Source organism: Mauremys mutica, chromosome 7, assembly GCF_020497125.1.
Source record: "Mauremys mutica isolate MM-2020 ecotype Southern chromosome 7, ASM2049712v1, whole genome shotgun sequence".
Classification (NCBI taxonomy): Eukaryota; Metazoa; Chordata; order Testudines; family Geoemydidae; genus Mauremys; species Mauremys mutica.
In genome coordinates this window covers 48,456,177-48,527,543 of record NC_059078.1, presented here as the reverse complement: position 1 = coordinate 48,527,543, position 71,367 = coordinate 48,456,177, and the positions used below count along the sequence as shown (strand labels likewise).

Sequence of the window (71,367 nt, the reverse complement as noted above, 5' to 3'; positions counted from 1 at the left end):
GCGCGAATGCTCATGGAAAGTGGATTTGAAGCTCAGAGCCTTGTCCATTTGCCTGGAGTGAATAGTGAGTTGTGAATTTTTGTACTTGGATTTCCAATTTTGCACCATTGTTGATTCTGATAGTTACACAATTTATCCAACTGGGGAACAGAAAGAAAACCATGTGTCTTATATAGCTAACCAACACAGTAAGAACTGTGATTCTAGAATATTCACAATGAACTGTCTGCAAACAATCTACAGCCCAAGAATTACTAGCTGAAGAAATGAGTGTGTAATTTCAAATAGCAAGAGGGTCAAAAATTTTCATCAAAATTTCAATTTGATTGAAATTTCCCAGCCAACTCTACAAATAAATATAAGAATTTCATGCCCTTCTGGTGGACAGGAAAAGGTGAAATTCATAAGATACTGTTTGTTACATATAAGTCGTGTTAATCTAGTTGGGGTGAATGGCTCAGAGAGGGGAAAAATACACCCTAGTCCTGTTCAGATTTACTACACTGAATCTGAGTATCAGTGATCTGAATTTGATAGTTCTAATATGTCAATGTGTGGGTCACATGCCATCCCATTAGCCCAGTGCACTTCTGGTCTCCCATGTTTAAGAAGGATGAATTCAAACTGGAACAGGTACAGAGAAGGGCTACTAGGATGATCCGAGGAATGGAAAACCTGTCATATGAAAGGCAACTCAAAGAGCTTGGCTTGTTTAGCCTAACCAAAAGAAGGCTAAACAAGATTGCTCTCTATAAATATATCAGAGGAATAAATACCAGGGAGGGAGAGGAATTATTTAAGCTCAGTACCAATGTGGACACAAGAACAAATGGATATAAACTGGCTATCAGGAAGTTTAGACTTGAAATTAGATTAAGGTTTCTAACCATAAGAGGAGTGAAGTTCTGGAACAGCCTTCCAAGGGGAGTAGTGGGGGCAAAAGACATATCTGGCTTCAAGACTAAGCTTGATAAGTTTATGGAGGGGATGATATAATGGGATAGCCTAATTTTGGCAATCAATTCGTCTTTGACTACTAGCGGTAAATATGCCCAATGGCTTGTGAAGGGATGTTAGATGGGGTGGGATCTGAGTTACTACAGAGAATTCTTTCCTGGGTGTCTGGCTGGTGAGTCTTGCCCACATGCTCAGGGTTTAGCTGATTGCCATATTTTGGATCGGGAAGGAATTTTCCTCCACGGCAGATTGGCAGAAGCCCTGGGGGTTTTTCGCCGTCCTCTGCAGCATGGAGCATGGGTCACTTGCTGGAAGGTTCTCTGCACCTTGAAGTCTATAAACCAAGATCTGAGGACTTCAATGGCTCAGACACAGGTTTGATACAGAAGTGGGTGGGTGAGATTCTGTGGCCTGCGTTGTGTAGGTGGTCAGACTAGATGATCATAATGGTCCCTTCTGACCTTAAAGTCTATGATTCTATGATTCTATGATCCCAGAAGAACCTATGACTGATGAGAATCCAAGGAAAATTCCTTCCACATCTTCATGTGACTGTCCCTATATTGTCTCTGACTATGTCATCCCAGTCTCAACTGGATCATCATCCTGATGTGATGACATTGCTGTTAAATCGGTGTCAGCATAACAGGATCAGAACTGGCAAACCCCAGCCTGTTTGAATTTGCCTTGCCCTTAAGCTAAGATGAGAAATATAACAACAGAAAGGAAAGTGGCAGAGTGGACAGAAGAAACTGAGGTGGGGAGAGGGATTAAATTAGCAAATGGGAGAAGGTAAGGCTATCTGAAGAGCAGCCCAGCTCCAGTGGAAAGGGAAGTGGGGTGAGGCAATTCTCCTTGTTCAAGTGAATGAGTGAGTTTAACACAAGGCTGAAAGGGAAGGGGAGCTTGCTTTGTTAAAAGTCTTCCATTCAGGCCCAGGTACTGAAGCGAAGAGGATTGATCTATGCAGGAAGCAGCAAGGAGGTGAACTTTATGTGCTATTGAGCCTCATAGTCAAGATCCATTCTGAGGTGCTGTTGTGCAGAAGTGAAAAATCGACTGGCATTGTCTGGTAAAATGAGCAGCCCAGCGAGCAGGGAGGAAAGAATGGGATTCGTTCAGGGCTTGCAGGAATGAAGTGTTGGCAGAAATACTGATTAAACAGGTGGAAAGCTCAGAAGCAATCAGGCCATCACTTAGCTTAGCAAAGAGTTTGCAGCAGCAAATGGAGGAAGATTGAGGAGGAGGGAGAAGAGGGTCCAGAGCTAGTTTATTTTGTATTACAGCTATTGCCATTCACAGTGTAGGGGAGCCAGGGCACCAAAGAAGCATGATTCAGTGTCTCCCTGGTGGGGAGCACAGGACTTCCAGACCATACCCTGCAGTCCTTCCACTGTATAATTTTTCTATTAGTTTTGGACAGGTCAAATGGAACAAATAAATCCAGTAATTAAAAATGAGACACAATACGGTTGATGGTATGAAGAAGGTGTGCTCTAATGTTACAGTGTCTTCCAAAACACTTTAGAAACATTGATTCTCACAATACCTCTCCAAGGGATGGCAAAGAACGTCACCGATTATCCCCTGTCTAGAGAGGAACAAGGGTCTTGTGGTTAAATCTGCCACAGACTCCTCCTGTAACCTTGCGCTAGTCATTTAATCTCTCTGTGCCTCACTTTCCCATCTGTAACATGAGGATGATAATATTTCCGTTGTCTGGTTAGATTATATTTTCTTTGGGGCAGGAACTCTTCTCACCTAGCATAATGTGCAAATATGTTAATCGCTGTTATATAGAGGTGGTGATCAACTGTTCTCCATGTTCACTGAAGATAGGATGAGAAGCAATGGGCTTAATCTGCAGCAAGGGAGATTTCAGTTAAATATTAGGAAAAACTTCTTAACTATAGAACAGACTTCCAAGGGAGGTTGTGGAATCCCCATCACTGGAAGTTTTTAAGAACAGGTTGGACAAAGCCCCCTGCAGGGTGGTCTACGTATATTTGGTCCTGCCTCAGCATAGGAGGCTGGACTTGATAACTTCTCAAGGTCCCTTCCAGCTGTATATTTCTAGGAGTCTATAATAGGGACCTGATTTCGTTGGGGCCTTTAAGTGTCCCTATAACCCAAATAAATAAAACAAACGGGGAAGATGCAACACAGAGAAGCAAAGTGACTACATAGCAAGTCTAATGCCAAAAGCAGGAGTAGTACTTCCGAGTTCCTGGATATTGCAATAGTTGTGCGTAGTCTGCTAGGCACAGATCCCAAAGGCACAGAGGAACATGTGGAGTTTGTGGGTGCATCCAAACCATAGTGGCCACATCCTATTTAGGTAGTTAGGGCCAAAGGGGAGAAAAACAAGAATGTTGAATTTCATCTGAGCAGATGCTGAGGGAACCTGAATGGGATAAAGAGCAGTGGAGGAAAAGGACATAAAGGAGAAAGGGAAATTGCTCTACGATAAAATTTTCTACTGCATAAATGTCTGCAATAACCATCACATAAACAGCAGCCATCCATTTCACAAGCCCTGCTGTGTATTGCCAGCCATTAAACACTGACTTTATTTTGCAGTTGTGGACATTGCTAAACCCCACCCCTATGAATGACATCATTGTTTCCATAGTGACTAATGCACTTACAAGGGGGAAAGTAGTAAGGGGGGGGGGAACAAAAAGTGAAGAGAATGTAACAAAATCTTAGACGGAACACGGGCCATGTAAACAACATGCATGATGCTGTGTGTGTAGGGGGTGCACGTGTGTGTAATTCATTGGCATAGTATGTGTAATCCCATCTCTCTCTAAGTGCTGGCCCCACCAAATTTAGTAGCCTGCTAGTCGCTCTCAGCTCATGTGGTAAGTTTGAATTTGATCCCTATTGATGACCATGATGTCTGTACATACAGTGTGCCCTCATCGTCCATTACATGTATGTGTATGTGGTTTAAGACTTCTATAGTTTCTTGTTGGGGAAGAACAGGATTGGGTCAGGATCCTTGGAGGATCACAGGGGTTCTAATGGCTCTGGAGCTGGAGAAACAGCAAAGAATCACTGAGTAACTAAGACCAACATTTTCACTTGTCCATTAATTTGGGGGTTCCTGTTTTTTGGGTGCCTAATCTGACACATCTGGGGTCTGATTATCAGGGAGCTGAGCACCTACGGCTCTACATCAGTGTGATATCTCATACAGCTCCAGTTGGGCCCCCCAAATTGATGGACAATTTTGGAAACTTTGGCCCAAATGTCTGTGTGGAAAGGCTGGGAGGGGAAGATGGAGTCGCTGTACATGTAAAGGTGGTGAGGAGAAGAAAGGGAGGAAGAAACTGGGAATGGAAAGGGATGAACTAGATGATCTCTTGAGGTTCTGTCCAGCCCTACTGTTATTCATGGAGATAGGGATTAGGAAGAAGTGTCCATTTCGTGATGGGGCTGGTCAAGCAGTCTGGATAGGTAGGGCTCAGGGGAAAATTGTGATTTTGCAACTGGGTTTTTTTTTTAATTTATTTTCTGGCTCTAGCTGCCATTTATCTGAATCCCTCCCCTGTTCGTGAGGAGGACAGTCATCTTAAACTCATGGCAATAAAACCTTTATTGCCTCTCAGGCCATCTTATATTCTCCATGACTAGGGTCACCTCAGGTTCCCAGAGTCACTGCACAATAAACAGACTAGAGCAATGAAAGGAAAATGAACATGCAGGGACATGAGGCTGTAATCAGCCAAAGGACAGCAGCACCAGGGAAGAGGACTGCAAAGCCAGGCAGAAATAACTGAGAATTGTAGTCTGGGAGCCTGTTCCAGGTAGAGGAATGGAAGTGAGAATAGATACCAGAGGGACACAAAGTCCTAGGTGTGAGTCCTGAGTCAACTCTGTGCTGCTTTCCACCCTCTCCGGGCTAGGCATGGGCATGGGGGGCTACTGCCGGGAGATGGGTTCGGTCTGAGAGCCACCCTGGGCAGGGGGTGTGAGGGAAGGGCCTCAGTACAGGAACTGGTGCTGGAGCACTCTTGGTGCCAAACCATAAGGGGGGATTGCAATCCATAGGTGGAAGGAGCACGGCGTGTGTGTAGGGCCCACTATGCATGTGTTACAAGGGGTGCTGTAGTTAGGGCAGGGCAGGGTTGAAGGTCTTGTTTCAGGGAGAGTGACTGAGCAGAGGGAAAGTGGGAGCTCAAGGAGAAGGATCTGAGTGTTTTATTAGATGGTGGATTAGGCTGTCATAGGCCAGTGGAGTGACTGGGCCTTGGGAGAGGAGGTGAAGGAGATCACATAGGCCTCTCAGATGTTGGGGGCAGCATAGGAGATTGAACTGCTGGAAAGACCGAGAACTTGCACAGAGAGAAGTGTATGGAAGAGGCTGAATAGCAAGAAGAGACAAGGTTAGTCTGTGGAAGGTCTTGGAGACTAGGAGGGAGATGGCTCTCCAGTGGATGAAATTTGCACAGACAAGGTAGTCTGCAGCTTGTGATGGTGTGTTCTGGGCAACCAGGGTAGTGACTGGTTCCATGGATAATTGCTGCCTCCCCCATCCTCTCACACATACATCTCAGCCAACTGGTGGGTCAGGAATGGTTTGAGAAATAGAGAGGTGCAAATCCTGCCCATGCAGGCCGTGAGTGGCATGACTGGAGATGATCTCCTCCAGCAATGCCAGCCAGGAGAGGCATGTAGCCAGGTTGGCAGCATCCAGCAGTGGCAGTGAATACACTGGGACACTGATGTGGGGTGGATTGGGTGGGTCCCTGGTGTGTGTGGGGGATGGGTAAGTAGCAGAGATGCAGGCAGAATGCCAGACACAATTAAGGTACCAAATGGTTTTGTGAGCATCCCCAGGCTCCAGTGCCCACCAGTCAGCTGCTCCCTTTGTCACCTCCGTGCCCTTTCCTACACTGCCCATTATGCCTGGAGAAAACTCCCTGAGCAAATCACCATTCCCTTGTCTTCCTTCAGATCCCCCTTTATGGTTCATCTCTGCTGTCATGCCTGAGGAAGCCAGTCTGCTAGGCGGGGGACAAGCTGTGCTTTTTTCCTCTCTCCCTTCTTTCCTTCCTCTGCTCCCTTCCTCTCAAACTCCAAAAATCCTCCCCAACCCAAAACCAACCTCTTTCCCCCTCCCTCACAATCCATGTAACTAAAAAAGCTGGGCCAATTCTTCACCAGGTTCATCGGCTTGCATATTCTATCTGCATCCACCACTCTCCATCTGTTTGTGTCTTTAGATGTGAACCCACCTGCTAAGGGATTGTCCCTAGCTATGTTGGAGCTCAGTTGGGACCTTTGAGCACAATAATCATAATTATCATCATCATCCATTGTTGTCTACATGGGCTTAGCACTGATTAGACTTTAAGGCCAGAGCAATTACTCTACCAACTATTGCCAATGATAATGGGGCTAGGTCAAGGCTCACAAGACAAGTGAAAATAACCCAGAGCTTTGCTAAACAGAAAACGTAAACCCCATCCAAACAAACCTTCTTGCCAAAACGCCAGTTCCCAGCCCCTGCTCTAACTCACTGCAGCATCCACCCTGGTACTGAAGTTACAGCACAATAAAGAACACAGCAAGAGATCTCCTATAGCAGGATTTGGCAGGAGCTCTTTATGGAGAAGGAGGAAAGGGAGGAGGAGGCTGGGAAAGGGGCATCGGTTACTGGATACCACTGGGGATGTCCACTTGAATGCCATATTCTTAATCTGACTGGCACAGTTGCAACAAATTGCTGTGAGTGCAATCAGTTTCTTGGCTTTAATCCATCTATCCAGCCATGCAATCCCCATCATCATTTCTTTCTCTCTGCCTGTCTATCTGAATGTGTAGAGTATCAATTACTCTGGTTCTAAGCACTGATACTACCCTGTTTCTATTCACATTCTCTCTATTGATAGTTCACAGCTTTCTCAGTCCATTCCCTTTGTGTTCGCTTGATGAAATGGAGCTTCAGTCTCTTGGGGCTCTATTCATCGCCCAACTTGTCCTCCACCCGACTACAACTTATATTTATTTAGTTTGATTTTAAAACCTGTGAAGCCACCAGAAGCAACCAAAAACTTGTATGTGTTTGCACATATATCTGTATCTAGTTATCTATCCATACACGCACACACTGATACATATAAGTATGCCCACACTCATACGTTCATATATACATACACACATACACACAAACATATTCACATAAACCCATGCACACACCTCTTCTCTCTCTCTATGTAATCTAATCTACACACAGTCTTTATAATGCTCTGAAGAAGGAATGTGGCCACAGGGAATTCTGAGCTCTGTACACTCCTTGATCAGTTCGCCTCTAATTTCCCTTATTTTATTTCTTTCAGAGCCATCCATGAGTGTAAAAGAGAGAGACAGAAAGACCTAGACCGAAGGAGGAAGACACCAGGTATTAACTGCCTCAGACAATGAAACAATGTCTTATAGAAGGCTCCTCGCAGCAGGTACAGTCCAGCACCCACACTCACTTCATTATCTAGCTAGAACATACCTATTTCTAGCCTGAGAGCCATCTGTAGTAAAATCTGACCCAAGCAGATCCTGACCTATTGGTACCCTCATATACTGGATGTGGATTCTTCCCAGGTTCTAAACTGTGTCAGGGGAGAAGCTAGCAGAGTTACTGAAGACCCTCAATGGGGACATACAGCAGCTTCTTCTGCCCTTTAGGGATGGGTATGGCTAGCTCTACGGAGGACGTCTGAGACAGACAAGGCTGGGGGATCACCCTTTCCACTCAGGCTATTGAACTAGCATCTAAGCTGTAATGCTAGCAAACTCTGTCTCGTTGTGATGGCATGAAATTCACAATGACTTACTGAAATTCCAGATCCAACCCCCTTAACACATGAAAGGTTATGACAAACCTACTCATTCCCTTCTCCAACTATAGCCAAATGGCCAGATTCTGCTCTCAAAATTCAATGGGGTTGCATCCCACTGGCTTGTCCAAAGTCAACAGGTTTTGGCCCCAAAAGGAGTTCCTTAAAACCCATAAGAACACGCATCCTAAATTCAGCCTGTGATACAGACACAGAAAGTACTGATCAGTTCATGCAATACATTTTCTTCCTTTAGCTGGGGATGTGTTTTAGTCTGAAAAGCTCCTGAGAAGACATCCAAAGCAAAGGCAGAGGCCACACATCTCTCCACCAAAGTTCACTGGGGATTCCTCCTGAACACACACCATCAGTGTCAAAGACACACATACAAAACCTAAGACGTACAGACACACACAAACCTGGACGTGGAGATAGACCGCAATACACATCAACCCACCAAGCCACCAGCGTGCCAAGACATTGATAAATACATGCCAAGCCGCTGCAGCCAACCATGCCAAGCCACTGCAACCAGCCACGCTGAACCACTGAGCCACCGCAATCAAACACCCAGAGATGCATTAAGACACTGCAGCAGACACACTGAGACACAGAACCAATGCAACAAACTCATTGGCTGCAACCAAACACTGCAACGGACATACCAAGCCACTGCAATCAAACACATTGAGACACTGCAACCGAACACCCTGAGAGGTGGCGGCAGCCATGCCGAGACACTGAGACGCGGCAACCAGACATTCCAAGACACCCAGATGCTGCTACAAACAGGTGGACGCTGCAACCCAAACCACCAAGAGACTGAGACACTTCAACAGCCACACGGAGACACTGCACCAAAACATGCCTTACAATCAGTACTAATGCACTGAGCCAACAAAACAAGCACATGGAAAGAATAAATACACATTGAGACCTCAGTGCAAACACACCAAGACACTGATACAATCGTACTGAGATGGGCACGCACACACACACTGACAGAGCAGTACGAACACCCAGCATATCCTGCAAAAAAAAAAACTACCAAAGAGAGAGACAAATAGCTAAACACACACTGAAACACCAGTACAACTCTGACTCCAGCACACTGAAGCACTGATATAACCACAGCAACACACACGACTGTACCACAGATACACAATAAAATCATGTACAGAAATGTACCTGTGCACTTCATTCATGCTGCATCTTTGCTAAGCCAAATAGCTCTTACGGGTGCTTCTAAACTGCTTCATCTGTGACCCGTAAATCTAAACGTCGTCTTCTCTCCACTGGCTTCTGCCATCCCTGGAAAGGGACAGGTATTTATTGGGAAGAGCCCACTGTTACTCCTGGGTAAGGAATTCAGACTGGAGGGAAAAAGGAGGTTTGTCATTGGTTCCTGCGCTAACCTTTGCAGGATTGTTCTCTAGAGGATTGATTTGCCAGGGCAACTGTCAGGGTGAACTTTAAAAGGGAAGCAATTTTTCAGCTGAAACAAAGAAGTAGGTTAGAAAGAAAGACAGACTGTTCATGGGAGAGAGAGAAGAAGAACAGGAAGCAACAGAGAGAGAGAGAGGGTCTGAAAAAATTGGCACCAAGACAAGGAGTGAAAAAGGCAGGGGCTGAAAAGTGAAAGAGACACAGAGACGAAAGACAAAGAGGAACAGAAAGAAAAAGAGACCAGGAGTGAACAGGCAGAACTAGCACCTGTTATACTGAAAGGCAAATGCTTTGGGGGATGTGTGGCTTACCCTCTGTGGGCCTGATCCAAAGCCAATAGGTGCCTGTCCTTTGACTTCAGTGGCTTTGGATCAGGCCCTAATTGCATTTTCTGTGGGGTGGGAGGTGGGAAGGCCAGCTATGCTTCTCCATTAGGAGCAGGTTTCAGAGGAGCAGCCGTGTTAGTCTGTATCTGCAAAAAGACCAGGAGTGCTTGTGGCACCTTAGAGACTAACACATTTATTTGAGCATAAGCTTTCGTGGGCTACAGCCCACTTCATCAGATGCATGCAGTGGAAAATACAGCAGGAAGATATATATATTCACAGAGAACATTGGAAAATACAGCAGGAAGATATATATAGTCACAGAGAATATTGGAAAATACAGTAGGAAGATATATATATTCACAGAGAACATTGTTTCGTGTTCTCTGTGTATATATATATCTTCCTACTGTATTTTCCACTGCATCCAATGAAGTGGACTGTAGCCCACGAAAGCTTATGCTCAAATAAATGTGTTCGTCTCTAAGGTGCCACAAGTACTCCTGTTCTTTTTTCATTAGGAGCAGTGCCTCTGGAGCCAGCGCTCTCACGGATATGCAGAAAATCAGATTCCTCAGAGCTGCGAAGGGCCTTGGGTTCTTGGAGGAAAATAGCAGTTCAGGACTAGGATTGGAATTGTAGCAGAATGCCTCCTGCATCTCTCCAGTACACTGCAGTCCCTGTTCTGCTGTATTCTATTGAGAGGTTCCCAGTCTGCAGCGCTAAGGGTAGGGTGGGGTGAACTGGTATCTTCTCCCCTCTCTGTACCTGTACAGCTCTCATTAGTGTCAATGGGAGTTAGCCATGCACACTGATGGAAGGGTGTATCCCACAGGAGACTGCCCCCAGGTCCGAACACTCCTTGGGGCATTGGGGATCTGGGTCCAGTTCTGAAGTCAGCAGCTTGATCCCCTCCCTATCAGGCTTGTAAGAGAAGCAGTACCGTCCGCAAGCATCCAGCCCTGTGTCTCAGTAGGAGCCCTTAAGCAGACAGAGTAAACAGAAAGATGGCAGAGCCATGGACCATGAAAAAAGGACCCTCGAGAGCAGAGACAAAACTAAGACGACACACTTAAGACTGATTTTATGAAGAAATGGTTAAGAGCATACATACAGCTTAGGCTAAAGCTGCTTTGAGGAGCTGCCCCTCTGTTCTAGAAATCCCATTCTGGAGATAAAGCGGAAGTTTTCCTTGCTTCGCTGGCTAATGAGTATGGGCCATGTACCCAGCTGGTATAAATCGGAGTAGATCCATGGAAGTCAAGAAGCTACTCTGGTTTACACTAGCTACAATATAGCCTATAGTCACCTAGGCTGTAGGATTCCTTGCCCCCAAATTCAACACCCACATTTTTCCTGCCCCCAAACTCAGACTTGCACCAGCAGCTTGGGTAGTTGAACATCCAACCGTCCAGCTGCACTGCACAAATATAGGCTCAAAGCCCCATTCCCCTGCGACCCAAGAGCATCTTAGCCATGACTTCCGTGGGCCCAGGACCTTGAGCTCCAGTTGCGGACCCGGCATTGAGTCACAAAATCACATGCCCATGAGCTATCTTGTATGGTATATAGTGACGGTGGGGCTAATCCTGCTAATGCACATGGCAATTTTGTTGACTTCAGTGGGAGTCCACAGGTGGACCCCTTCAGGATTAGTCCGGATCTACAGTAACGACTTATCCCCCGACCCAACAGAGGAGAATGCTGGAGTCTGGTGAACTCTCTGCCCATTGACTCCTTTGGGCCTTGATGTTACACCATACATAGTGGTCAGTCTGACAACCCATTGACGGGACACCCTTGTGCCACGCACTGGGTGAATCAATGGCAGGGTGGCAGCCTCAGGATCTCACTGTGACCTCCAAAGGATCTCTGAATAATACTCACAAACTTCCTAATGCCTTCATGGGAGCCCAGCCAGGGAGCCCAAGGGAAGGTTGGCGAGGGAGCCCCAGCGCTTGAGTCATAAAAAATAATACTGAATCAAGTACTGATTGAGAATGTACCGGGTGGGATTGATCCTGTACTAGCTCCTTGGCATGGACAGGTCTTTTCCATCTCTGTTATCTGTGATTTTAGAAGCCCTTCACTAGTCACTTCTGTGAAGGGAGCATTGTTCCCTACATTCCCCCACCCTGCAATTTAATATCCCTAGAACATAGGTTCTCAAACTGTGGTCCATGGACGGTCCATGAGCTCCATTCAGGTGGTCCACAGATAGTTCCCTCTAAGGTGCGCGCCTGGGCGGCTGCACACAAGAGAATGAAGGGCCACCCTCCTAATTAGTGGAGCCACACAGACGTGGCTCCACTAATTAGGTGTCTGGACCCTGGAGAAGACGCACATGTAAGGTGAGGTGGTGGCTTTGGGGGAATAGAAGGTAGATGAGAGGGGGCAGTGGGGTGAGAAGAGGGGGTGGGGGGAATTTGGGATGTGCAGGGCTGCAGCACCCAGAGAAAGAGGTGACTTTCCCCAGCTCCACGGCTGTGGCTGCTGGGGAGAGACCCCCCTCCTTCCCAGCCTCAGCTCTGTGGCTGCTATGGTGGGGGAGAGACTCCCCTTGTTCCCAGTCCCAGCTCGGGGGCTGCCACGGCGGGGGAGAGAGGGCACATCCATCGCATCAGAAAGGTAAGACTAGTGATATTAAAATATGAATTGTGTGCTTTTGTTTGTAGAACAAAAAAACGTTAATTATTATTAAGATTTTTTTTATATAGCGCTTTTATCCAAAGTGCTTTACAATAGTTAGCTAACGGTACAAACAACATTTGGAAGGATCATTAAGTGGTCCGCCGAGACCCTCAGCAATTTTCAAGTGGTCCACGAAAAAAAAGTTTGAGAACCACTGCCCTGGAAGTTCTCATTGTGTCAGTGACTGGACAGCTGCTAGCACAGTCCCCATGCACTAAGGCCTTTTATCTTAGTAGCAGAGATGTCATTTGCTTTGGGACATGGTGTCCAGACCCCTCCCCTGACTGCAGGATATGATGCAATCACATGTAATGTCCTATATGCTGACACAAATTCCCCCCCATCCCTGAATTTTTCTGAACTGACATGCCAAAGGTCTAGGTTTCAGTCCAGGTTTATGGGACAAGTGACAGTGAGGTGAACAGTCTCAGCCTTGTCACTTGTGTTATTTATTCATTTGCCAAAGTTTGATGCGGCTGGTTGTCCCAGCAGTAGAATAGGTGCAGGTCAGGACTGAGGGGCTTTGGCAGGGCTGTGTGGGGCTTAGGTATGGAAGAGCAGGGCAGCTGCAGTCAGGACTGAGGGGCATTGGCAGGGCTGTGTGTGGGAGCCAGGGCTGGAATAGCAGGGGGCTGCAGATCGGGATTGAGGGGCATTGGCAGTGCCAGTGGAAGCGATGTATGCCTGGTGTTTCTCTGCGCTATGTCTGACACAAACCAATGTTATTCTCCTAGTTTTAATGAGCGCAAAATCCTAGCACTGTTTTTAAGGTGGATCATTGATCCCATATACACCTTGGATTCACTATGGGAGATATTGGGGGGAAATGTAATTGAAAATGCAGATCTCACCAGACATAAAATATACCCAGTTAAATGGTGTATTCTTGTTAGAGTATGTTGTGTACATCACTAATCAGTGGTATCAGCGCATAGTATCACTCCAGCCCTGTGTTAATCTAGATATGCAGATTGAATAACGCAATGGAAGCTGTGATCGCGCATGCACAAACCCCAACACTACTGCTCCTTTTATTGTATTTATTATTACAAATCCAGTCCCTGTTCAGATTGCAGAGCAATAGCCATTCAGCTTTTCCCCCTGCTCTCAGAAATGTAGAGGGAACCAAATACTTTGTCTTTGTTTAAGAAACACTCATATAACTTTAAAACGTCCACAATTTTTCCCCACCTGTAAAACAAACAGATACATTTCAGGCTAGAACTTCGTGCACCAAATCCCAGCCCACTGTAGATTTTAACAGCTGAGTTATAAACCTAGTGAAAAGAAATATTACTAAAGAAAACTCTGACAGATCTTTAGTTGTGGAGCTAGGAGAGATGTTACAATAAAGGAAAGTGTGTGTGTGTGTGTGTGTATTCTTCACTGACAATGTGCTTTCTTCATGTATTTATGTATCCCACATGAACAAACAGAGAGACATGAACACAAAGATGGAGAAAGAGAAGAATATGAGTATCAGGGAATATTCACAAAGGTGCAGATAACAGATCAAAAGCCTGAACACTGAGGAGGAGGAGGAGGAGGAGGAGGAAATGGGATATTTAAGATACCAGGTCAGATTCTGATCTCAGTTGCACAGATGAAAATTGGAATGTTTCTGTTGATTCTGTTGAAATCGACGGGTTTACTCCACATTCACCCTGGTGTAAACGAGATCAGAATCTGGTCTCTGGACACAAAGCAATCAGAAGAACTGTTGATGAGTGTGGAAGGAACGGGGGAGAGAGAGAATGTGTTTTTCAGGTCTGAAATGCAGGAGGAGTTAAGTTTTCAGTACAATGCAATTAGGATTCTGTTTCCAGATGACTGCTCTAGGAAGACGAGAAACTGGAGACGAAATCAAAGGGAAGCATAATCTACAAACCCAGGCAGTAACCTCCCCTCACCCAGCTGCTTCTATCCCCCTCCCACTCCAAGATTTAAGAAACTCACTGCTCTCCCTTACCCCAATATCCAGGAGCAGATGCACCCCAAGACCGGGCGGCCTCCGTACTCCAAGCACTAAGGCAGCACTCACCCATTTGGGTAGGGTGACCATGTTCCCATATTATCGGCACCTTCCTGTTGTTAGGGGCTTTGTTTTATGGCAACTAACCCCCCCTCCCAAAAAAAGTGTCCCAATTTTTCACACTTGCTATCTGATCACCCTACACCTAAGTAAAGTTTTAAGTTGTCCCCCTTTGCCAAGACATCTTAGAGTCAGAGCAAAATCAATGAGCTGAACACAATGGAAATAAACTTTTCCTGGAGCTCTGAAGAGAAATCTGCGAGGCATCTCAGTTTTCACACTAACATTTCCTCTGATCCTATCCAGCCGCATGTTCTCTCAACAGCTTCCAGCCAAGCACTGGCTGCTCTGAAATGCTGTCCGTATTTCATTCCAAGCGAAGCATTTGAGTCCCACTGCTCTGCATACACATAGCCCTAGCTCAGGGGTTCTCGAACTGGGGGTCGGAACCTCTCAGGGATCACGAGATTATTTTAGGGGGAGTTGCAAGCTGTCAGCCTCCACCTCAAACTCTGCTTTGCCTCCAGCATTTATAATGGTGTTAAATATATAAAAAAGTGTTATTAATGTATAAGGGAGGGTTCGCACTCAGAGGCTTGCTATGTGAAAGGGGTCACCAGTACAAAAGTTTGAGAACCACTGGTCTAGCTAAAGGTTCCCAAGGCAGCTCCGAGCCCTGTTCCTCTCCCCCGCCCCTTTATTTTCACTTCCAACCCCAATGCTGTTTAGAGCTCCTGCTTAGCACGCTCATATTTTAGCCAAACAGCCCCATTCCACCCTCACCCCCCGAAAATCTCCCAATCTGTTTCAATGCAGCTTGAAGGGGGAGGTTTTTTTTTCTGCAAATGTCTCTATTTATAGCTCGGCCAGTAGGACTTTGAAAAACCCGAAAAACTCGCAGTCCCTTTAGGGAAGCTGTTACCTACTCCCTCCCCCCGGCCCCATGCACGCAGCCTCCTCTGCTGGATCTACCTCAGGATGTGACAACTGTAAGCCAGGGCAGCTGGAGGAAGCCAGCAAACCCCAGGTCCTACCTGAGCCAGCCAGCCTCGTCCTCTTCTCCCGCTCGCCGCTGAGGTGAGGGCGACCAGATGGCACCTGCCTCCGCTGCACTTGCCATAGCGAGCTGCTTCTGGCTTTGGTTTCCTCCGCTCGACCGCCCCCCTGCCCTGCTGAGGGGAGGAGGGGAAGGGGGGAGTGAGAGGGGGGCTCCTAGTGCACAGCTATTCTCTCTTTGCTTTACATCAGCAGGCTGCAGTGCCTCCCCCCTAACTCCGCACATGCTCATCCGCTCTAAGCCTGCCGCGCGCTCGTGGAGGGCTGCAACTGCAGAGCCGCGGCCTGCGCGACGTTCCCTGCCAAGAACAAAGCCCCTGTGCGGCCAGCCAATGGGGCGTTCCTGCGCGGGAGCTGCACCTGGCCTCCATACCTTTTCCCTGCCGCTGCCCCAAGAGGCATTGCCAGGTCGAACTAATATGTAGGTGTAGATCAGGCCTCAGAAAAGACCGAGTGTCTGAGCCATGCAATGGGGCAGGGGAGATGGCTGGGAAGATCCCCTCCCTTTCAGTGCTTGGGAGCCCAGCACTCCTGTCCCTGTGCGGCAGGGGAGGGCGAGCTGAGAACCAAGCAAGCTAGGCCGTGCTTGCTCATTGCTGTGGCAACCCGCTGGGCGGGAGAGGAAGGCTGCACAAAAGGGGAAAGTGAGCCCAGGACAAAGGCAGCCAGGAGGGGAACAAAACTGAGGGCTTGCCCTGGAATCCGACCCCCACTCACCACTCCCAGCACCCTGCTTAGATTGATTTGGAAGTGCCAGGCCTGCTCAGGCTGGGGGAAGAAAGTGCGGGGGTTGGGGAGAGGGTCTCGTTAACTGAAAGCTCAGCAGTCTCTGAAATTGGGGGCAGATGTCAAAAGGCTCTGTAGGGAAAGCACCCCCCCACCCCCGCTTTTTGTGGAGGAAGAGGTAAGGGGAAGGAGGTAATTTGCTTCCTGGTTTAGCAGGGGTGGGAAGCTGCCCCCCACCCCGAGCCCCCAATTAGATCTCCATGCTGGAAGATGGCTGCAGGTGAAATTCAAGCTGTCCTTGCCCCTCAGGGACTGGGTTCCAGTTCATGGAGGTACCAAAGCAGCTGGGGGGTGGGGTGGGGTGGACACATCTGGCCAGACCATGCATGGTGCAGTGTGTAGCTCCTCCTTGTCTAGGTCCAGCCAGCAGCATCTGCACCAAACACCTGTCTCCTGGCCAGCAGGGCCCTTTTCTGGTGGGTGAAGATTCCCTCCCCCCAGCTCTGACAGAACAACACTGGTTTGTTCCTTTCCCTTGATCTCTGAACCTCAGGCACAGACCAGCTTGTGAGCAATCAATGAGCCCTGGGTGCGGATGGCAGCCAGGCCTGGACAACAGGCCCAGAGGGCTACTACTGCTCATGACTCCTCTAGCAAGTAAGTGAATAGACAGGTATCCACGTGGCAGTGATGGCATCTGATTCTCTGGCAGCCCAAGGATTGGGAGGGGTTGGCTGCTGGATTTTCTCTCCTGCCTTTATAAAAAGAGGGGCTGTGGCCTAGGATGAAGAGGAATGATGTCCCTGTGGTTAGGACCCTGAATTGGGGGACCTGGGTTCAATACACCACTTGGCCACAGACTGCTTGCATGACCTTGGGCAAATCACTTTGGCCCAGATCCAGAAAGGTATTTTGGTGCCTAGCACTCACTGAAATCAATTGATCAGATTCTTGTGAGCAGCTGGCCCTTAGTCTGTCAGTGCCTTGGTTCCCCACAATTAAAAAGGGGGATAATGCTGCACAGGGGTGTGAGAAGATAATTGCAATGGAGATCGTGAGGGGCTCCAATACTCCCATGATGGAGGCTGCACAAGTACCTTAAATATAGGGTTAGCTTTCAACAGAAGGTGTCATGGCTATTTTGCAGACTCCCCTTATTAGCAAGCATTGGAGCCCTGTAAGGAGGGGCTGGCCAGTTCTTGCTAGCTCATTAGGTGCAGCTTGTTAAGGCTCTTTGGGTAGAGAGGTCTGGAAGAGGCAGGCTCAGGGAGAAAGCAGAGGCCGAGTGTGTTCACTGTAGTGGTGTAATGCCCAGTAAAGTCATTCTCCCCTGCCAGGCATCTAGTATGGTCATTTACACCTGGCTATAAAAATGGTGTCCAATCAGAATGGTGATCTGGTGTGAAGGACTCAAGAAGGGGCAGGGCGTCTGTCTCAGTGTGGACTGATTCCACCCCCTGACACTCCACTTTCCCAGCCACCGACAGCTGAAGGGTGGTTGTATTGGGGGTTCGGCTCCCTGTGTAAAATGAAGTAGCAATTGGTAATGAAGCCAGGACACACTCCTTCTAACTAAGCCACAAGACTTTAGAGAGGGGTGAGTAATGCCTGCAGTCCCTATTCATTTGACCCTCAATCCCTCTCAAATGCCCTAATCGCAGAACATTGCAGATCAGTAGAGCCTTTGAAGGAAAGAGAAACCGGCAGCTGTCCACGAGCCCTTGGGGTGAATCACACAGCCGCTGCAAACCTGTGCTCTGGGGCCCTGTGGAGCATGTCCTGGTGGAGGCTGACAGGGTGAGGATGCTAACCCAGCAGGCAAAGGTAACTAAGACGGCCGGGTGACTCCTCCCTCGAAGGAGGGAGCCAGGTATGTGCTGAAAGGCAAGGGATGCATTAGGCATGTGGGGGTGTCATTGTCATGCCTAGCCTCAGGGCACCTTCTGCAGCCCTTCTGTTGATTTCATGGCCGCAGGGCTCTGATGCTGTTCATCAGCACTTCTTCGGCCCAGCAGCCAGTTCTGACCTAGTTCTTGGGTTCGTGAGGTGCCGGCTTAAAGTCATCGCCTTCTCTCCAGGAGACAAAGCCAAATGCTCTCACCTTCCCCCCACCCCCCAGCTCCAGTCGCGCAGACTGATGCTGACGGCTTGGTCTCCACAGTCTCCATCACCACTGTGTCACTGCCCATTCATTAACACCCTAGTGAGCTGTGGACAGTGCCATTGAGGAGCTGGAGTTCCTGAAATGCTTCATTCCCCCCGATCTTTAACTTGAGGCTGTGGCTAACAGACAAGAGCCAGGGCTAATGGAGCCTGCCATACTGTGGCAGCAGAGCCATCAGTGCCATGGATTGGCAAGCTAAGGGTGCCAGGACTAAGGCAAAATTTATAGAGCCAAGGCAGAGTTCTGGTGCCAGCCAATGATGCCAGTGTTGATAGAGCCAGGGGCTAGGCCAAAGAAACCAGTGATGAGAGGGAAAATGGAGCTAATGCTGACAGAGGTTGTCTGACCTCCTGAGAAATGCTGCTTTCCTGTCTCATTATCCCAGGGGATGACATGTGTTGATCTGGCCCAGTTCCACGCTTGTGGCCGAACTGCTATTTAGAGTGAAATCTTCTTTAAACTACCCACTGGCACATTAGAGCTAATGAACAGTGAGGCAGCCTGATTTATGTGGCACTCTTGCACTGCCTTATCTGGTCAGCTGGGAATTATTCAGCTATCAATGGGAACAGGAATTTGCCCCTTGGGGCTTAGGTGCTCTGGGCAGAAGTTGCATCCATCCGCAAGCTTTTCCCTGTATCCTCTTCTGCATCTGATTGCCTTTCCTTTCCCCCGTGTCTTCCTCCAGACAGCCACACAGTCTCCCTTCCTGCAGAGCTCCTAAGGTCTGGGGGAAGGAGAACTTCTTAGAGACTGCAGTGTCCCTCCCTACCCACAGCCCAGATGGCAAAGTTCAACAGAGAACACCCTACACCTCTGATACATGATCTCAGTGGGTGCAGCCTCGCTTGGCCTTTCCGCTGCCCTTAGTCTGAAAGGATCTCCCTCACTGCCTTCTGCTCTGTCCTTTCAAAGGGCAACAGTATTGGAGCAGGAGCAGGAAGTCCACTGAATTGCCCCGTGTGAGGAAACCACTCAATGGAGTTAGGTGGGACAGGTGAAGACAAAATGGGGCCGGAGAAGCACAGGAGCAGAAGGAGGACGCTTTTATGTAGAAACTTGGCAAGAAGGTAAATTATGCAGCTATTTCCATGCCCACATAATTGCATAATCCACAAAACAGCACCTTTCTCTTAGCCTAGTTAATAGCACAACAAGTAGTGTTAACAACCTCCACCCAACTCCCCTGTGTGAACAATCAGCATCCATTCCTACGTGTTAGCCTTCACTCATTCCTATGTGTAAATAATGTGCACCCATTCCCTGGTATATTTCCAAGATGCCCTTTTTCTAGCTAAGTCACACTTCCAAGGCACAGAAGTTGCTTTGCACGGAGCATTGCTGTCACTAGGGGACATCATGGTCAGTGGATGCAGTCGATAAACGTTCCTGTCTGAATACCCAGAATGAAGCGATCAGAATGAAGCGATCAGAATCTAGTCAGCATCCCCTTTTGGGGAAGATGAGCCATGTGTAATTCCGTTGACGTGTGGTTGATAGAGGAGGTAATCAGCTTCTTATTCTCCATACTGAATTTTCTCACAGTAGGACTACTATTATTCTGTATCAGAGCACCTCTGTAATAACCCAACGGAAATGTGTGGCGCCAGATTCTTGGCTGGTGTAAACTGGCATAGCCCCAGTAAAGCACTGCTGATTTACAATGACTGACGATCTGGCCCAGTTGTAAAAGCTTAGTAGCAGAGATGTCTATTGTCGGCACACTGGGATATGCCAGAGGACAGCTGAAAGCCATGGTGCTGGCCAGACAATCTTGCCAAAGATGACAGCACATAAGGAGCCAAAGTCCCCTATCCATAGTGTAAAAAATATATGGTGAGAGTGTAGACAATGGGCCAAATTCATCTCTGTAATAACTCCATTGACTTAAGTGGAGCTGCCTCACGGATGTGTTTGCCTCTGTCCTTGACTGATCTTCCAATGCCCTGTAACAAAAGAAGCAGTGGGGTGTAAGTGTTCATATTTCTGAAAAATCTTTAAAGTGATGCTATAGCAAAACTCCAGTGTGGAGAGATGCCATTTACAAGAGATCTAGAGATGCCAGGTATACAGAACTGTTGCTTTATAATTCCACTTCTTAAAAAAGGGCTTTGGTTCTTTTGGAGTGAATTTCTCTGAATGACATGTATCAGAGGGGTAGCTGTGTTAGTCTGGATCTGTAAAAAGCGACAAAGAGTCCTGTGGCACCTTATAGACTAACAGACATATTGGAGCATAGGCTTTCGTGGGTGAATACCCACTTCATCAGATGCATGTCAGAATGACACGGAGTTCATGTATATAAGACATTCCCTTCCTACAGAACAGGTAGAATATTAAGGCTTCAGGGTGGAACAAATTTAAAAAATATATACATTTCCCTACTGTAGCTGTTGTCAGTTGGCATAGTGTCAATGAAGCCACACCGATATATACCAGCTGAGGATCCAGGCCCATATTTCCAGTTTGGTTACTAGTCTTTTTTTTCAAGGCAACATGCTCATGTACTATCAGGAAACTATCTTCCACTGCCTTTAACTTAATGATCATTTAATGATAATCCGGAGATCGTCAAAGGGAAATGCAGAAATATCAAGCTATTTTTCAACCGCTTTCTCTTGGTCAGCTTAAATAAATTGTCAGGCATATTTCAAGACTGTGGGCCTGGATCCTGAATGGGGGCCTTTGGGTACTACTAACACTAGGAATAATAATTAATTAGTTAATTAATAGTATGGACATTGAAACGCTGTTGCTCAGAATTAAGCCTTGTGAGAGAGCTGGAAGCATTTGAATTTGGCTAATCTAAATGATACGAGAACTCAAGGAAGCAGAAGACACTTTAGACACTTAAGACCCCAAATCCCTCTCTTGATTGTCTATGAGCTCACCCCACAAACGGAGCCCAGCACCAGGAAAGAAAAAGCAGGAGCTTAGTTGGGTTTCCCAGAAGAAAGGCCCACAGGGAGTAGCCTGCTGAGAAAAGCACTGGCCAGGGCAGGTCTGGCTTTCACTACAAAAGGCATGGGAGGAACATGGATCAGTCAGTCATTCGGACATTATGCAAGAAGAATGTTTGTGCTGGTGCAACAAAGACTGCAGCAAGTTAAATCTACCTAGGTAAGAAGCTTTGGAGGTTAGCGGTTAATTCACAGGGCACAATGTTTCTGTTAGCTGGGCATTTGGACAGGCATAACCATTGACCACCATTCCCCCCCTCCCATGGCTAGATTCACATTGTAAATGCAGCTAGAACTCAAACAAGGAACCCTGAGTATCACAGGCAGCGGCTCTTCCTGGGCCAAGCCAGCTGGAGCGGAGCTAAACTCAGTTCAGCTGGGAGTTGCTCTTAAAGAGACCAGGGTGGAAAACAACCTGGAGATTAGCAGCTTCCACACCAAACTCCAGAATACTATGGCTGTTCCCAGAGGAGGCTGAAGAGATCTTGCCCCAGCTGAGAGATGTGGGGGAGCTTTTCCCTGAAGGAAATGAGCATGTGGCTGGGGAAACTGAGGGCGTTTCCCCTCATCCTGGGGTAAATCATCAGCTGGTGAAGCGGAAAGGTCGAGTCCCTGGTGTGCGGCCAGAATGCTGCTCCCTACGGCTAAGGGGGAAGATCCCAGGAAGACAAGAACAAGCCATTTTAGGTAAGTGAGCATTTGGCCACCAAACCTGGACTCAATTAAAATTTCAGTTCTGGGTCATTTCTAGCAACTTTTTTGATGTATAAATGTCCCCCAGCCCTACTGGGAGGGACCCACACAAGCTAACCAATTGAGATGGTGACTCCATTCACCAAGGTCTGGGAGCCATGACAAGGTCTGAGGAGACGGCAGGGAGTGGATAGGAAGATCTTGCTGCATACAAACTGGACCTTCCTCTCATCCTTTGATGGGAACCACACCAGACAGGAAGGAACACACAGAACACACCGATATTTTGGAGAGTCTTATAACAAACAATTCAGCCCTATTGCAGGGCTGGGGTTAGCGTTGGCACTTGGGGACCTAGCATTTACAGAACCCTAGGCTTACACTAAGGGCCTGATCCAAAGTCTATTGAAATCAATAAGAATCTGGCCGATAGTGGCCTTGCTGCTCTGACCTAGAGCTTGGGACCTTGTTCTGGTTCTTGCCCCATTGAAGAAGGTATCAAACAGTCCATATTATCCCTAACATGGAGTGTGAATTCCTCCAGCTCAGCTAGGTGGAGCACATCTCAACAGCACAGGCCAAGCAAGACCACTCTTCATCTCTGCATGTGATGCTGCAGGACTCTTCATGTCAGCTGGTGAGCCGAATGAACCCAAAGCTTTTGAGAGCCATGGAACTGGAACCAGCCTGTGGGCTTGGTGGATGTGGAGGGATGGGAGCATCAGAGCTGGTAACTCTAGGGGTAAGTAGAGAAGGAAGGGAGCACTTCGCCTTGCTGAGATTGCTGATGCAGCCCGCTTGAGCGTAAAGACCTTCTACGCCAATGCCCTCTTTTGGGCTGTGTGTCTAGGGTGAAGTGGTTGAATTGCCACTCCATTACACTGAGGTTATACTGGTGTTAGTCTGTTGGCTTCCATGAAGCTACATCATAATAAACCTGATGTAATTGGGTGGAGATTCCGGACCAATTCTCAACTGTGCCAAGTACCCCGAGTGAAGCAGAGAGTTGGGGCAGTAATTAGCTGCTTCCTTATCCAGAGATCGCTTCCTCCTCTCCATAGTTTGGCTCATGGGTTCTAGTTCAGGCCTATCTTCCTATGTTCTCCATCCTGAGATTTTGCCAGGCCCAGCCAATGTAAATTGACACAGAGGCTTTTCAGGAGTTGCAGCATTGCCATGACACAACACAATGCTGCTGCATCCGCTTTTCACATCACGATGCCATGTATGTACCAGATCATGCAATGTCACATGTTTGCATGCCTTTTTGTATTTCCATAAGTGCAATCATGTTTCACTAGCACAGAGGTTCATGGTGAGTGAATTTTAAGCTCACCCACTCAGAGTGAACCTAGAGCATTTACAGTTCTAAATCTCTCACTCATCCAGTCAGAAAAGAAACAGCACCATATGCTCTACGTGACCATTCACAGCTAAAGGACGTGGCTTGAATCTTGGCCTTCCAGTTTGACAATGTGAGTGAACAAGATTCATGAAGAATTCTGTCGAGTGATGCCCAACAAGAAGTATATTCGAGATAATCATGACCTGCCTACAAATATCACAGGAACAGGCCAAAGAGGCAAAAATGAGGGGGGAAAAGGATTCATTCTGAATTATCTGCACATTGATGTTGTTAATAACAATCAATAAAAGGACTGTGCTATGTGCGTCTCTCGCTTCCGAGGCCAAGTCCTTCACAGACATGACTGGCTTGAGCCTCACAAGTGGGCTGTGAGACACATGAATGAAATTCCATGCTCTAGAGAGTAAAAGGCTGTTCAGTCTTCTCTCCCATTCAGTCAGCTGAGTCAGTCTCCAAGGCTGCAGTTGTGATGGCACTGCTTTTTGATGGACATCTCTTCTCTAGAAGCAGCAAAGAGTCTTGTGGCACCTTATAGACTAACAGACATTTTGGAGCATGAGCTTTTGTGGGTGAATACCCACTTCGTCGGATGCATCTATAAGGTGCCACAAGACTCTTTGCTGCTTTTACAGATCCAGACTAACACGGCTACCCCTCTGATACTTATCTCTTCTCTAGGAAGATGATGGAGCCACCAGCTCCCAGCTCACAGAGAGGCCACCAAAACAGCTGTCAGACACCAGCTTCCAGTCACCCTAACCTTGGCCATGTCTCAGTCCATGTTTTAGAGGGGAGCCATCCGGCCCACGTTGCTCTGGGGGCATGTCTTGGCTCTGCCATCTAAAGCAAAGGTGTCGGGGCCTAGCACTTTCACTGCTCCCCCTTCAGAAAAGACGTAGGTCCCGGAAGAAGGTCAGAAAGGGTTCCTCTTCCTCTCCCTTTTCGCTGGCGTTTACTGCCACCCAAAGATTAAAACAATTGCACCATTTATTTGGTTCCTCTTTCATAAACATTTGGGTAGCCAATTTCTGAGCAAGTCTCTGCTATCAATCAAACTTGCCCAAAGTCCCCCTTTGAGCCCGTGATTCCAAGAAGAAAGAAAACAAAATTGGACTAATTTATTATTCATTCGTTCATTAAGTCCGTATTAACCAGATATATTATAAAAGAAAACAGGATTGCGCCTTTTGATCAGGGAACTCTCTGCTCATGAATATTCAGCAGCTTCCCCCCTCCCCTCTCATTTGCACATGCTTTGCTTCCCAGCCTGCATCTTTTGTGAGGCATCAGGCGCATCATTTGGGCTCCTCCGACACAGCTGATCTCCGACGCCGCATTTACATGATATTTAGGGGTGGATATGAATGGCTCCCCCAAGGCCCGTCTCTGTTCTCCTGTGTCGCACAGCACAAGCTGTTAGCCAAGCGCTCCCGCTGCTGCTTAGCCCATTAAAAACCATCAGACCAGAAACGCTGCAGCTCACAACGCGTTTTTCTTGTCTCCTCACTGTCGTCATTTGTTTGGCTGGCGCGGCCTGAGTCTGTTTCCTCCCATGCCCAACTGCAGTGAACCTCACTGTTCCTGGTGGGGTAATCATATTTTTCCATCTATAGGTGTCAGCCTCCAAAATGATACTGAATCTGATCCAAAGCCCTTGGAAGTCGGTGGAGAGATTTCTATTGATTCCCATTTGCTTCTCTGAGCTTCAGGGCAGACAGAGAGTGCACTGGGCTTGGATTTAGGAGATGTAAATTCTAGTCCCCTGCTCTGTTACTGAATTCCCCTTTCTGCCTCAGTTTCCCCAAGTGCATATCCACATTTGAATATATTGTCTTTATAATATGATGTCACCATGGGGTCATGAGGCATCACCAGTTACCATAGAGAGGGAGAGTGGGTGAAACACAAATGGGACCCAGGAGGATGCTGGGGCTCTATTCCTGGCTTCGTCACTGAGTTGTATGACTGTGGTCAAGTTACTCAGCTGTGCCGTGCCTTATTCCCCACACCTGGAGGACAGTTGGGGAGCAGGGAATGAGCTTGGAGACATAACTTAGCAGCTCCATTTGTGATCCTAGAGGTTGTCCCTTCCTTGCGTCCAGAATAATGTTGAAGCACGTTGCGGGGAGGAGGGGGCTGAGAGGTGTGTGGCCTGCTGCTGCGTGTCCTCTGCTGCTCGTCGTCTGGTGTAAATTGCAGAGCCGCATTGACCACAGTGGAGCTACGCCCAGTCGTGTCAGCTGAAGGTCTGACCCCGGATGGCATTCCCACAGCACCGTCCCCCAGCACCAGTATCAGAGAGAGCACGTGATTCACAGGTTTGGGGTGTTTGTTTGGCAGAAGGAATCTGAGATCACTCAGGCTTTACGGCTGACAAAGGGGAGGCGAAATGTGGTATGGGGCAGACAGCAGGATGTGCTGGACGATGGGAGCAGGAGAGTTGGGCGGTGGTAGTGGGATGGGGCAGGAGGCGGACGATGGGGTCAGGGGAAGAGGGCGGTGCTGGCGGGATGGGGCAGGGGGTGGACAATGGGGGCAGGGGGGCTGGGTGGTGCTGGTGGGATGGAGAGGAGGGTGGATGATCGGGGCAGGACAGCTCGGTGGTGCTGGCGGGATAGGGCGTAGCGCGGCTGATGGGGACAGGAGAGCTGGGCAGTACCGGCGGGACAGGGCGGGGGGTAGACGATGGTGGCAGGAGAGTTGGGCGGTACCAGCGGGACAGGGTGTAACGCAGACAATGAGGGCAGGAGAGCTGGGCGGTGCTGGCAGGACGGGGCAGGGAGATGGACAATGAGGGCAGGAGAACTGGGCCGGCAGGACGGGGTGAGGGGCAGGCGATGGGGGCAGGGGAGCTTAGTGGGTGCCGGCAGGACGGGATAGGGAGACAGACAATGGGGACGGGAGAGCTGGGCGTTACTGGCAGGACAGGGCAGAGGGTGGACAATGTGGGCAGGAGAGCTGGGCGGTGCCATGGGGACGGGGTGAGGGGCAGGCAATGGGGGCAGGGTAGCTGGGTGGTGCCGGCAGGATGGGGCAGGGGGTGGACGATGTGGGCAGGAGAGCTGGGTGCGGTGCCAGCGGAACAAGGCAGGGGGCGGACGATGGGGGCAGGAGAGCCGGGCAGTGCTGGAGGGACGGGGTGAGGGGCTGACGATGGGGCAGGGGAGCTGGGCAGTGCCAGCGGGATGGGGAAGGGGGCAGATGATGGGGGCAGGAGAGCTGGGCGGTGCTGGAGGGACGGGCTGAAGGGCTGACAATGGGGGCAGGGGAGCTGGGCGGTGCCGGTGGGATGGGGAAGGGGGCGGATGATGGGGGCAAGAGAGCTGGGCAGTGCTGGAGGGGCGGGACGAGGGGCGGATGATGGGGGCAGGGGAGCTGGGTGATGCTGGAGGGATGGGGAGCGGGGTGAATGATGGGGGCAGGAGAGCTGGGCAGTGCTGGAGGGGCGGGACGAGGGGCGGATGATGGGGGCAGGGGAGCTGGGTGATGCTGGAGGAATGGGGAGCCGGGTGGACAATGGGGGCAGGAGAGCTGGGCAGTGCTGAAGGGGCAGGACGAGGGGCGGATGATAGGGCCAGGAGAGCCGGGCGATGCTGGAGGGATGGGGAGCGGGGTGGACAATGGGGGCAGGAATGCTGGCGGGATGGGGCAGGGGACGTCAATGGGGCAGGAGACCTTGGTGGGGCAGAGGCCTGACAGTGGGAGAGGCAGACAGACAGGGGTACTGGTGCAGGATCAGGAAGCAGCACAAGATCTGGGCCTGCAAGTAGGAAAGAGGGCTGGGAGAGCGGCACAAGGTCTTCTCCGCGTTGCAGGATAGTGGAACAATGCAGACATGGCAGGCCAGGATCCGATGAGAGGACCAGCACTGATGTGACCAGGCAGGGCACAGACAGCAGAGACGAGAGGGTCAGGTTGAGGAGGGAGTGACAGTTGCCTGTGGGACAGGGATTCCCATCCCCGCATCCTCCGTGCAGCTGATGAGGACATGGCGCCTTCCCACCCCCTTCCCCGTGGGAGTGCTCGGCCTGCTCGGGTGCCTAGGAAATCTGGTTCCCTTCTGTCCCTCCTGAGGCTGCTGGGATTGAGCACAGACAGGAACATTTGTTGTTTCCACAGTGTGAAAAAGCAGCATATGTCTGCAGTTTCCACAGCTTGGGGAGTAGCGCTGGGAGGCAGAGCGCTCCCCGGGTGCTGTGTGTCAGGGACAAGCACGCAGCCCGCCGGGCTACAGGGAGACGCAGGGCAGTGTTGCGGGGAGAAGGAAAGAAATCCATGTACCAGGCCCCAGCTGCCACTGGCCCCCCACCAGCCACTGAGGGTATGCCTTCTGCCTGTGCAAGTACCATGGGGAGCTGGCACTGCAGGTGCCATAGCAGTGGGGGCATTAGAAATGCAGTCAGATCCTGGACAGACAGACAGATATAGGGATGGATGGAGGGATGAACAGTGTGTGTAACAGAGAGAGACTCACCTCTTGCTCCATTTATGTGAGTGCACCAAATTTTGCTCCTAGGGTTCCCTGCAAGGCCCCCTAGTTCCTTCTGGCCAATGAGCCATGGCCACCTCTCTGATACATGGGATGCATCTGCCACATGATTCACCAGAACTGAGCAGCGTCAGGCAGCATTGCTCATGGGGTGGGCCCCCAGAACAGCCCTGCAGACCTATGCGGGTTCATTGTTCCAACTGCCGTAGAAGGCCACAGCTGAATACAGGCCAGGAGATTTGTTGTGTGCATGCTGCCAGCAGCTCCTGTGCAATGGGAACTGCTGGTGACCAATATTACAGTCTCCTGTCAGCCTCTGTCTCCACCTCCGCCATCTCCATCAGCTCCCACCTTCCTCCAAGAAACCCCTTTATCTAAGCCCCTCATGCCTCTTCCGAAGAAAGCGGGACAGTTTCAGCCCTGCCCCAGCTCCAGTGATAACCAAGTTACCTCAGGGCTGGAAGAAGACGGGCTCAGACTGTTTCGGTTGCCAGCCAGGGGTTAAGAATGCTGTTCTTTCTTCTGCGCTGCGTCAGTCATTCACCCTGAGGGCCAACAAGTTACTTCACTGGCTCCCTGGGATGAAGAAAGGGAAGAGTTAGCATGCTCGTCCCATGGCCTTGGGCTGGTTGGATGAGAGCAGAAAGAAGACTCTTAAGAGGCGTGGACGGCTGTTGTCTGGCTGTTCTTTCTCCTCCTCCGGCCTCACATCCCCAGCCTCTGGAATAGAGAGCACCTTTCCATGGTGATGGACATCTCTGCATCTTCTGAAGGTGTATAGTGAAACTGTCTGTAGCCTGCTCCACGCCTGTGTTCATAGGCACCGACTCTATGGGTGCTCCAGCCCTGGAGCACTCACAGAAAAAAAATAGCACCCACCAGCACCATTTGCCGCTGATCAGAAGTTCAGTGGCCCCACCAATCAGTTCCTCCCTCTTCCCCCCCAGCACCTCCCACCCACCACTGTTCAGTTGGAGGAGTGGACAGAGCAGGGGTGGGAAGAGGTGGCAGGGTGGAGCCTTGGGGGAAGGGGTGGGGGTGGGGAGGAGTCTTGGGGCCAAGTGGGGGTGGAGCATCCCCGGGGAAAGCTGAAAGTCGGTGCCTGTGCTGCAAGGGAGAGCGGAGCAAAGAATTTGTGACTGTATCATGTATTCAGTCATTTTGCCTTTTTTTTTTGCTCCATGGAGCAGCCACAGGCAGATGGTGCTTTCCTTGCATTTACTTGTTACACCGCTAATGATTTCACAAATATTGGTTACTAGCGCCTGGATAGCCAAACTTTGCTTGGTTGTGATTTGGTCACATGGTATTGGTTCTGCTCCATGATTGGATGAGCATCGCCCCTGTAATCATTAGGTCGGTGCATGTGCCGTTTGAACTGCCTTCAAAAAATTACTTTTCCCCAACATTGGCAGGAGTAAATCTTGTCTGCCGGGTTTTGTTGTTCAGAAAGACAGGCGCCCCAGCTGCTAGGATGCTGGCGTGACAGTCAGTGCTGGCTCTGCCAAAGACCTGTCATGTGACCTTGCCCCCCCCCCCGGCCTCCATTTCCCCAAGTTCACGTGAAGGTTTGAGTACTCGGGGCAATCTGTTGGCACTCTTCTCCCAGCTCCAGGACTTGAAGTCCTATTGAACGTCCATTCGAAATGGGAGAGTGGGGGAACGGACCAACTTTCAGTCAACAGTGGGGGAAGGGATGGGTGTGAGGCCCTTCGCCCAAGCCGTCTTAGTCTGAGTGTGATGGGGACTGGTCGCTAGATTATTCAACTGTTTCTTTCTCTGCCCAACATGCCAAGCAACAGCCACCCTAGGCAGCCTGCTTCCTCCTCATAGAAGGCTATTAGGTGGCTGGGGTACTACTTATTGGCCTGGTCAGGTGTCCAGGAACACCTGCTTGCGAGAGCCAGGCATGGCTGCTGCATCCCAGGGGAAGGCAGCAACAGTGCATGAGAGGTGCTGCATTTCCATTTGAATGTGGCATTATTCCACCCAGTTGGCCAGAACTGCTTGGGATTGTTCTGCGACCCTGCCACTCACAGCTCGCTGTTTAGACACACAAATCCCAGCCGCTTAATTTTGTGCACAATGGGGGAAGGAGATTAGGCAGTTTAAACACAAACAGATGAGCCCGGATTCGCCTTTTAATCAAAGCATCTTTACTCCACTTAATTGCGTTGTATGTGTTTATTCAGCTGCGGAACCACCACCACCCACGCCAACCCTCTCAGTCACTCCCTCCAGAGCCAGCTTTCCTCTTACATCTTCTGGGGAGGTGTTGGGAGCCAGTGGCTTCCACACCACTGCTGCTCCAGATTCCCAGCTTGGGGTTCTTGCAAGTTCTTGCTTTCTAGGCCGCTAATCTTCCTCATTATTTCTCACACCATTAACCACAGCGCCATCTGCTGGAGCAGAGACAATTGATCTCCTGCAGGCTCTTCCTCTTCCCTGCAGAATTCGCAACCCCTTGCACGGGTGGAAGCAGGTCAGGTGCAAGGATGTTTCGTGCCCTAGGCAAAACTTCCACCTTGTGCCCCTCCCCCCCCGAGCCCTGTGGCAGCTCTCCGCCCCCCCCAACCCTGAAGCACCCCCCGTAGCAGCTCCCCCCAGCCCGGGGAGCTGTGCGGCAGCTCCCCACCCCAGCTCACCTCTGCTCCGCCTCCTCCCTGAGCACACTGTCACTGCTCCGCTTCTCCTGCCTCCCAGGCTTGTGGCGCCAATCAGCTGATTGGCACCGCAAGCCCGGGAGGTGGGAGAAGCAGAGCAGAGCAGCGTGCTCAGGGAGGAGGCGGAGCAGAGGTGAGCTGGGTCAGGGAGTTCCCATGCGTGCCGCCCCCGCCCCTTACTTGCTAGCACCCTAGGCGACCGCCTAGGTCACCTAATGGGTTGCACTGGCCCTGGGTGGCAGAGTTGCATGCCCACTTTGTATGGGTCTGAGTAGCTACAGTACCACACCGGCTCAGAAAGGCTAAGGGCCTGCATCTCTGCTCTCTTGTGCCAGGTTCATGCTGCACTGTCAGGGAATTTGCTCTGCCATCAGTCAATTTACACTGGTAAAAAACTGGTGGAAGAGAGTGCTGCATCAGGCCCTGTATCTAGATGGAGTCCCCCAGCCAGATCCTCAGGTAGTGTATCTATAGTCAAAACAAATGAAACTTAAATATGCATTGAAAGTTCATGAACCTACATCGATTGACACCAGCTGAGGATCTGGACTGTATAATGTAGGCCTTCTTCTGACCCCTATGTGCGGCAACAATTGAGGTACCATTTACATGCACTCTGTACTCATTTAGGCTACCTTTAGCATAATTTACCCCCCTTACTTCCAGGATGTAGTTTACCACCCCCTTACTCACCTACCACCTCTGAATTGGCCTTTGGAGACTAAGCTCAGTGGGGAGTCCTAGCTGGGATAGCCCATGCACTAAGGGGCCAAAAGAGAGGAGTGGAGCAAGGAAGGTGTAAAAGATGTAAGTTAAAGCCCCCAAGTTCGGTCAACATCCACCTCCTTTTACCTTGCAAGGTGCAGCAGATTAGATTCCTTGCACAGTGAGAGAGCGTGTGTAGGTAGCTCTAAGGGAACGTAACAGGGTCTAGCTCAGGCCTTGGAGACATTTAGCCTTGTGCCTCTTGCTTCCCTGTTGCAAAGTGGTAGGGTGACTGTAGCGAGTCGGTGTGGCTCCCCTCCGGTCCAGCAGAGGGAGCTCCCTGCCAGACGCCCAAGTGGGCTGAGACACCACTTCCTGTTCCCGCCCCCCGGAAGTCAAGGGGCGGGACAGGAAGTATAAAAGGAAGATGCCAGAGCTCAGTCAGGAGCCAGCAGCCGCCGGGAGCAGACGTGCCGGCGGGAGCTCCTGACTGGGAGCCCTCTAGGAACCAAGGCAGCTGCCCAGACTGGCCTCCGCTTCCCTGCGCCCACTACGAGGAGGAGCCGCCAGAGCTGCCCCGTGACCGGTACTGGGACGAGCCGCCGGACCGCCCCTGCGCCCCCCCCGAAGAGGAGCCGCCGGGGCTTCCCCGGCCCTGCTACCCGGAGGAGCCGCCAGAGCAGGCCTGGCCGGACTTCCCGGAGGTGCTACCAGACCTCCCACCAAGCCCGGACCCGGAGGAGCCGAGGACCTTTGACTGGCCCGAACCTGGTACAAGTGTGCAGGTAGGCCCCGAGGGGGATATGGAGTGTAGCCCGGGGATAGCCGACCCCTGTCAGGCTACGGGCACTGAGGTGCCCATGTCAGTGTGTTGCGGTCAGGACCCCACTGACCAGCAGCCGTGAGAGCCGCTAATAGGGCCCCGGGCTGGAACACAGTGGAGTGGGTGGGCCTGTGTTCCCCCTGCCACCCCACTCGCGGGTGGCAGTTTCCCCCTCACATCAGCGCTCAGGCACAGAAGCCTGCAATTGCCTTTGCTGTTGCCCAGCCCCTGCTCCAGAGGGCCTGGGCTTATATTGACTTTGCTGTTGCCCAGCCCCTGCTCCAGAGGCCTGGGCTTATATTGACTCTGCTGTTGCCCAGCCCCTGCTCCAGAGGCCTGGGCTTATATTGCCTTTGCTGTTGCCCAGCCCCTGCTCCAGAGGCCTGGGCGTATATTGACTCTGCTGTTGCCCAGCCCCTGCTCCAGAGGCCTGGGCGTATATTGACTCTGCTGTTGCCCAGCCCCTGCTCCAGAGGCCTGGGCTTATATTGACTTTGCTGTTGCCCAGCCCCTGCTCCAGAGGCCTGGGCTTATATTGACTTTGCTGTTGCCAGGCCCCTGCTCCAGAGGCCTGGGCTTATATTGACTTTGCTGTTGCCCAGCCCCTGCTCCAGAGGCCTGGGCTTATATTGACTTTGCTGTTGCCCAGCCTCTGCTCCAGAGGCCTGGGCTTATATTGACTCTGCTGTTGCCCAGTCCCTGCTCCAGAGGCCTGGGCGTATATTGACTCTGCTGTTGCCCAGCCCCTGCTCCGGAGGGCCTGGGCCGAATTGACTTTGCTGGTGCCCAGCTCCTGCTAGAAGGGTCTGGGCCCAAGGACTGCTGTCCTGCTGCCCGCCCTGACTGAGGGCCGGGGCGTATACTTATTGACTGTGTGCCTTGAGGTCAGCCCCTGCCTGAGGGTCTGAACCCCTGAAACCTTCGGGAGACTGATTGCCACCCGGCCCCTGGATCCAGAGGGCCCGAGGCGTAGGGTTGAGCTAACCCCTGATTCTTGTCGCCCACCATTTAGAGGGGACAAGGAGCGAGTCGGTGTGGCTCCCCTCCGGGTCTGCAGGAGGGTTGAGCCTCGACTCGCCAGCTTACAGTGACCATACGCCCCATTTTGGCCAGGACAGTCTCCTTTTTTAAGCCCTGTCCTGGACATCCTGACTTTTTTGGCAAAAATGGGCATTTGTCCCGTTTGCTCTTGCCAGTTGCAAGTTGCTCTGATCAGCTGGCAAGAGCAAATGGAACAAATGCCCAGTTTTGCCAAAAAAAGTGGGTTGCGCCCCCTTGGGGGACACAGAGGAATGTTTGGGGAGGCCAGTGGTGACATGAGGTGCTGGGTGGTGGGGCTTGAGCAGTTAGTTCAAGGCGGTGCAGGGCTTGGGTGGTCATCCCCAGTCCCGAGTGGTGTGGGGCTTGGGCGAGCAGCAACACCAAGTGGTTCAGGACAGCCCCGTGTGGGGGCTAGGGGGGCTCAGGTGAGCAGTGATGCCAGGTGGCTCAGGACAGCCCCATGCGGTGTCCTGATTTTACTGTGGTGAATGTGGGCACCCTACAAAGTGAGGATACTAATTCCCCACTCATAGGGATGCTAAGACAGTTGATATGCTAATGTTTGTAGACAGGGCTGGTTCCAGGTTTTTTTGCCACCCCAAGCAAAAAAAATTTTGGCTGCCCCCCCACCCCAGCCCTGGGCTCTCACCTCCCCCACCCCCTGCCACCCCAACCCTGGGATCTCTCTTCCCCCACTCCCTGCCGCCCCAGCTCTGGGCTCTCTCTTCCGCTCCCCACCCACACCCCCTTCCTACCCAGCGCTGGGCTTTCCACCCCCCTCCATCCGCACCCCTTGCCGCCCCAGCCCTGGGCTCCCCATCACAAGTGCTGACTCCGCCCATTCCCCCCTCGCCTTCAGCCGGTCCCGCACTGGCAGGGTCGGGGTAAGCAGTGAGGCTCCCGGGCTGCGCCTCAGCCCAGGGTCCCTCCAGCCAGGGCTCCCGCCTCCAGGTCCGGCCAGGACCCGGAAGGGCAGAGCCAGGGGACCACCCTGGCAGGGGGCTGAGGAGCCAGGGTAGGGTAGCCCCAGAGGGAGCTGAGCTCCGGATAGTGGGACGCGGACCCCGCACGGCAGCACCCCACCTTCTATGGTCCCACTGCTGCTGCTGCTTCCAGGGCCGGCTTTATGACCTGCGGGGCCCCATTAGAATACTCGGCGGCAGGGCGTCTGCGCCGGGTTTTCCGCGGCAGCGAAGGACCCCCCGCCTCTGAAATGCCACCGAAGACCCCCGGAATGGGGCCCAATTACGTGCAGGTGCGGGGCCCTGTTCGGCATGGGGCCCGATTCCGGGGAATTGGGTGAATTGGCTTAAAGCCAGCCCTGGCTGCTTCTGGCCACCCTGCTGCAGTCCCTGGGCGGCTCAGGCCACTTCGCCCAGCCCCAGCTGTGGTGCTGGGGGGCGGCCGCCCTGCGGCACCTGCAGGCAGCTCTACGTGCCCCGTGGGGTGGCTCCCAATCTGAGTGTCCCCTGCTCGGAGCCTGCCTGGCCCAGCCACAAGGTGTGGCACTGCTCCCCCACGGCACAAACCGCAGTGGCCCCAGGGCGCCCCCTGTGCACGATGCGATGCTGCTGCCAGGGCCGGCTCTAGGCTTTTGCCACTGGAAGCAAAAAAAAAAAAAAAAAAGATGGCCAGAATGCTCCCCTTGAAAATGTGCCGACTCAAGCATATGCTTGGTTTGCTAGAGCCGGCCCTGTTTGTAGAGAGGTGTAGAAATGTAAAGAATTGCTATCATCCAACCGGAGAGACTGGATGTGGGGTAGGGTTGCCAACTGTCTAATCTCACAAACCCAAACACAATTACCCCACGCCTGCCCCGCCCTGCCCTGTCCCTTCTTCGAGGCCACGCCCCTGCTCACTCCAGTCCCCGTCCCTCCATCGCTTGCTCTTCAGCACCCTCACTCACTTTCACCGGGCTGGGGCAGAGGGTTGGGGTGCAGGAAGGGCTCATAGAATCATAGAATCTCAGGGTTGGAAGGGACCTCAGGAGGTCATCTAGTCCAACCCCCTGCTCAAAGCAGGACCAATCCCCAACTCAATCATCCCGGCCAGGGCTTTGTCAAGCCTGACCTTAAAAACCTCTAAGGAAGGAGATTCCACCACCTCCCTAGGTAACTCAATCCAGTGCTTCACCACCCTCCTAGTGAAAAAGTTTTTCCTAATATCCAACCTAAACCTCCCCCACTGCAACTTGAGACCATTACTCCTTGTTCTGTCATCTGCTACCACTGAGAACAGTCTAGATCCATCCTCCATGGAACCCCATTTCAGGTAGTTGAAAGCAGCTATTAAATCCTCCCTCATTCTTCTCTTCTGCAGACTAAACCATCCCAATTCCCTCAGTCTCTCCTCATAAGTCATGTGTTCCAGCCCCCTAATTATTCTTTCCAACTTTTCCACATGCTTCTTGTAGTGTGGGGCCCAAAACTGGACACAGTACTCCAGATGAGGCCTCACCAATGTTGAATAGAGGGGAATGATCACGTCCCTCGATCTGCTGACAATGCCCCTACTATACAGCCCAAAATGTCATTAGCCTTCTTGGCAACAAGGGCACACTGTTGACTCATATCCAGCTTCTCGTCCACTGTAACCCCTAGGTCCTTTTCTGCAGAACTGCTGCCTAGCCATTCATTCCCGAGTCTGTAGCAGTGCCTGGGATTCTTCCGTCCTAAGTGCAGGACTCTGCACTTGTCCTTGTTGAACCTCATCAGGTTTCTTTTGGCCCAATCCTCTAATTTGTCTAGGTCCCTCTGTATCCTATCTCTACCCTCCAGCATATCTACCACTTCTCCCAGTTTAGTGTCATCTGCAAACTTGCTGAGAGTGCAGTGCACACCATCCTCCAGATCATTAATGAAGATATTGAACAAAACCAGCCCCAGGACCGACTCTTGGGGCACTCTGCTTGATATCGGCTGCCAACTAGACATGGATCACTACCTGTTGAGCCCAAAGATCTAGCCAGCTTTCTATCCACCTTATAGTCCATTCATCTAGCCCATACTTCTTTAACTTGCTGGCAAGAATACTGTGGGAGACCGTATCAAAAGCTTTGCTAAAGTCAAGGAATAACACATCCACTGCTTTCCTCTCATCCACAGACCCAGTTATCTCCTCATAGAAGGCAATTAGGTTAGTCAGGCATGACTTGCCCTTGGTGAATTCTTGATCACTTTCCTCTCCTCTAAGTGCTTCAGAATTGATTCCTTGAGGACCTGGTCCATGATTTTTCCAAGGACTGAGGTGAGGCTGACTGACCAGTAGTTCCCCAGATCCTCCTTCTTCCCTTTTTTAAAGATGGGCACTACATTAGCCTTTTTCCTGTCATCCGGGACCTCCCCTGATCGTCATGAGTTTTCAGAGATCTGCAATCACATCCACCAACTCCTTTAGCACCCATGGATTTGTGCTCATCCAGCTTTCCTAAATAGTCTGGAACCACTTCTTTCTCCACAGAAGGCTGGTTGTTGTGTATTTGGTTGTCATGGTTTTGTTGCTATGGCAACTGAGTTAGATTATTATGGGTTAGCTCAACCGGGTTTCAACCGGCTGAGGAGCTCTCTGTATATATGTAAATAAAATGGAGGTTTTGGTTAGCTGCCTGCTCTCTGGCCTCAAGTGATTGCTTCCTCCACCGGCTGCCCCAAGGATATAACACTGGCGACGAGGGTGAGACTCCGGTGCTGCTCCAGTAACAGAAGGAAGTAGAAGTTAAGGTAAAGAACAAACAAACAAAAAAGCTGCTTGTTTGCACTGACTGTGAAAGTGAAACTAAAAATCATGGCTACTCTGACCAGGCCCCTGGAGCCTTTTGATGAGAATACAGAGCAGTGGCATGTGTATACTGAGCGTTTTGAGCTTTTTGGTATTGCAAATGACATTACAGAAGCGAAGAAGGTGCCAATATTCTTAACTGTTGTAGGGGCTAAAACCTACTCTCTGCTACGCAGCTTACTACACCCTGTTAAGCCTGAGACTAAATCTTACAGTGACATTGTGGAAATCCTGGGGTCTCATTTCTCCCCAAAACCACTGGTAATTGCTGAAAGATATAGGTTCCACAAAAGAGACCAAAAGGAAGATGAAACAGTTGTACAATTTGTAGCCATTTTAAAAAAGCTAGCAGAACACTGTGAATTTAAAGAAATGTTACATGATGCCCTGCGTGACAGGTTAGTGTGTGGCCTGTACAGTGAAGCTATATGGAAGCGCCTACTGACAGAGGCTCAGCTTACCTTACAGAAGGCTGTTGATATTGCTGTCTCCATGGAACTGGCTACAAGGGAGGCACAATACATCGGTGCATCCCCTAGGGTGCAAAAAGTGTCACAAGAACCGACCCACAAAACTGTGCAGAGTCAAGAATGTTATCGCTGTGGTAAGCCGGGTCACCAGGCATCAGAATGCTGGTGTAAGGACCTGGTGTGTCGACACTGTGGCAAAAAGGGACACATTGAGTGTGCCTGTAAACAAAAGAAAAAGAGGCCTGTGGTCTGGCCGACAAAAAGAGGAACCCTGCATACCCTAGAGCAGACCCAGGATGATCAAGGTGACACCTCATCGCAAGAGGAAGTGCCACTGCATGTTTTGTCTTTGGCAAAGGGCTCACATGAATACTGGGTAACCCCGTTATTGGATGGCAAACGTATATGCATGGAACTGGACACCGGTGCAGCCGTCTCACTGATCTCCGAGACTGTGTACAAAGAAAAGCTACAGCATCTTCCGCTTAAGGCAACAAAAACTGTTCTGAAGACGTATACGGGAGAAGCTGTGCCTATGCTGGGCACTATTGATGTTAAGGTGGAGCTCAATGGACAGGTGGCTAAATTGCCACTGTTTGTGGTGAGAGGTAACTACCCAGCCTTAATGGGTAGGTCTTGGCTTGGGAAGATTCAACTGAACTGGGCAGAAGTGCACCGGATGACTAAAGAAGAAACCAGTCTAACCCCTATACTAAGGAAACATGCTGCTGTTTTTGGAGATGATTTGGGAAGTATGAAGGGAATCACTGTGACATTGAACATTAAACCTGGCAGTCCACCAAAATATCTGAAAGCCCGAACTGTGCCATATGCCATCAGGCCAAAAGTTGAAGCAGACCTGGAGCGCCTGGTCACCAATGGAGTCCTAATACCAGTTACCCATAGCTCATGGGCCACTCCTATCGTTCCAATCATGAAGAAAGATGGCTCTCTCCGGATTTGCGGTGATTTTAAAGTCACTGTCAACCCAGTGTTGTGTGCAGAGCAATACCCGCTTCCCCGCATCGATGACCTCTTCGCAGGCCTGGCTGGGGGACAAAAGTTCAGTAAGATTGATCTGAGTCAAGCATATTTACAGATGCACGTCGATGAAAAGTCCCAAGAGCTGTTGACTATTGTGACTCATAAGGGGCTTTATCGATACTGTCGTCTACCCTTCGGAATAACATCTGCTCCCGCCCTGTTCCAGAGGGCTATGGACCAGATCTTGTGTGGCTTGTCAGGAGTTCAGTGCTATCTGGATGATATCCTGGTCACTGGAAGAAATGAAGAGGATCACTTAAAGAATTTAGAGGCTACCCTACAAAGACTGGAAGAGTATGGCCTACGAGTTCGCAAAGACAAGTGTGAATTCTTCAAGCCCTCTGTTGAATATTTGGGACACATCATTGATTCTGCAGGTCTTCATAAGGCCCCTGCAAAAGTTAAAGCTATTGTGGAGGCTCCCCCACCTCGAAATGTAAGCCAGCTGCGCTCGTTTCTAGGACTCCTGAACTATTATGGAAAGTTCATCTCACAGTTAGCCACACTGCTAAAACCACTTCATGAGCTCCTTGGGCAGAACAAGGCCTGGAAGTGGACTGAAGCCTGTGATGTTGCGTTTAACAAAGCTAAGGATGCATTGCTAAATTCTGAAGTTCTAACGCACTTTGATCCATCCTTACCACTGCAATTGGCCTGCGATGCCTCCCCTTATGGAGTGGGAGCAGTCGTGTCACATATTATGCCTTCAGGAGAAGAGAGACCTATTGCTTTTGCTTCACGCACTCTAAGCAAAGCAGAAACTAACTATGCCCAAATCGAACGTGAGGCATTAGGAATTGTTTTTGGAATTCGGAAGTTTCATCAGTACCTGTTTGGGCGAAAATTTACTCTTCTCACAGACCATCGACCTCTGACATCAATTTTTGGACCTTACACAGGCATTCCCCCATTAGCTGCTAGTCGTATGCAACGTTGGGCATTGTTACTTTCAGCACACACATATGAAATCAAATATCAGAAATCCACTCTACACGGCAATGCAGATGGCCTCTCAAGGTTGCCTTTGCCGGTCAAACACCAAGATAGTGCCCACAAGGAAATCTTCTACTTTGAACAGGTAGAGAATACACCCATCACTGCTACTCAGATAAAGAAGGCAACTCGCGTTGACCCAGTATTGTCCCACGTTATGGACCTGGTGATGCATGGAACATCTCGACAAACCTCTCCGGTCTCATCCGACCTTGTTCCCTACATGTCCAAGCGGACGGAGTTATCGGTCCAATCTGGTTGTTTGTTGTGGGGGAGACGTGTCATTATTCCACCACCACTGAGATCACAGATGTTAGAACAGCTACATTCCGGTCACTGTAGAATAGTGCGCATGAAGGAAATTGCACGAAGCTATTTTTGGTGGCCTGGACTGGACACCGCTATTGAAGAGCAGGCAAAAGCTTGTATGTCATGTCAGGGTGTGAGGAATGCACCCCAGTGGGCACCCCTACACCCATGGGACTGGCCTGAAAACCCGTGGCAACGTATTCACGTTGACTTTGCTGGCCCCCTTGAAGGAAGCATGTTCTTGGTGGCAATAGATGCCCATTCTAAATGGCCAGAAGTCTCTATAATGCAGTCCACTTCTGCAGAGAGTACTATCCAAAAACTACGAGGACTCTTTAGTCGTTTTGGTCTGCCAGAACAACTTGTGAGCGACAACGGACCGCAGTTCGTTTCTCAGGAGTTTCAAAATTTTATGAAAGCAAATGGGATACACCACATCACGTCAGCACCATATCATCCGTCCACCAACGGATTAGCTGAAAGATTTGTGCAGACAATGAAAAACGCTTTGAAATCAGCAAGGGGACAACACTCCATTCAAAAGCGTCTGGATACCTTTTTACTTTCCTACAGAAACACACCTCATGCTACGACCCACGCATCTCCGGCCTTTCTAATGATGGGACGACAGCTGCGCACTTGCTTTGATCTGCTGAAACCTTCTGAACCCCGACAAATTGTGCAACATCAGCAGCAATATCAAGTCATCAGACGGGCACCCAGAGCAAAAGACCGAACCTTTAGCCCGGGACAGCCAGTTTTGGCTCGGAATTATACTTCCAGAGCTAAATGGGTTCCGGCCACAGTCATCACTCAAACAGGACCTGTTTCCTACACAGTCCGGACTGCAGAGAATCTTACCTGGCGGCGACATGTAGATCAGCTGTTGCCAGGTCATGCCAGTCCTCAGGACCCATCTGCAGTTGAGGGGTCTGACTTCACCTCTTCTGGTGAGGGATCGAATCACGAGTCACCTGTTTCTGACTGTTCTCCTCCATTACTGCCGGCGGCTGAGATACCCCTTTGCCCAGCACGAGCTGATACCACCTCCTCACCTGTTCGTGCTGCGGACCCTGAGCCCCTAGTGCTTTCGGGTGCAATAACACCAGTAGTTCGCCGTAATCCACCTAGAGACAGAAGGCCTCTTCATCGGCTGGATCTTTAGCTAGGGCGAACCCACGGTTATGGGGCAAAATAATCCCCAGGGTTTAGCCGGGAATGGAGGCAGTCTACCCTCCTTCTCTAGTCTAGTGTGTGTTTTATTTAGGGGATGTTCTTATTAGGGGGGGAGGAATATGTTGTGTATTTGGTTGTCATGGTTTTGTTGCTATGGCAACTGAGTTAGATTATTATGGGTTAGCTCAACCGGGTTTCAACCGGCTGAGGAGCTCTCTGTATATATGTAAATAAAATGGAGGTTTTGGTTAGCTGCCTGCTCTCTGGCCTCAAGTGATTGCTTCCTACACCGGCTGCCCCAAGGATATAACACTGGTCACCTCCTCCCCATGCTGTGCTGCTGAGAGCTGACCTTGTTCGTGAAGACAGAGGCAAAAAAAGCATTGAGTACATTAGCTTTTTCCACATCCTCTGACACTAGGTTGCTTCTTTCGTGCAGTAAGTAAGTTTCCTTGACTTTCTTCTTGTTGCTAACATACCTGAAGAACCCTTCTTGTTACTCTTAACATCTCTTGCTAGCTGCAACTCCAAGTGTGATTTGGCCTTCCTGATTTCACTCCTGCATGCCTGAGAAATATTTTTATACTCCTCCCTGGTCATTTGTCCAATCTTCCACTTCTTTCAAGCTTCTTTTTTGTGTTTAAGATAAGCAAGGATTTCACTGTTAAGCCAAGCTGGTCGCCTGCCATATTTACTATTCTTTCTACACATCGGGATGGTTTGTTCCTGCAACCTCAATAAGGATTCTTTAAAATACAGCCAGCTCTCCTGGACTCCTTCCCCCCTCATGTTATTCTCCCAGGGGATCCTGCCCATCAGTTCCCTGAGGGAGTCAAAGTCTGCTTTTCTGAAGTCCAGGGGCCGTATTCTGCTGCTCTCCTTTCTTCCTTGTGTCAGGATCCTGAACTCAACCATCTCATGGTCACTGCCTCCCAGGTTCCCATCCACTTTTGCTTCCCCTATTAATTCTGCCCAGTTTGTGAGCAGCAGGTCAAGAAGAGCTCTGCCCCTAGTTGGTTCCTCCAGGAAATTGTCCCCTACACTTTCCAAAAACTTCCTGGATTGTCTGTGCACCACTGTATTGCTCTCCCAGCAGATATCAGGGTGATTAAAGTCTCTCATGAGAGCCAGGGCCTGAGATCTAGTAACTTCTGTTAGTCGCCGGAAGAAAGCCTCGTCCACCTCATCCCCCTGGTCTGGTGGTCTATAGCAGACTCTCACCACAACATCACCCTTGTTGCTCACACTTCTAAACTTAATCCAGAGACTCTCAGGTTTTTCTGCAGTTTTATATCGGAGCTCTGAGCAGTCATACTGCTCTCTTACATACAATGCAACTCCCCCCACCTTTTCTGCCCAGCCTGTCCTTCCTGAATAGTATATATCCATCCATGATAGTACTCCAGTCATGTGAGTTATCCCACCAAGTCTCTGTTATTCCAATCACATCATAGTTCCTTGACCGTGCAGGCTTCGGACGGGTGGTGCTTACCTCGGGTGGCTCCGAGAAGCGGCGGCATGTCTGGCAGCGGCTTCTAGGCTTAAGGGTGGCCAGGTGGCTCTGCGCACTGGTCTTGCCTGCAAGTACTGCCCCCTGCAGCTCCCATTGGCCACGGTTCCCCATTCCTGGCCAATGGGAGATGTAGAGTTAGCGCTCAGGGTGGGGGCAGTGCACAGAGACCCCCTGGTTGCGCCTCTGCCTAGAGGCCAGACATGCTGGCAGCTTCTGTGAGCAACATGGAGCCAGGGTAGGTAGGGAGCCTGCCTTAGCCCCACTGCGCTGCCAGATTTTTAATGGCCTAAAACCTCCCGGATTAGCTTCAGTAGCCTCCAGGAGATCGAGCCCAATTCTGGGAGACTCCCAGCCAAACTGAGAGGGTTGGCACCCTAGTGAGGGGTGGGACTGGGGAGATAGCTCTTCTCCAAACACAAATATCAGGAAGTAACACTAATAATTAATTCCTACAATAGCATGGGGAATACTATGATAGGCCAAGCTTCTTGTAAAGTTCTCTACGAAACTCCCCTTTAAGAGTCGGACCTAACCTGGAATCCCAGCTCATTGACTAACCTAGTTTACGTTAAACCAGTGCAACGTGTGCAAACAAGGCCTGAGATACCTTTCCCCGGGAGGGAGGATGGTTGTGTGGTCAGGGCACTGTGGTTCAGAAATTCTGGGTTCCGAATCTCTCAGGGTGACAGCATTTGGGTGCCCAGTGGATTTACAAAAGCACCTAAATGACTTTCAGTGGGAGTGTAACAGGGCCGCCTGCCCCTTTAAGGACCAAGGGGCCTTGGGTCAGCCAGCCATATCCAATTAGTTCTGCCTTGCTAGGCTGGCTTTGGGTGCAGGACTGAAAAGGAGCTCGAGCCAGTAACGCTCCAGCCAAGAGGGACTGGGAGGCCAGAAACCTAGGAAACTTCAGCTGGCTTGAGGAAGCAGCTGCAGGGAGCAAGCCTGGCTCCAGCAGGGCGTGAGGGAGCTGAATGCAGCACTGGGAAGGAGGATTGGAGACTCCTGACTAAAGGGAAGAAAGACACTGAACTGGGGTTGGGGCCTTGAGGACCAAGCTCCTGCTTCCCAGAGAGAGACTGAACTGAACCCTGCTCTGGCGGCACTGGATTCGAGGAGACTGGAGGGTAAAGGAAGACAGCTCCTCAGGGAGGTGGGGCTGTGCCCAGTGGGGTGAAGCATGAGTTCTGTTTTGCAGGTAGAAGTGCTACACTGGACCGCAGAAGGGGAAGGCTTTTAGTGCTATGGGCCGGTTGAGTTACTGAGGAGTCCAAGAGGGGAAACTGAGGCAGGGTGCCACAGCACCACCCCAGGCCAACAAGCGGAATTTGGGAGGCAGTTGCACAGTTACATGGAGTTAGGCGTCTAACCACTTAAGTGCTTTTGTAAATGCCACTAGGTGCCTATGTGCAGCCTTAGGCACCGAACTACCTTTGTAAACCAGATCCTCAATATATCTAAGTCTCTGTTCCCTGGCTCTCAGATGAGTATAATAATGCTTCCTTTGTCTGCCTATGGAGACTGTGAGCTCACTGGAGCAGGAACTGTCTCTCACTATGTGTCTGTATAGTGCCTGGCACAATGGGGCTCTGATCTTGGGTAGATACTACTGTAATACTCAGATTTTGGGCAGTTAAGCCCAGATCCTCAAAGGTATTTAGGCGCCAATCTCCTATTGATTTCAAAGGGAGTTGAGGATCTGGTCCTTAGATACCAAGGAGATGGGTGCCTCAGAAATAGCAGTGCTAGGCAGGAAGCAGTTGGAAGAGGATGGCTTCTAGGGAACCTGCCACCTGTGGGTTGTTTTAGGAGAGCCCACACACGTGCTGGAGTTCAGAGTACCAAGAGATCAAGGCACGGGAAGAGAGGGGATGTCTCAGAAAGTCGGCTACATTGAGGGCCTGACATCTGGCATTGCAGACTCAAAGAAGGCCTGAGCCAGAAGACATCAAAGGACGTGGCTAATGTGCATAACATTGGACACTCAGGAAATTAGATGGGGCCATTCCAGCAATGCCTTTATAGGTCGCAGCCATCATCAGCCCAATCGCTCACAGTGAGCAACTGACAGCAAGAGCTCTGGCTTCCATAAAACACCTTGCGGCCATAATCTGGACCCGTCAATGTGGGTGCAGCAAGCAGCGGCGGGGGTGGGGAGGGGAGGAAGTGATGGGAGGTGAGAGGTGACTGTGCCATGTCTGCAGCTAGGAAAAAGCAGGCTAGAGAAGTCTTGTCTGGAGCAGCTTCTAGAGTAACCCTACCCCAATGGAAGTGCTAGCCAGAAATCCCCTGCTCCCTGCCCCCTGCTTCACACCCATTGAGAGAACAGCAAATTGCCCCAGCTGGACCAAGCTGAAGCTGATTCCCAGCTACCTCAGAGAGAATTTCACTCAGGCAAATAGACATCAAGGAAAGTGGCCCTGTCCCCAAGCTGTAATGGCTGCAAGAAGGGAAGAGATGCTGGGATCCAGAGCAATTAACTTGTTTTTAATCACATCAGCCCATATGTTCCTCATTTAGTCTGCAGTTTGAGACAGAGGGAGAGAGACAGCACCATTGTGTATGAGTGGCTGTTTGGGCATGTGAGTATCTGAGAAAGTGTAGCTGTGTGTGTGTGTGTGTATGTGTGTGAGAGACAGAGTATAGGTATATGGATGGATGGATGTGTGGGTGTGGATGTACAGATGCATGGGTGTCTCTGGGAGTGTGCAGGTGTGTTTGTGGATGTGTGTGACTATATGCCAATACGTGTGTGTCTCTAACTTCTCCACCAGCAGTGCAAACAGTGTCCCAAAATGCCCAACATGTTAGGTTCACACTTAAAACACCCCTATATGAATCACTGAGTATTGCAAAACAGTCTAGATTGCTTCAGATCCCTGCACAGAACTATCATGCTGGCAGACTATTTTGCTACAGTGAAATGCGCAAAGCTAAGGCAGACTCTTGCCAAACACAAAGTACAGTGCAAAGCCAGACAGAAGCAGCTGTGCAGCCACAGAGCAGAGGAAATATTTGGAGAGGGGAGTCACGCTGTTCCAGGATGTGCAAGGAGAGATTTCTTCAAATTGCCCAGAATCATGACAGATTTTTCTATCACAATGCTGTGAGGAGAAAGGAGACAAGGGGAGAGAGATGGTGTTGTGGTCTTGCCATGTAATAACCTGCCAGTGATCAAGAATGGGTGCTAGTGACAGATGTATAGAGGGGATGAAACCCCAAGACAATGGGAAGCCCAGATCATACCTGCCTCTGCCAGGGACCTGGAATCTGTCATTTTTGTGCTTTGGCAACATGTCTCTAGCTTGTCAGACCAAGAAAGAATTGATTTCAAATGGGGGGGTGGGAGGGAGGGATTAGCGCATGGAGCCGTACTTGGATGCCTGAGAGTGTATAGATGTGTTTGTGTGTATGAATAGATCTATGTGCCTAAGTATGAATAACTGTGTGTGTGTGTGTGTGTCTGGAAGAGTGCACAGATATTTGTGTATGTATATAACTGAGAGGTTAGAGAGCTGTGTGTGTGTAGGGGAGCGCGTGTGTGTGTTCATTCTTTTGCTCATCTGTGCCCTAGAGAAGGGGCAGATTGGGAGAGGGGACCCATAGCTAATCTGGACAAATCCTGCTCTCATGATGAATCTTCACTGAAATCAGTGTAGTTGCACCAATGCAAGTGAAAGGAGTCTGGGCCAACAGCTGTAACATCAGCACACCCTGGCACTCTGCTCTGCTAGAGCTTGGAGCACATGCAGAAGGGTACACCGGGGTCTCTCTGGCTCTCCCTCGCTCTCTCTATTTGGCTGATCAAATAGAGTCAAACTGGACAAAAAAAATAGGCTTGTTTAAAAAATGCATGACTTTGAAGTTATGGAAATGAAAGACAGCAGCAGCCAACGGAGCATGTTGGCAAAGGGATTTTTTGTTCCCCCTTCCTTCGATTAAAATTGGGTTGCAATTCATTAATAAAGGAAGAGTTGTACTGAATAAATCTCCATCACTTGTATCAGGACAGAGCCGCGTAATTAACCCAGCTCCAGTCTGATTAGATGGGGGGGAGGGAAAAGACTTTTCTGTTTTGGTGCCTTCTCATAAAAGCCCGACACATTTGCCTTCCCTTGCAGGGAATTGATTTGAGCTTATTTAAAAATGAAGCTTGCAGCACGACATAGCGGCTTCATGGGGCTGTATAAAAACTGCTCTGATAATATTTTATTCATCCCTCTCTCCCCTTCCTTTTCCTCTGGAAATTCCAGGAGCTCCTGGCAGTCTCTGCAGGCAGCTCGGGGAGAAGAGCAAGAATCCCCTTTTAGAAAGCAATTACACATGCAAGTCACATCCGTTCAAGCCAAACTGTGAGCCAGCTCCCGTAGCTGATGTAAGTCCACATAGATTCTAGCCAAGTTACTAGAGTTACAGTGTTCTGCACCAGCTGAGGAGCTGGCCTGTGTATGTTTTTTCCCTCTTTCCCTCTAATTAATGTCCCTCTCCATTTGTAGAAAACAGCTCTGCAGTACTCCAGGAGGGAGAAAGATAATACAGGATTTCTAGGCCAGCTCCTTGGCGGATGTGAATGGGTATCAGAATGGTGAAGAAAGTGCAGTGGCACCGATTTCCACCAGAGGAGGATCCGGCCTGTTTAATCTGTTTGGAACTACCACTCAACTTCAAAGTGTAATGGAACCACACAGCAGTGTTTGCAGAGTCCCTGAGCTGGGTCCAGGCACTCTTTGAGGCACAGATTACAGAGCTGCTGGAGGACTAGCTGGCTCCAGCACAGAGCCTGAGGGGTGAGAAATCTCTGTAGTGCATTGTGGGAGCTGGAGCAAATTGTGACCCAAAGGGTTTTTGCTGTGCAAACCCCAGTGCGTTTTCACTCTTCCTCCCAATCCCCCTCTCCTTTCCTGTATAGTCTCACAGCGCAATCCACACTCCATCAGGTCTAGTCTGTATCCCATGCGTCCAGGAGGCGTTCTCTGTTCTGCCATGGTGGCTCATCTAAGTATCCCTGTCGCTGAGCTCCACACCCTGGTGTGGTCTCCCTATGGCCAGCTCTACTGCAGCTATGCAGGGAAGAACCCGCACCCTGGCTGCCTTAGATTTCCTCTGACTGTGGCTCTGGGTGCGGTGAGGGAGAAGCACAAATCGGTGGGGAAGGGCAGGCAGCGGGCCAAGCCGTGATTCCGGATTCTCCTCTTGTGCAGTATGCATCGGGGCATACTGTGTCCTGACAAGGGCCATAGCAAAATACCCACACACACCCCACAAGGAGCTAGAGGGAAGTGATTGTGCCTCTCTGAGTCTCAGGGCAGGTCTACACTAAGGGCGGGGGTCGAACTAGGGTACGCAAGTTCAGCTACGTGAATAGCGTAGCTGAACTCGAAGTACCCTAGTTCGAACTACTTACCCGTCCAGACGCCGCGGGATCGAAGTCCGCGGCTCCAAGGTCGACTCCGCCACCGCCTTTTGCAGTGGTGGAGTACCGGAGTCGACCGCGGCGCTTCCGGAGTTCGAACTATCGCGTCTAGATCAGCTCCGAGAAGCTGAACTCCGAGAAGTCGAACTCACCGCGTTGACCCGGACGGTAAGTGTAGACTAGCCCTCAGTTCCTTCCTGGGGCTCCCTCTGTGGGGGGTACAGTTACATGCCCTCTCCTTGCACAGCACTGAGCCCAAAGGTTGAAGCTAGCCCAGCCCTTCCATACTTGTATCTCTAAGCATTGTGTCTCCCTGGGGAAACACCTTCTGAATAGTTTCAGCGTGGTAGCTGTGTTAGTCTGTATCAGCAAAAACAACGAGGAGTCCTTGTGGCACCTTAGAGACTAACACATTTATTTGGGCATTAACTTTCATGGGCTAAAACCCACTTCATCAGATGCATGGAGTGGAAAAAAACAGTAGGCAGGTATAAATATACAGTACATGAAAAGATGGGAGTTGCCTTACCAAGTTGGGGGTCAGTGCTAATGAGCCAATTCAATTAAAGTGGAAGTGGGCTATTCTCAACAGTAGAATACCAAGGGAGGAAAAATCACTTTTATAGTGGTAATGAGGCCAATGTAAACAGGGTGCCCCATTTCAAACAATTGACAAGAAGGTGTGAGTAACGGTAGGGGAAAATTAGTTTGGGGAAATTAGTTTTTGTAGTGACCCATCCACTCCCAGTCTTTATTCAGGCCTCATTTGTTTGCCAACTCTGTCCGCATATCTATTCAAGGGACACCATCGTAGGACCTAACCACATCAGCCACCCCATCAGGGGCTCGTTCACCTGCACATCTACCAATGTGATATATGCCATCATGTGCCAGCAATGCCCCTCTGCCACGTACATTGGCCAGACTGGACAGTCTCTACGCAAAAGAATAAATGGACACAAATCAGATGTCCAGAATTATAACATTCAAAACCAGTCGGAGAGCGCTTCAATCTCCCTGGACACTCAATAACAGACTTAAAAGTGGCAATTCTTCAACAAAGAAACTTCAAAAACAGACTCCAATGAGAAACTGCAGAACTGGAATTAATTTTGCAAACTGGACACCATCAAATGAGGCCTGAATAAAGACTGGGAGTGGATGGGTCACTACAAAAAGTAATTTCCCCATACTAATTTCCCCCTACTGTTAATCACACCTTCTTGTCAATTGTTTGAAATGGGGCACCCTGTTTACATTGGCCTCATTACCACTACAAAAGTGATTTTTCCTCCCTTGGTATTCTACTGTTGAGAATAGCCCACTTCCACTTTAATTGAATTGTCTCATTGGCACTGACCCCCAACTTGGTAAGGCAACTCCCATATTTTCATGTACTGTGTGTATATACCTGCCTACTGTTTTTTCCACTCCATGCATCTGATGAAGTGGGTTTTAGCCCACGAAAGCTTATGCCCAAATAAATTTGTTAGTCTCTAAGGTGCCACAAGGACTCCTTGTTACCTTCTGAATGGAGTTCCTGTAACTCTCCCCCTCCTGGGTTTCCATTGGGTGACCCACACCTGCACAGTTGGGGCCTGTACGTCAGCACAGCTGCAGCCTCACCATGATAACAATTGAGGAGGTGGGAGCGTAGTCTGGACCACTATTCTGGATATGGCTATTCTAAGAGAGGAAGGCTGGCCTTGTGGTTAAGGCCCTGGCCTGGTATACAGGAGGTTCAATTCCCAGTTCTGCCCCTGAGTGACCTTGAGAATGTCCTGTAATCTCTGTGCACCTCAGTGCTCTATCCCTAAAAATGTAGAGAATGATTCTGACATTGGGATGGTGCAGAGCTGAGCACGAGGGGGGCCTGATCTCAGCTGGTGGCCTTAAGTATTAGAGTAATATCAACACTATGAATAGACAGACTGGTGGTGAAAAACATCCCAGGCCTATCAACACTGCAAGAGTGAATTCTAGGTTCGTCATCTACTGGTGCAGACAGAGCCTATTGCTATTTTCTGGATTGATTTATCCAATCATGTGGGGGAACAAAATCAATCTCTCATCCTATTTTAAAGTATAGACTTTAGTGTGTGATTATTTTTTGTTTTTAGTAGAAAATTTAATCCAGCTAATAGCTTTCTGGCTGAGCACTGGTGAGGGACAAAAAGAAGCTGCACAGTCATCTTTCAATATCTTAAGTGCCATAATCCCTGTGTCTGGATCCCTGTCTCGCACCTTTTGTGTGTTTTTAATTTAGGCGCACGTTTTTTATTAATTTTCAGCCCAACTGTTTATTCTACCTTTAGCAAATCTTAACGCATTATGATACATTTCATAATGCATGCTGTTCTATTACCAAGCCAGATGCAGCAGGGACCAACCCCGTGGGAGATACCTGCATGTCAGACCAGGCAAGAAAGTTGAAACTAGCATCAAATAAAGGGTGAGCTTTTCCGCAACATGCAGTGCAAATCATTGCCAGTCCTGATAATCCACTCATTTACACCAGTTTTGCACCGCTATAGCTGCACTGATTCCACTGGAGTTACTCCTGATTTATGCCGGCCCAAGTGGGGAATTGGCCCCAGGGGGATGGAACTGCATTGATTTACAACAGCAGCAGATCTGGCCCCATGTGTTTGTATTTGGTAACAAAGGTAGATGGGGGATGTTTCTCAAGGGCTTCCCCCAGCAGTTGGCTCCATCGCCAGGTTCTGCCCAGGCCCTCTGGAGAGATCGGGGAACCCATGGATTGTTGGGACTTTGTATGAATTCAGTGCTGATGGAAGATGCTGAGATGGTAGCCCCGTGTGCCTGAACTCCCCTCTTTATTCACAGAATAGAAAGTACAAACTTCTCCTGCCTGGCCAGTATGCCTCGTCCCTGAGCTGGAGGGGGAACCATCTGCAGGGGGAGAATACAGCTTGGCATCCATGGCCCATTCAGTCCCTGACCCCTCTGCTAAGGGGCCTATTGACGCCAGCTGTGGTAGCTGTATCTGGGCTGTGTGGACACTTACCATTATTTCTTTTCTCATTGTACCCAGTGTTCTAGGCACTGCACCCCACCACCCCACACGCTGGAGAGCACCACCATTGCCTTGAAGAGCTTAGAATCTCAGCATTTGCCCCAGTGACAACTTGATGAACATCACTAAATGCATTTCACATGGGCAACGAATTGGGTCACTCGTTCGTACTGGTCTGGATTTGAGTGGACACCGTATAGGAGCATCGTATAGCCGATCTGCAAACCAGCCCCAGTTTTTCTATTTATCTTAATGCAGAAGACATTCTAAAAAAAACCCAACAGCTGTTTCATTGATCTGACCTTTTCTGAGAAACAGTCATTGAAGCCTGAAGAATAAATTATAGGCGCAGTCTTGCCTGGAATGGGGAAGGGCTGGGGGGTGAGTGAGCTGGTGGGCCTTTTGTATCACTGATTTCTATGATGATTTTACAGTCATGGTCTGCGAAGGCCACCAGTGTGTTGCAAAATGTCCATCCAACCATCCATAGTGACACCTTGGCGCTCGTCATTTAGATCTCTGCATCACATTGTCACTGTTCCTGCCTTTCTCCCCATGTTGAGGCTAATTTCTCCATTGATTGGTTCTTACTTGGTTTAAAAATAGCCAGTTTGTAGCACAGAAGGGTAAAATTAGCAGCTCGCACTTGCTTTTACACAGATTTACAGCTGTTATGGAAGAGAGATGTCGGGTCTCTCACAGCCTCACTACTTGCACTAAACTGCTACCTTCTTCCGGAGCCTTCTCCCCAAGTCCTGATGATTTGACTTCATATTGGCTTCTTTCATCTTAAGACTGATTTTAAAACATACTGTGATGCTCTGTACCTCGGGGGAACACCCAGCACCCCCATGTTCATCCTTGTAAAATGATTGTGTGGTATCTAATTCTAAGTTTGTCATGTCGAGTGTCTTTGAAAGGCTCATGATGCACTGAGCATTGTTGTTACAGTGACGTTATAGTAATGTTATCAATTATAATTTCCTGTATGTAGTTATGAAGCTGAAAATGTATCCTCATGGCTTAAAATAAATCCAAGCAAAAATTCTCCAAGAGCGGAGAGGCAGTTCACACCTCATCAGGGAAGGTATGGGACAAATCCAGCCCAGCCTCACAGGAACAAAGGGCGCTGGCCTAGGCAGCAATAAAAGGATCTGTTGGACTCTCGAGTGAGTCACCCCCCTTTCCTTGGTCAGTTTGGGACTGCGATGAGGTAATGCTCACCTGACTCTGAAGGGGGAGACAAAGCCAAGAGGAAAGAAAGAACATGATAAAAGGGAGAAACATTTGCCATGCTCTGCCTCTCTCTTCCACCTACATCTACAGACACCAAACCATGTGACTGAAGCTCTGATCAAAGGGGAGAGCCTGGCTGAAGAGCAACCAGCCAGCCTGTGGTGAGAAGCACCTAAGTTTGTAAGGACATTGAAAGTGTTAAGATCAGCTTAGAATGTGTTTTGCTTTTATTTCATTTGACCAAATCTGACTTGTTATGCTTTGACTTATAATCACTTAAAATCTATCTTTCATAGTTAATAAATTTGTTTGTTTACTCTACCTGAAGCAGTGTGTTTGGTTTGAAGCATGTCAGAGTCCCCCCTTGAGATAACAAACCTGGTGCATATCAATTTCTTTGTTAAATTGGTGAACTCATATAAGCTTGCAGCATCCAGCGGGCATAACTGGACACTGCAAGATGGAGATTCCTAGGGTTGTGTCTGGGACCGGAGATATTGGCTAGTGTCATTCGGTTGCAAGTAGCTGGGACCAGCTTACATGCCAGAGGCTGTGCATGAACAGCCCAGGAGTGGGGGTTCTCACAGCAGAGCAGGGTAAGGCTGGCTCCCAGTGTCAAGGATTGGAGTGACCTAGCAGATCACCCGTCCAGATAACACCAGAGGGGAACGTCACACCTACCTACAGAAAGTGGGCCACATCCTGAAGTCCTTGGCCCTTGAGCAGGCAATGGGTGTTTTGACAAAGGACTTAGAGAGGACTTCAGACTTCAGATCAGTTTCTTTCCCAGCAAGCAGATAGCTATTGAGTGGGCAGCTGTTTTTTGCCTTTTTTCCTACCTTAGAGACGTGATTAACTCTGAAAAAGACTCCTGGCTAAGTTGAGTCCTCCAGCCTCCATCTCTGCAGACTCGTATATAGTTGGCGTTCTTCCGGGGCAGGATCTAAATTTCTGTTGGTCTCCAAATTGGTCAAACTTTCAGCACTGCTAATGGGCCTTCATGGGTAACCTGGTAAACAAAGAATGAGCCACCCTCTTTATGGGTAGTTAATTCAGTTGTCATGAAAAAACGCATCAGCCAAAGTCAGATAAGATCTTTCAGAGGAAATGTAAATCCAAGTCCCTGACAGTCTGTGGTCATTAAAATCCCAGGGGCGTCTTTGTAAATGCAGGGTTGTTACAGCCATACACCAATAACAGTAATTGCATCCTGCCTACCTTCAGCTCACCTTGTAGTTTCAAATGGATACTGCTGTGCTGGGAGGTGATAACAGCTGCCATCAGTCATGGACCTGGTTAAAGCTGATGGGGGCACTAGCCATCCTTTATTCATGGTAAATGAAAGAAGCAATTAAATGTCCCTTTATGGAGTGATAGATGGCAACAGGAAGAAGCCACTGCCCAAGGCAATGGGCCATATGGCAACACTGATCAAAAGCTAAGACATGTGGACTGAGGGGTGGTAGCTATGTCAGCAGGAGATGCTCTCCCACTGACATAGCACTGTTCACACTTTTGTCAGTGAAACTTTTGTCAGTTATTTCACACCCCGACCAACAAAAGTTTTACTGACAAGAGTGATAGTGTAGAGCCAGAAAGTGAGATAAGCAGCCACACGCATGGCTGTGAGAGAGCAGAGAGACATTGCTCCTTGGGGCACAATACTTTCTGGAAAGGCAGGTTTTGACATTGGGAGCAAGGGAACTGCCTGCTGTTTGTTTCTGCTGTGTTCAGGGAAATGGGATTTTGTGCACATTTTTTGGTAACTAACATGATTGCACCAAAGAAATACCCAACGTGCATCTTCCATTTCACCTCCTAACAGAAACAACCCAGCAAGGCCCCAGATACTGGCTACCCACTCAGTCCAAAAGAGGAAACTATACATTCTTCTTTCCTTCTGTTCTGGTGTGAATGCAGAGTGGCTATCAAGTCCCACTCTAGAAGGGAATGTATGCCAGAGGCTAGTGAAATGAACCTTTGACATATAGTCTTCTGGATCCTTTTGAGTGAATGAGGCCACATGAAGCATAAGACATCACCATTTATTATTACTGTCAGTACAGTAGCACATAGAGGTCTCATCCAAAATTAAAATAGAGACGACGACAAAGGGTGCGATACAGGAAGTTTCAGTAGCCCTATATGTAAAATAGAGAGCTGAGGTCAGAAAGATGATGTGACTTGTCTGTGTCCACACAGGAAATCTGTGGCAGAGCTGGGACCCAAACCCGATTCTAGGCTACTAACTTAACCATGTCTCACTCCTTATTTATTATGATCATTACCAGAGTGCCTATGGGCCCTAGGTATAGACCAGAACCCCACTGTGCTAGGCACTGTACTGACATTGGACAAAAAGACAGTCCCTGCCAGATTTTGCTGTGCTCACTTCTCTAGGTTTTCTTTTATCCCCAAAGTAATTTTAGCTAATTATCATCAAGTGTTTACTTCATTAGCCTAATGAAAAAATGAGTGCAACTCCGTTCAGTCACACAGTTACACCATATAATTATCTACTTAGAACATGTGGTATTGGAAAAACCCTTATTACATTTCATGGAGGGAGGAGGAGGGGGATAAAGGTCTGAGCTAAACACTTGCTCAGGAGACATAAATTGGATCTCCCTGAAATTGCCAAGACTATTTTCTCCCCCACTATTGCAAAGCAATTAATCCCAATGGACTTGCAGCAACACAGGGGGTTCAGAACAGCGATGGTGAACCTGAGGAAGAGGAGCAAGAATGAACACTTGAAAAAAATCATGCCAATTTCTGTTCTTTACTCAATGAACGACAGCACAGGAGAATGCCCAGCACTGGTGCTGCATTTGTAGTACCCCAACTTCCTCTGCACTGGTCTGGAGGGCTGAGATAGGGTAGGTCACTCTCCATCAGTACTGACCTGCTACAGTAGCTCCCTAGAATTGCCAACCCCAAATGTTCAAAAGCCATGAGTTGGGCTCCAAAAATCATGAGATTGGCTTGAAAAATCATGTGATTTAAAAACAAATATACATTTGGGGTTCTTATGGGCCTTCTGGCCTTGGATCCTTTAGGATACACTGGGGTCACAGTGTCATGCTTTTCTCTGCAATCACAAAGGCTAGAAACATACTTTTTAAAAAAAGCTGAGAGTCTCATGAATTCACATGACTCCAGCAGCTGGTGCTTTAAGAACTACACCAGTCATGGTGAGACTTGTGATAAAATTGTGAGTTGGCAACTCTTTGTTGGTGGGGAAACGGTGGGCTCCTGCCCCCTCTGGTGGATAGTTTCCTCTTCAGGAGCAGCCTCCAATGGCTCCATTGTCAGGATTTCAGAGGGCAGTAGGCTGGGTGGCCCTGGAGTAGGGAAGGAGTCTGAGCAGCCTGCTCCTCTCTCTGGTGCAGAAGGGTCCAGCATCCTTCCTTTGAGCTCACTGCTCAGTGTCAAAACACTCTGATGCAGCCCGCATCATTGATCCCCAAGTGGTCCGGCCTTATCCTGCTGGCTTTACTCTGCCATCGGAGCTTTCAGATTCTAACATCCAGCCTGCCAAACTTTTCAGACAGACACAAGAGGAGCAGTCAGGCTCATTTGTCTGAGATTAGAGACATTATAAAACATCTGAAATAAACAACCTGATCTGAGATGCGGAGGGAGCATGGGTGTTAAGCAGCCATTTGCCTTCCCAGCACTTCTGTAATTATTTCACGCTCTTCCTGGCTGCTCAGAGACATCAAGGTTGAACTTTTATTTCTTTTCTCTATATTTCTTCTCTAGTCTAACCTCACTCAACCATACCAGCCGTGCTCTCCTCCACCCATTTCCCCAGCTGCCTTTCCTTCCTGCTCTCTCCTCTAGCTTGTCTCTATGTCAACATCTTCTAGAGCTGGGTGACAATTTTCAGGCAAAATTTTTTGCACCAAAAAATGCAGATTGGGGCAATTGAAACATTCTGTGACTTGGTGTAGATTTGGGGGAATTGTTTCAGTCAAAGAGGGTTTTTTGCAGAATGTTCTACGGAGGGACTGACCCTGCGTATCTCCCTGCTGGCGGCTCCAGGGTTTTTGCTGCCCCAAGCAGCAGGAAAAAAAAAAAAGCCACAATCGCAATCAGCTCTACCGCCGCCACTTCAGTCTTCGGGGGCAATTCGGCAGGTGCTCCTTCGCTCCGAGAGGGACCTGTCGCCAAATTGTGGCCGAAGAGCTGGATGTGCCGCCCTTCTCCATTGGCTGCCCCGAGCACCTGCTTGCTGGGCTGGTGCCTGGAGCCGGCCCTGGCCCTACCCACAAGGTTGTAGAGTCATTCTCACTCTTTGGACCAATATATACAGAGTTGAGAGACTGAACAGCCTGTTGGTCAGGCTACCCACTGACTGCAGAGGAAACATAAGGACAAGTGCCTCTTGTAGAATGAGGGAATTGAATCTGGATCTCCCACAGCCCAGGTGAATGTGTTACCCACTAACATATGGGAAAGGTACTATGATTTCCTCCTTGGTATTGTGAATGGCATCTAAGTCCCTGTGTGACCCTAGCCCTTCATTTCCTTTGTTTTTATTTAGAAAACAATGAACGATGCCTCAAATTGAAATGTTTTGTTCAACCCGAAACAAAATATTGTCCATCTTTTTGATCTGTTGAAAAGGCCAAATGTTTTTGCTTTTGGGTCTACTTAAAACTAGTTTTTTTCAGAACTGCCAGCAAACCAAAATATTAGTTATTCGCACAGCTCTGATCACCTCCCCACACACTTGCCTAAGCCCAGGGCTGGCTCCAGGGGTTTTGTTGCCCCAAGCAGCCAAAAAAAAAAAAAAAAAAAAAAATCCACGATCGCGATCTGTGGCAATTCAGCGGGAGGTCCTTTGCTCCTGTCAGAGTCTACCCTCACTTGAAACTGGGCGGTTTCAAAGTGAGGACCCGCATGTCTTCCCCCCACCCCAAAATCCTAGGGTAGGTCTCCCCTTCGGCTGCCACCACCCGGTCAATTCCGTGGGCCGGGACACCCCTGTTTCCCCCCTTGGGAACACAGATCAATTCACAGAGGAGGAACCTCCCCCCCTCTTCCCTCTCTCCAGCCTGCTCCGGAGACAGAATGCCTGGATTCAAACGCCTTGAATCTCTACACACAGGGAAGTAGCCCACTTCCCCCTCCCCTTCCCCTGAATTTCCCCAAGGGAAGAAATTAACCAAGTCCAAAGAAAAGAAAAGAATTTATTAAGAGAACAAAAAGAAAGTACAGAATCTCTATGAGCCCAAGCTGGACACTCATAGGGTATAACCTTATCAATCTCTGGAGAGAATCCCCTCTCCCCCTTTTCTCAGTAAAAGCAATATCAGCAAACAGGAATAAAGCATTTCCTTTAGCAAACACACAATTGCAAATATAGAAATCAAATCATAAGACTAATTTGCCTTTCTAATTAATACTCACTATTAATTAGTAGAAACTACTCCAGGAGAACTTGGAGACATGACTGTCCTCTGTTAGATTCAAAAACAGTTCTCACACAGACAAAGGCTTCCCTCCACAGAGATTTGAAAAAATCTTATCTCTGATTGGTCCTCTGGTCAGGTGGTCACCAGGTACTACATGTTAACCCTTTCCAGGGAAAAGAGACCTTAACCCTGATCTGTTTATTTATGACAGCTCCGAATGGGAGTGAGGGACCCTCTGCCGAATTGCCGCCAAATATCTGAAAGTGCCGCCCCGCTCCGGAGTGGCCACCCCAAGCACCTGCTTGATAAGCTGGTGCCTGGAGCCGGCCCTGCCTAAACCAGAGTTACCCCTTAGGTGTAGACACATTGCAGGGAGAAGCTACCCCCAGATCTAGAGTATTTCTGGGAATGGGCTCCAGAATTTGGTTGAAGTTTGGATTTGATCTGATTCCAGCTCCAAAAGTTAATGACAAAGGCCTTTCAAAGAAATACAAATAAACTTCTCTTTTATTATATGTCTGTAATGCACCTAGCATATTATGAAGCACTATGCAATTAATAATAATCTCTAATATTTTCTGATTCATTAATACTCTATACTGGATGCATTTGCAGCTGTTGTAGTTGATTCAGGGTAATTCTCTAGTTCAGGCAAACTTTACATGATTCTCCCTGCAGAGATTATAATCTCTTCAAGCTTCCTTTTGCACAATGTATACATTCCTCACATGACTCTTTGCAGAGTATGTAAACTCCACCCACTTCCCCCTGCAGAGTTTGTGAACTCCAGAGGTGATTCAAGAGCTCTCCACATCTTCTGCTGTCACAGTGTTAATTGTATTATGGAGAGAAAACTCGCACCCAGCATAGCTACAAATGCTGCCTACAACAGGGTAAGCCGCTCTTGCTATGCACAGATGATGTTTATTTCTAACAAACTATGTGATGTTTTTACTACCTGGATCTGGATCTGGTATCCAAGAAAAGGTAAGGCCCGATATCTGATGTGCAGTGGATCTAAATAAAACTGTATATATTCTGAGGCTACCTATGGTGAACCCTAGAATGTTTACATGGCCGCATGGAACTGTGGTAACAAATGAGGATGCAGGTGCAGAATCATCTTCTGTTCTAAATTCTCAACTGCAAAAATGAGTCAGAAAACCACCTTTTGTGGCCAAGTTTCCCCAGGTCCAGGGAATCTGGGGCTAGATCCCATTTTGAGTAGAGCTAGATAGCCAGGTTTGCAGGCTAAAGGCTAATTACTTGGCTCTTGGGATAGAAGTTTGAATTGTCCCTACCCAGAAAGAGGAGGCAAAAGCTGATAGTTTTGTCTCTAGACAAACCATAGGACAACAGAATACAAATTCTTAATGAAAGGCTGTGGTTAGAATATGTCTTAGCAGAGAGTTGGGAAAATAAATGATGCCCCCCCCCCCCCGCCTTGTATCTGGTTATTATTAAAGAGCTGTTGCTTTGTCATTGAAAGGCTATAATTATACTTTTTAATGACTGTCAATACTATGCCCTTTAAATACTTTGCCTACATTTTTAGTTACATTTGTATATGTGTGTGTTTAATAATAATATTTATATCTATTGTAAGTGCACCTAGAGACTACCACTGAGATTGGAGTCTCATTGGGCCAGGCAGAATACAAACACATAGTCAGAAGCTATCCCTGTCCCAGAGCACCCACAGCTCAATAGACAGGACAGACCTGGAGTGGGAGGGGAAACAGATGTAGGAGAAGGTGAAATGACTTCCCTTTACTACCTACTGGCTAGACCCAGCTCTACTGCATGCATGTTTGTGCACCACTGCTCCCCGCTGAACCCATTCCAGCCTGTTCAAGTGTGTGTAATTATCTCTCCTTCTAATGGCTGGAGGATATATACCAGGAACATCTCAAGACACTAGCCTGAGCAGTATATATTAATTCATTTGTTTCATGTGATAGTTCCTATGTTTAATCCTTGAACCAATGGCTGGGTGAATCGAGCTGTCACACTTGAAACAATGCACAGGGAACTCTTAAATCCAAGAGTGTTGTACCAGAAAAACAAAGGTTAATTCGATGGCAACAGACCAACCTCAGTTGGAACTGCACCCTCTTAAAGAGAATCCACCAGACTCCCTTGTGATCAACGGGTAGATCTATAGTGATTGCTGTGACAGATTTTTCAAGAGGATTGAAGAGACTTAGTAGAGTGGGTGGAAATCTTGGTGTGGAAAACTTTCCTGCCAAAAGACAGCTTCAAAACAAAGATTTTATTTTGAATTGACATTCAATATAAGGACAGCTTTTCATTTTGTTTCAATACAGATGCTGTGGCGTCTTCAGGTTGCATTTGGTTTGTTTGATTTGTTTAAAAATCCCGCCCCCGTGGGGGGGGGCATTTTATGTTGAGAGGTTAATTCAGAGCAACAACTTGAATTTTGTTGAAATTGAAAATGTCAGTCTTCATTTGGATGTGTCTGATTTGGAACTTCTCAGAATTATTATTTTTTTGATATTTCAACTTTCCGTTGCAATTTGAAATGGAAACTAAGCTTGGCAATACAAATATTTCCCATGGAAGTTCCATTTTCTGACCAGCTCCGCTTAGCATGTTCAGTCACATTGACTTTCCATGGGACTTAGACTCCCAAATTTCTTAGAAAATTGTACTCAACATCTCATCTGCACTATAATGATCTTTTACATTAAATGCACTGATGGAAAATGTTAATTAAAAATTATTACGGCAAAGCAGTATCCAATAATCCTCCCAACCATCCTCCCTAAGTCTCTTTGTTTGGGAATATAGCACCTAACTGAATCTCCGGACACTAAGGACAGAAATTCCATAACTACGCACAGTTGAGGCCATGTGCTACATGGGAGCGGAGTTCTGCCCCCGGTTGGGTGCTGAGCACTTGAAACCCTGGCCCTAACAGAACATTGATTTCTACAAGCTCTGGTAGTATTCCAAGGCATCCTTCTTGAAATAACCTTGCTCCAGTGCATCTTTCAGACTCCTAGACAGAGATTTTTTTACAGCCCTTCTTTCCACTGAAGCAAAAAGCCTCGTTTTCACTGAAGCTTCCCAGAGATAAATTTCATTTACACCTAATGAGTTATTGTTTGTCAAAATAAATAACAGCTGATTGCTGAAAACATGCTTAATGTACTGCATCTGTCGGTGACAGCTAATCTCCACACCTACCGCACGCTCTCAGAATGCAGGCTCATAAATCACGTAACCTCTCTGCTGCCCTATGGGAGCGGGACACGCACCAAGCAAAGCTGCCCTCTCTCTGTATGTGTCATGGTGTCGCCTTCCAGTCACATTGACCATAGCAGAGGGAAGCGTCCTTGTCAGGATCATGCGCCATCACAGGGACTGGGGACGGACATAGCTATGGGGCAGCTAGCTCACCACCCTGCCCAGGCAGCACAGCTCCCCAGAGCAGACCTGCCAGTGCTTTGGGCAGGCACCTTCTAAAAGGTGTCAGGGTCCTAAATCAAAGCCTATGGAACGACTCCCACTAACTTCAGTGCGCTTCCTGTCAGTCCGCGTGCCTTGGGAGACTCTTCTGCTAGTAGATCTAGCTGTCAGGAGACTGTCATGTGTAAGGACCCAAAAAGTCATTGGAGCAGGGACTGGAAACCTGATATCCTGCCCCTGCCCCCCCCCTTCCCAGCTGAGTCCCTAACCACTTTATTTCTCTCTCTCTTTTGCTGGCCCAAAGACTATTCAAGTATTTGTACAACAGGCGAGACCGAGCCCTGTCCCAGCATAGCCTAGAACCTTGTGAGTCAGGCTTTCACCTGGCAGGGAGACCAAGGTCAAGTCACTGTGCAAAGCGGGGATTTGCATGTGGATCCCCCACCACTGCAGTGAGTGTTGTCCTCCTCTGGTGCCTTTCTCGTGAATTGAGCCTCCAGTCTCTTTTTTTTTTTTTTTTTGGCTGAAACTATTCGGCCAATTTATGTTGGATTCACGAATAGCCTTGGTCGACCTGCCAATGCATTTTTTGATGAACGTTTTGCCCAGCTCTAGTGACAACTTGCTAGGAGACTAAGGAGGTGACTGGGGCCCAGTCCTGTTCCTGTGGAAGTCAATGGGAGTTTTGCTATTGACTTCAACAGGAGCAGAATTGGGCCCCTAGTTCGGCTGCATAACATTAAGCCTACTGCAACCATCCTCGTGTAATGCAGAGCTGCAGCCCCTTGTGTGAGCCACATTATTCCCCATTCTAATCGGGTGGTTTCTACTTGGGCACATCCCATTCTGAGCCTGGGTGTCTCAGCTGGCCAAGCTCCCAGATCCAAGGTTAAGGCAACTACTGGCCACATGAGAGTGCTTAGTAGAGCGTAGGTGGCCCACTAGATGTACATGAGCTCTGTCGTTAAATAGCCATTTGGCTGCCTTGGTATCAGAGTGTTTCCAAGACGACTCCTGTTGTAACTCTGGAAGCTGATGGATTGTTCTGGCCTAGCAACCAGCAGGGCCAAGTTCTGTGTAAGCCAAGCACGGCCGACTGGCGTGTACATCATAATGTATCAAGGCTGAGAGCACAGCTTTGAGCCCTTCTTCTGGGAAGTGTTGACAGCAAGAAGGCAAGCAGCTGGGGTAAACTGATGAAACTTACAACTCTCCAGTCTTCAGAAGGCTGGTGATAAGATCAGTGGAGTTGCATTTAGGGATTAATAACAAGAATTTTAGTTATAAATTGGGGACATATCAGTTGGAAGTAACAGAGGAGGAGAAGGACCTCGGAGTATTGGTTGATCACAGGATGACTATGAGCCGCCAATGTGATATGGCAGTTAAAAAAGCTAATGCAGTTTTAGGATGCATCAGGCGAGGTATTGCCAACAAAGATAAGGAGGTGTTAGTACCGTTAAATAAGGTACTGGGGAGGTGGTGGAATTTCCTTCCTTAGAGGTTTTTAAGGTCAGGCTTGACAAAAGACCAGACCTCATCTGGAATACTGTGTGCAGTTCTGGTCTCCCATGTTTAAGAAGGATGAATTTAAACTGGAACAGGTTCAGAGATGGGCTACTAGGATGATCCGAGGAATGGAATGGAAAACCTGTCTTATGAAAGGAGACTCAAAGAGCTTGGCTTGTTTAGCCTAACCAAAAGAAGGTTGAGGGGGGGATATGATTGCTCTTTATAAATATATCAGAGGGATTAATATCAGGGAGGGAGAGGAATTATTTAAGCTTAGTACCAATGTGGACACAAGAACAAATGGATATAAATTGGACACTAGGAAATTTAGACTTGAAATTAGATGAAGGTTTCTAACCATTAGAGGAGTGAAGTTCTGGAACAGCATTCCAAGGGGAGTAGTGGGGGCAAAAGACATATCTGGCTTTAAGACTAAGCTTGATAAATTTATGGAGGGGATGGTATGATGAGATAGCCTAATTTTGGCAATTAATTTAGCAATTGATCTTTGATTATCAGCAGGTAAGTATGCCCAGTGGTCTGTGATGGGATGTTAGATGGGTTGGGATCTGAGTTACTACAGAGAATTCTTTCCTGGGTGCTGGCTGGTGAGTCTTACTCACATGCTCAGGGTTTAACTGATCCCCATATTTGGGGTCGGGAAGGAATTTTCCTCCAGGGCAGATTGGCAGAGGCCCTGGAGGTTTTTCGCCTTCCTCTGCAGCATGGGACACGGGTCACTTGAAGACTTGAGGTCTTCAAACCACAATTTGAGGACTTCAATAACTCAGACATAGGTTAGGGGTTTGTTATAGAAGTGGATGGGTGAGATTCTGTGGCCTGCATTGTGCAGGAGGTCAGACTAGATGATCATAATGGTCCCTTCTGACCTTAAAGTCTATGAGTCTATGAGTCTACAATGCCCACATGCTTTTAACCTGATAGATCCATGCAATAGGAGTGTATACAGGGGATGAGCCCTGCCTGGCAACTTGTCAAGGGGGCAGTGCAAGGGCAGGGCAAGCAGGAGCATGGAAAGGGTTCACCATTTAGGGACGGGACAAAATTTGTCTTAGCAATCTGTCCCTCAGTCACAACTCTGGCTGCTTCCCTTGCACACCAGCAGGAGACTAAGAGGGGGTGGAGAGGCCAGGCTCAGAGGAGGTGCATGCTGGGGAGTTGGTGTGGATGTTTCAATGTGTGTGGAATTGAAATATGGCCCATGTGGACTCAACTCCATAATTCCTTGACTTTGAACTTTTGGGTGGATGAAACATGGGTGGTGACTAACCTAATTGCCTTCTATGATGAGATAACTGGCTCTATGGATGAGGGGAAAGCAGTGGATGTGTTAGTCCTTGACTTTAGTAAAGCTTTTGATATGGTCTCCCACAGTATTCTTGCCAGCAAGTTAAAGAAGTATAGGCTGGATGAATGGACTATAAGGTGGATAGAAAGCTGGCTAGATCTTTGGACTCAATGGCTCCATGTCTAGTTGGCAGCCAATATCAAGCAGAGTGCCCCAAGGGTTGGTCCTGGGGCCGGTTTTGTTCAATATCTTCATTAATGACCTGGAGGATGGTGTGCACTGCACCCTCAGCAAGTTTGCAGATGACACTAAACTGGAAGGAGTGGTAGATACACTGGAGGGTAGGGATAGGATACAGAGGGACCTAGACAAATTAGAGGATTGGGCCAAAAGAAATCTGATGAGGTTCAACAAGAACAAGTGCAGAGTCCTGCACTTAGGATGGAAGAATCCCATGCACTGCTACAGACTAGGGACTGAGTGGCTAGGCAGCAGTTCTGCAGAAAAGGACCTAGGGGTTACAGTGGACGAGAAGCTGGATATGAGTCAGTGTGCCCTTGTTGCCAAGAAGGCTAATGGCATTTTGGGCTGTATAGTAGGGGCATTGCCAGCAGATCGAGGGACGTGATCATTCCCCTCTATTCGACATTGGTGAGGCCTCATCCGGAGTACTGTGTCCAGTTTTGGGCCCCACACTACAAGAAGGATGTGGATAAATTGGAGAGAGTCCAGTGAAGGGCAACAAAAATGATTAGGGGGCTGGAGCACATGACTTATAAGGAGAGATTGAGGGAACTGGGATTGTTTAATCTGCAGAAGAGAAGAATGAGGGGGGATTTGATAGCTGCTTTCAACTACCCGAAAGGAGGTTCCAAAAAGGATGGATCTAGACTGTTCTCAGTGGTAGCAGATGACAGAACAAGGAGTAATGGTCTCAAGTTGCAGTGGGGGAGGTTTAGGTTGGATATTAGGAAAAACCTTTTCACTAGGGGGGGGGTGAAGCACTGGAATGGGTTACCTAGGGAGGTGGTGGAATTTCCTTCCTTAGACGTTTTTAAGGTCAGGCTTGACAAAACCCTGGCTGGGATGATTTAGTTGGGAATTGGTCCTGCTTTGAGCAGGGGGTTGGACTAGATGACCTCCTGAGGTCCCTTCCAACCCTGATATTCTATGATTCTACGAAAGCTTCTTTTCAGCACCAAGTGAACTGTGTGTGTGTGTGTGTGCGCGCGCACAAGCATGAATTTGTGTGCCTGGTTTGTGCATGCAGTGACTGCCGATGGGCCTATGTTTGCAGACCACAAGGGAGAGCAAATTGCAAGGGCCTGGGCACTCACCTGAGAATGCCCTGCCACCTCAGAGAGCAGGAATCTGCAGCTGTCAGCGCTGGCAGGCATGGGACTGGAGGTCGGGGGAGGAGTCTCTGGGACAGCTGGGTCCCCTGCGGCTCCTGGAGTTATCTGTGAGAATTAATGGCTGGGGTGTGGAAGCAAATGCAGCGCCAATGCAGAACACGTTGCCCAGGTTTGCCCGGCCCCTTGGCAGCTCTGCCGGAGAGGCAGGAGGCTGCATTTGCCCTGCAGTTTGGGAGGTGCTAGACTGACAAGCCTGCAGACTTGCACCTCCCCATTCACTCATGCTGGGAGTGAGGAATATGCATAAGTCTCTCGCAATTCCCCTCACCGCTGAAGGGAGGAACCACCTCCAGGGAAGGGAGGGGAGTTCTGACTCCATGGCCCGTTCAGTCCCAGTCTGCTTGGTTGAGCGGGGAGCCAGTCAGTGTCCATGGTGGGAAGGGTCTCAGGTGTGGACACCTGTACGCTTGGAACTGCTCCAGGCAGGCCATTGATTCCCCATCCCATGGTGACCTGTAAACCATCCCCCACGTAACCGCTTTGGGTGCTGCAAGTGCATAGGGCTGCATCAAACAGAGCCACGGGGCCAGAGTCTCCGCTCACAGCTGTGTTGACCTATTGACTTCAGTGGCATGACCACAGATTTAATCCAGTGTAAGGGGGAAGGTGCATCTGGCCCACTGTGACTGGGCAGTCCCGCCCCGCACTAGCCCCAGGGGCATAAGACCAGTAGCTCTGACGGAGGAAGTCCCACCCCGTTTGTACTGGGCATGCTCCAAATGCTCTAGGAGCATAAAAGGAGGGAACTCAACTCACTCTGGGCTGGTAGCCGCAGGGGAAGGACCCAACCGGGAAGCTCCTGCGGCGGACCAGCCGACACTCTTGAAGCTGCTAGGAATGGAGGCTTCTACGGGCTGGCACGAACCCCTACTGTGGGAGGAACCAGGGGAGGTGATGGACCCGGAGACCTGCGGAGAGCCTTGGGATTCGTAGGAGACCCCTAACTCCCAGGCCGGTAGAAAGAGATCCGGGGTGGGGGGTGGGGGTGATGGACTGGTACCTTCTCCCCAGTGAGGCTCAGGGTACTGCCCTGCAACGAGGGCTTATCCTATGGACTCTGGCCACTAGGCCATGCTGCCCTGCAATGAGGGCTTATCCTATGGACTCTTGCCACTAGGCCGTGCTGCCCTGCAACGAGGGGCGTAAACCCTCATACGCACCTTGTTCAAAAGCCTGGAGCTCAGGGATATTGTGCAGAAGGTGATGGCACAACCTTGGGGGGAGGGAGGCAGATATTTTTAAACACTTCTTTCCCTGGGGAGTTATTCTCCATGAGGTGTCACCACCGATGTGTGTTTGAAAGAGATGTGGCTGAGAGGAAGACTGATCAGTGGTTGGGCTGCTAGTCTGGGGCTTGGGAGACCTGCATTCAGTTCCCGGCTTTGCCACCGACTTCCTGTGCAGCCCTTTAGTCTTTCTGTGCCTTGGTTCCCCATCCACGGAGATAATAGCAATGTGTCACCTCCCAGGAATGGGTGAGCATAAATCCATCCAAAGATCATGTGGTGCTCAGATTCTACAGTCATAGGGGTCAGAGAAGTATGTGAGCAGGAGGGAATAATAGTACTTGCCTTGTATCCAGTGTTTTTCCCTCGGGACCCAAAGCACTTTACAGTCAGGAGGTCAGGATCATTATCCTCATCTTGCAGGTGGGGAAACTGAGGCACAGAGGGGTGATGTGACCTGACTAAGGTCAGGCAGGAAACCACTGGTAGAACTTGGAACAGCACCCAGGTCCCCAGGTTACAGCCCAAGAGTAGGAGGAAAAGCGGGGCACATAGAAGAAAGTGCCGAGATGAATGAGAGAAGGCTACATGAGCAGCAAATGGCTTTGCAGGGGCCTGGCCAGTGGGATGGGAATAAATGGAAGCTGGTTTGTCAGTTCGGGTGGTGATGCGCAAAGAAAACAATTGGGCTTATGCCTTTTCTTGCTGCTTCATGATACATAAGGAAAGTCTACAAGATTTTTTAAAATGAATTTCCTGCTTTTATTTTTTAAATCTTAGAAATTCAGGTCTTATTTCATGAGGCGTTCAAAACCAGTGAAAGCTGAGAGTTGAAGGGGCTGTTACTCAGATTGTTTAAACCTTTGTTTTTAACTGTCATTTAACTTCAATGCATAATGAACATTCCAGAGAAAAGTTATTGGCGTTAAGAAACCAGCACCCTAAAGGGCTGCAGCTAACACTTACATCCCTGAGCCCTTCCAGAGGTTCTCCTACAAAGCCAGGGAAAACCAGACTTGCCACTGCCTGATATTTATAAGGGGCAAACAAGCAGGAAAAATAAACATTTAAAAACCTTCCGCATCCTGGCACAAACCCAGTTTTGAAAAAACTTCTTTTCAAGTCACTTTTACAAGGTATCACTGGTTCTCCGCATCAGCGTGTGCTAACAGGCACTGAAGCTCATTACAAGGGTTGGACAAATATTTTCCGTCAAAACTTTTTTGGGATCGAAAACTAGGTGGTTTTAAAAAGCAAAAAAAATCACGGACAATGTCTGCTTTCCTTCAAAATTTGTTGTGTTTTTTTTAATTGAAAAGCTGAAATTAGTCTGTCAAAACCTGAACATGGTTTGGGGTTTCAGAAGTGTGCGGCCAAATATTGGCTGTTTGATTGTTTAAAGAAACAGTCAAAAAATTCTGCTTAAAAAAACCCCAAAACTTTTGAACCACCTCAGCTTGTGACCAAACGCCTGAGCCCATCTGGTCAGAGATTTTTCCAGGTTTCTGATACTCTGCTGGCTTCCTTGACTCATATCTGTCTCCATAACTTTGGGTTCAGTTAGGTTAGAACATAAGAATGGCCATACTGGGTCAGACCAAAGGTCCATCCAGCCCAGTATCCTGTCTACTGACAGTGGCCAATGCCAAGTGCCCCAGAGGGAGCGAACCTAACAGGTAATGATCAAGTGATCTCTCTCCTGCCATCCATCTCCACCCTCTGACAAACAGAGGCTAGGGACACCATTCCTTACCCATCCTGGCTAATAGCCATTAATGGAGTTAACCTCCATGCATTTATCTGTTTCTTAGAGACTGGCTCCATGGGGTAACTGGAGACGGTTATTGGGGGGTTGTCTTTAGTATAGCTTATGTACATACTCCACAAACTGAGCATTTGAGCGTGTTCCAGAATTTGGGATGAGCCTATGTTGTGAAAACTGAAATGCTCAAAATAGTACATGCATGAGAATGGATACAGGGTGCTAAAATTAAATTAATCCAGGGGTTCTCAAACTGGGGGTTGGGACCCCCTCAGGGGGTCATGAGATTATTACATGGGGGTCGCAAGCTGTCAGCCTCCACGCCAAACCCCTCTTTGCCTCCAGCATTTATAATAGTGTTAAATATATAAAAAAGTGTTTTTAATTTATAAGGGGGGGTCACACTCAGAGGATTGCTGTGTGAAAGGGGTCACCAGTACAAAAGTTTGAGAACCACTGAATTAACCCCTCTGGAGCCTCAGGGAATGTAGGGGAGGGGGGGTCTCCCTTGGTAGGGTTGGGAAGGGGGTAGGTGGTGTAGGATATTGCCCTTCTCATGTGATCCCTCCCCCATGGCTCTCTTGGCTCTATCACTGTTAATCTAAAGTGGTTAATTTTAAATGAAGCTACCCTCCCCTGACATGAATCTCCCTATGGCACTGAAATTAAATGTAGACTATAATTTGGCATCTGAGAAGTGAAAGGGATGGTAGCCCTAAGGGAAAAGCTAACAGCTTGGCTCTTTGTGTTAAATAGCTGTCTGCAAGCCTCAAACTGCTGAATGAGCTTTAGACCACTCCTGGGCAGGCAGCCAAGTGCAGGGACCTGGCTTCAGCTACATCTCATTTACAGCAGGAAGTTCCGACTGGGAGCTGCAGGGTGGCTCAGGACTTGTGTCCACATTGTGCCTCACACATGGATTGAGGTTTTTTAACAGCATCAGATAAAAAGATATCGCCGGCTCCCCCTGCTCCGTGAGCAAATGTGTTGAAAACAGCACTCTGTACCCAAGCCAAGGCATCTGATTTCTGCTTGCCATGCTCTGGAAAATGATATGCTTGTGGCTCTGGAAGTTTTCTCTTAACACTCTGCAAATGTGCCTCAGACTGGTCCCACAGCACCCCCTGACAATAATAGGCTGGGCTCCCTGCGCAGCTCTGCCAATGCTCCTCAGCATCCCTAGATAGTTCCATCCTGGGGCTGTTGTGAGCAGAAGCTGCCAGCTGTGCTGTATTACATGGTGGAGCGGAGATGTGAACTACCATCCCTTAGAGCAGGGGTCTCAAACTCAAATGACCACAAGGGCCACATGAGGTCTAGTGCATTGGCCCGAGGGCCGCATCACTGACACCTCCACCCTCACTGCCCCCGGCCCCACCCCCACTCTACCCCTTCCATGAGGCCCCGCCCCTGGCCCCCCTCTTCCCACCCCTTCCCTGTCCCTTTCCACCCCCTTCCCCAAAGTCCCCACCTCAACGTTGCCCCTTCCCTGTCACCAGTGGGTGCAAGAGAGGTGCAGGGTGTGGCAGGGGGCTCAGGGCAGGGAGTTGGTGTGTGGGGTACAAGAGGGGTGTGGCAGGGGGTCAGGGTGCAGCAGGTGGAGTGCGGGGTGTGGCAGGGGGATCAGGGGGGTGGGGTGCAGGAGGTGTGCAGGATATATGAGGGGGCTCAGGGCAGGGAGTTGGGATGCAGGAGGGGTGTGGGTGTGTCAGGGGGCTCAGGGCAGGGGGTTGGGGTGCAGGAGGTGTGCAGGATATATGAGGGGGCTCAGGGCAGGGAGTTGGGGTGCAGGAGGGGTGTGGGGTGTGGCAGGGGGCTCAGGGCAGGGAGTTGGGATGCAGGAGGGGTATGGGGTGTGGCAGGGGGCTCAGGGCAGGGAGTTGGGGTGCAGGAGGGGTGTGGGGTGTGGCAGGGGGCTCAGGGCAGGGAGTTGGGATGCAGGAGCGGTGTGGGTGTGGCAGGGGGCTCAGGGCAGGGGGTTGGGGTGCAGGAGGTGTGCAGGATATATGAGGGGGCTCAGGGCAGGGAGTTGGGGTGCAGGAGGGGTGTGGGGTGTAGCAGGGGACTCAGGGCAGGGAGTTGGGATGCAGGAGAGGTGCGGGGTGCGAGCTCCGGCCCGGCACTGCTTACCTAGATCAGCTCTGGGGTGGCAGCGGTGTGCATCGGGGCCAGGGCAGGCTCCTGGCCCCGTGCCGCACCGCTCCTCTCCAGGAAGCAGCTGGAATCACGGCCCCTGGGGGAGCAGGGGTGGGCACAGGGCTCCGCTGCTGCTCCTCCAGGTACCTCCCACGAAGCTCCCATTGGTCGTGGTTCCCTGTTCCCAGCCAATGGGAGCTACGGGGGGTGGTACCTTGAAGTGAGTCAACGCAGGAGCCCTCTGCCTCCTTCCCCCTCCCATCCGGCCCGAAGGGACGTGCTGCCAGCCACTTAAGAGAGTGGCGCGGAGCTGTAGTTTGCCCACCCCTGGCTTGGAGGTAGGCAGAGGGGCAGGGGGACACAGGGAGCTTGGCAGGCCACACAGAAGAGCCCCACGGGCCATGTGTTTGAGACCCCTGCCTTAGAGAATAGGATGAGACCCACCAAACTCATTTCATTAATGACCTAATTTGGACCCCAGGACTGCTGAGATGAAAAGATCCAGAGCCTCCAAGGTTTAGCAGCCTCAAACAGCTGGCTGAACTCTCTCTTCCTCTGCATACTGAGAAACCAGCATAACCCAGGGGCAATGCTACCCCAGACAGCTTTCTAGTAACACATGTCCCTGCTGCTATAGTTAAGCATCTGCAAGGCTCCCAATTATAAACTCTGAGGGTATGTCTACACTATGAAATTAGGTCAAATTTATAGAAGTCAATTTTTAGGAAGCAATTTTATACAGTCGATTGTGAGTTTCCCGACTTAGCACATTAAGTCGGCCGAGTGCGTCCACAGTACCGTGGCTAGCGTCGACTTTCAGAGTGTTGCACTGTGGGTAGCTATCCCACAGTTCCCGCAGTCTCCGCTGCCCATTGGAATTCTGGGTTGAGCTCCCAGTGCCTGATGGGGCAAAAACATTGTCGCGTTGGTTTTGGGTATACGTCATCAGTCGCCCCTCCCTCTGTGAAAGCAACGGCAGACAATCGTTTCACGCCTTTTTTCCATGCAGATGCCATACTGCTTTCAGCAGACGGTGCAGTAGGACTGCTAACAGTCATCATCCAACCAGTGCTTCCGCTGCAACTCTGCTCTCCTGGTGCCATGAATCCACCTCGCAGGTCCTCTCGCCATTCAGTATAAATATCTATTCTCGTGTCATCTGTTGTCATCCACTGCTTCCGTTGCAACTCTGCTCTCCTGCAGA

The 71,367-nt window shown here is 49.4% G+C and overlaps 3 long non-coding RNA genes across 6 annotated transcripts; 2 read left to right on the top strand and 1 right to left on the bottom strand.

Moving 5' to 3' along the window:
* Positions 1 to 1,540: 1,540 nt before the first annotated feature.
* On the top strand, positions 1,541 to 8,851 carry LOC123373617. The gene is made up of 3 exons (XR_006580785.1): positions 1,541 to 1,749; positions 7,305 to 7,421; positions 8,056 to 8,851. It is a non-coding gene; the product is annotated as an uncharacterized LOC123373617 (long non-coding RNA).
* A 4,510-nt stretch (positions 8,852 to 13,361) lies between these two features.
* LOC123373871 lies at positions 13,362 to 58,399 on the bottom strand. 4 transcript variants are annotated; one of them, XR_006580908.1, is made up of 4 exons: positions 58,330 to 58,399; positions 52,788 to 52,957; positions 15,329 to 15,463; positions 13,362 to 13,453 (listed from the first exon to the last, which is right to left on the bottom strand). It is a non-coding gene; the product is annotated as an uncharacterized LOC123373871 (long non-coding RNA). The 4 variants fall into 4 exon arrangements; XR_006580907.1 differs by lacking the exons at positions 13,362 to 13,453; positions 15,329 to 15,463 and adding an exon at positions 19,962 to 20,186; XR_006580909.1 differs by lacking the exons at positions 13,362 to 13,453; positions 15,329 to 15,463 and adding an exon at positions 28,220 to 28,324.
* Positions 46,541 to 51,877, top strand: LOC123373870. The gene is made up of 4 exons (XR_006580906.1): positions 46,541 to 46,637; positions 46,759 to 47,049; positions 50,049 to 50,127; positions 50,731 to 51,877. It is a non-coding gene; the product is annotated as an uncharacterized LOC123373870 (long non-coding RNA).
* Positions 58,400 to 71,367: the final 12,968 nt, after the last annotated feature.